Consider the following 72,089-nt stretch of genomic DNA (forward strand, 5'->3'; position numbering starts at 1 on the left):
AGGCTTATCCTAAAAGCAATGTGTAAAGCGTTTGCGCAAAATGCACACACAGTAGCAACACACTAGGCACACTACAAAAGAAACTCCACACGAGGTTATATATGAAAATAGCCTTTGTATTATCCAAAACACATTAGAATAGTAATCACACAATATACACTGTGCCAACTGCCACCAGGCAAGATTCACACGGGATTACATACAGGACCATGGTCAATCACGCCACTGTCAAAACATCAGAATGCAGGTAGTAAATATAAAACACCACCAGTAACTACTGATACCATATGACATAAGCATAATCACATTAGCGTTAGACACTATCCTAAAATATGATAGCATGACATTAGGCATAAACACATTAGGCCCAAACCTCATTAGCATAAACACATTAAGCATCAATCATAGAGCATGAACATCTTAGCATAACTCATATTTTGGCCTTGTGCCCTAACACCATCATAATGCTGAGCCCAGGCCAACTGGCCTTTTACTGGGGCTCAAAGGACCTTAGGAGCGACCATCGGGGGAAGGCACCCACAATGTGCCTCGACCACACCCCCCACCAACCTTATGCCTCAGCTCCCACTCACTGGCTCTTCTGCTGTGCGGCCAGACTCAGGCACAGCCAGGGATCTCCTCCATGCAGATAGACAGTGGGATAGGCTCTCCTAGGGTGTCTCCCTTGGTCCAGCAATCCTCTTGGCTTACTAGTGGACAATCCTCCTTGGCTTACTAGTGGACACAGTGGCACGAGGTAGGCTCCCACCCGCACTTTGACTCCACCGTCTCTCTTTCTCTGTGGCATGGGCCAGACACCGACAATGTGCCTTGGGCTCTCCCTGCTGCAACCACCTCACTTCTGCTTCCCTGCACTTCAACCAGTCCCCCGTCCTGGGGCCGGGACTTAGACATGGAGCCCATGAGGCTCCAGATGTCCACGAGGCCACAGGCCCGGCCCACAACCAGACAGCTTTGCCTGACTTCCGGGTCATGTTGGCAGTGGCCCAGCAATTTTCTTTTGGCTTAGAGTGCAGGGTGGGCTCCCGCTTTAATGGTCTTCAGATGCAGAGTGAGCACCTGCCTGAAATACGCATAAATGCCGGGTGGGCGACCGCAAAAGTACAAGCAAATGCAGGGTGGGCTCCCGCTTTGTCACCGGGCAGCGCAGGGGAAATACCACACCAGGATTCCTCTGGGAACACCGCAGCCCTATCACTTCATGACCCATCTGCTTCTTCTTGTCCTCACAATCCAAAGATAGTGCTCAGAAGGCGCTAAGGTCCTCTTGCAGTTTAAGGGGGACACTGGGGTAAGGCAGGCCAGCACACAGGGCCCTCCAGCAGGGAGACAGTCCCTTGGGGAGGTTTCCTCCTGGGGCCCGGCAGCAGGAAAAACAGGTACGGACCACAGTGTGCTCTTGAAACAGTTGCAGTGTTTTATTTGCGTGATAAAATCAGATCAGCATCATCAAAATGTACAGACTAGTGTCCAGCCTGACGAGTTTCGACCACGTTTCCGCGGGCTTGAACACATGACTATGATGTAAATATTCCAGTACAGTTTTTTCTGAGTCGGGCTTCCAACCCTATCAGGGTGGCCTCAGGAACACAGGTACATAGCCTCCTGCTTTAACACCGACACAAGAGAAAACCGAGGCTCAACTTTGGAGCAAAAAGCACTTTATTGGTAAAAGGTCGGAATTTGGTAATTACTTCCAGACATGTTTCAGCTGTTCACTTAGCCTTAATCATTGGAGAGCAGTCTCTAGTAACATATGAGGATACACTACTTTGTGGAATTGTAGTATACATATGCCCCGTTTCCCATAATGCACTGTGGAAGTAAAATGTTATTTTTATATATATATATATATATATATATATATATATATATATTCACTGAAAAAACCATAGGTTATAGACCATATATAGTTAGGAATTAGCATTTACAAAACCTTGAAAATTCACTGAAAAAACCATAGGTTATAGACCATATATAGTTAGGAATTAGCATTTAAAAAACCTTATTTTACTCACACAAAACCATTGAAATTCCATATATAGTTAGTTGCACTAACTATATATCGCGCACCCGCAATCCACTGCTGATCATGTCACATATTACATCATTCATGACATGGTCAGTGACATCACTGATGACATCACTGATGACATCTCAAATGACATCACTGATGACATCACTGATGACTACATACAGTGACTGTATAATTCTGTAAAGTTAAAATATGTCTTACATATTGAAGAATGAGTGGATGTATAAGTGTCTTGATGAAGGATTTAGTAGGGGCATGGCTGACTGTATGAGTGACTGATTAAATGTGTCTCACTGAGTGCATGGGTTAGTGACTAAACTGTCTTAATTTGTGCATCATTATGTCTGTTGTTCTGTAAACTGCTGCATGTGTTGATCATTAGCTATATGATTAACTGTATGGGTTATTGATTGGTTGCCCAAGCATTTGTATGGGAGACTGAGTGTGTGTCTGGGTGGCTGGGAGGTGTATGACTCTCTGCATAGATGTGTGAGCAGTTGATTGACTAGATGTATGGGTTCAAAAGTGCATGTGGAAACAGCTGTATGGGCGGTTGACTGTGTGCATGAGTGTATTGGTGAGTGAATGGATATCTCAGTGCTACATGTCAAAGTAAGTACATATGTAAAACACAGTACATGTGAGAGTTGACATATATAAATAACTGTGCATAAGAGCCAGTGAATGTGTGAGTGGCTGTATGGATCATTGTGAACTTGTATCCAGGATTGTATAAGTGAGTAAATATGTTTTAGTATATGTTTGAATAAGTAAGGTGTGTATAACTGTATAGTTGAGGAAATGGAGGTGTGATTGATTCTTTGCATGACTGACTAAGTGTCTGAGTAACTCCATGGATGAGTGACAGTCTATGAGTGTCTGTTTACACTGAGTGTATCTAAGGTTATATTAGAGTCTGAAGAGGTTCATCGTATTATCACATGAATGATGTCATCAGTGATGTGATCAGTAATGTCAAATGAGATGTCATCAGTGATGTCATTTGAGATGTCATCAGTGATGTCATCAGTGATGTCATTTGAGATGTCATCAGTGATGTCATCAGTGATGTCATTTGAGATGTCATCATTGATGTCATCAGTGATGTCACTGACCATGTCATGAATGATGTAATATGTGACATGATCAGCAGTGGATTGCGGGTGCGCGATATATAGTTAGTGCAACTAACTATATATGGAATTTCAATGGTTTTGTGTGAGTAAAATAAGGTTTTTTAAATGCTAATTCCTAACTATATATGGTCTATAACCTATGGTTTTTTCAGTGAATTTTCAAGGTTTTGTAAATGCTAATTCCTAACTATATATGGTCTATAACCTATGGTTTTTTCAGTGAATTTCAATGGTTTTTTAATAGCAAATATCATAAGCTGTCGAATGTCAAGTACGTGGTAAGTGAAAACATTTTCGTGTTTATGCACACTGATCTGCTTTGAATGGTGCCCCCCCCCCCCTCATTTCTATTAGGAGTACTCTCTCTTTGCAGATAGTGAAAGGTAGTTAACGCAGGCCTTTGCCCCCGTTGTAATCCGTCGTGCCTGCTTCTCTCTCCATTTGATTGATTGTTATCCAAGTATTTACTGTTTTAGAATTAGTTCTCTTTGGTTCATTCTCTATTTACAAACAAACACAGAGTCGCAATACTCTGTTTAGTCTTTGCAGATAACGAAAAATTGTGTAAAAAAAAAGAAAAGGAATCGAGCAAAATCAGTAGGATCTCTTTTTGACCTCGCTAAAATAGAAACATTAGGAACAACCCCTCATGACAAATACAAAACTAGTGAGATGAACTGAACTCCACACAATGATGGCTGCAAAACAGCTCGGCTCCGCCACCCAACCCGCCCAAAATAACGATAAAGAGCGGCTGCCATGATTGGTTACGGAATGGCCACGACGGAGCTACGAAATGGTGCTGCTCTCATGCTAACCCCAGCTTCAGTCTGAAACATCCAGAAACACTGTAGACTACCAATTCGATCAGTTCCGGTAGCGCCCCAATGTAACCCGGTAGAGAAGAACTAGCCCTCCCCTCTTTGACTGATGGTTCTTGTTGCCTGTCCCTTCTGTTGTCATTTAACAGAACTATTTAGCCTGCTGAAAGGGGTTGTGTTCCGACCGCTGGTTGGTGGAGACATTTTGACTATATTCTGGACCTGCGTTGTCGCGTAATGCGTCATATGACGCGCCGCGTTAGCGCATCCGGAAGTCATCCGGGGCGCGCAGCGCGTAACGTAAGCATAACAAGTCATGTGACTTGTTAATAAAACTTTTCATTGGTTCATTTTACTTTTCTTATTGTAATGATGAAAGGCTTGGTCATATGACCTAAAAATTACGCTTTTCATTACTTCCGAACATTATTTTTTCTTAAATATATGTTATAATGTTCCAGGCTAATGTACTTTCCCGGAAATTTTACAACTGTCCTGCAAGTAAAATATATTCTTTTTTCGAGAAAAAGAGCGTTTCTTCGTCCCATGACGGAGCCGTTGAGCAAAAGAGGGTCGACCTGCTGTCTTAGTCGCCGATACGCCTGAATATGAGATTCTTATCGATCAATTTATGTTGCAGGAATAGAAAACACAACAGCCCGTGACCATTTATCTTTACTGCGTTCCTTCGTATTATACCTTTTACCCTTCATGTAATTGGTCTGCTTTGATTCACTTGCCTTTTAATGATTCTAAAACAGTAACTATTATTAAAAACTTTACCAATGTATATACTACTACCATGTTTTCTTTTAAAAACCTTTATTGTGAAAATTTCATTATACAAATACGAGCCTATAACCACGTGGGCCTGCCACGGAGCAAACTGTAATCGTATATGATGAATAGACATTTACACTGTAGAGGAACGTAACGGGCGGGCCATTAGGTTGCAAGAACTAAGGTGTCTAACAGTTACGGAATCGGTGGACGTACATTTTATAATTAAAATACGACAGGGCCAGTTACAATAAAATTATCTAGATATACATTTGCGGGCAAGTACCATGGGTGACGTTAATTCGAACTTTCAACAGTACAGTAATCAATAACACATCAGAACTTAATATCAATAGGGATGTCGAAATATTCAATCAATTCTCGTCCCCGCCTGCCATGTGCTTCAAAACTGCATACGTATCTCGTGATTTCAAGGTTCTGCAACCAGTACACAACAAGGAGTTACGAGTCCCATTTATTCCGGCGCCATTTTGGGCGAGGACGGGCAGGTCCAGGATATAGTCAAAATGTCTCTATCAACCATCGACTATGATCATGTTCATATGCTGTATTTATTAGAGTAACACTCATCTGTCCACATTAAATTAATTTGCCACAATCTAAACATGTCATTTTAATCTTTCCAAAGTTCTTCTAAATATTTGGGACCGTTTCCCTTGCCTCTGAAGCTCTCAGTGCCACTTCTTTGATGAATGTACTAGCAGGTCAGGGGTTCTCCTCCAAATCTCTCTTTTATGCAGCACTATAATTAATTGGTGCCACCTCTCCATATGACGATGCATGGTATAGTTACCACAACTATATTTTTTTTCGGTTCCTCTGGAGAGTTCATCGTGGCAGATGAAGCGTGTAACGTACCGGGCATTTACCTTTTTTTGCATGTACAGGAAAGGAAAAAAAAATCGAGCGTCCGAGTTCTAAGGTGTCCCAGGGCCATTTTAGTGGACCAGGCCCAAATCCAAAGAACAGGCCGCCATTTTGAGAGTCCTCTTGCAGCCGCCTGTCGCTGTAGCATCAAGAGCAGCCGAAACTCAGCTGAATGGCAACTGAAACGGTAAAGGGGCGCCCCACTACAGCAGACGAGCCTCCACCTAGGAAGGCCCATTCACGCCGGCTCCCCCCCCCTTCGGGCACCCCACGCCGTTATTCGGAGCAGTATTGTAGGATGGCCACACCAGTGCGGCAACTTGCTAGACATCACCTCGGTGGTAACCGAATCTCAACGCCTTGTGGTGTCTTCTATTCAGAAAACATTGTTATGCTGCCTTCGACCTATTCGCCGCAAGTGCGCACACAACTCAACTGCATAGCTTGCTAGACACCACCTCGGTGCCATCCGGATCTTGGAATGTCAGCGCCTTTTGGTGTCTTCTCTTCAGAAAATATTGTTGCGCTGCCTTTGGCCCCATTCCCACATCAGTCCGCTACTGACGCCATCTCACAGGCTAATGGGGCGCCCCACGCCGACTTTCAGCATTGTAGAATGACCACACCAGTACAGCAACTTGCTAGACATCACCTCGGTGCCATCCGGATCTCGACGCCCCACTGCAGATGAAGTGCCTCTCAACTATGAAACCACCACGGTGACATCCGGATCTTGGCGCGTTGTGCTGCCTTCGGCCTATTCGCACATCGGTCCGCTACTGACGCCATCTCACAGGCTAATGGGGCGACCCACGCCGAGTTTCAGCATTGTAGGATGACCACACCAGTACAGCAACTTGCTAGACATCACCTCGGTGCCATCCGAATCTTGGCATCTCAACGCCTAGTGGTATCTTCCATACAAAAAATATTGTTACGCTGCCTTTGGCCCCATTCGCACATCAGTCCGCAACTTAGACATCACCTCGGTGCCATCCGGATCTTGGCATCTCAGCGCCTTGTGGTGTCAGTCAGAAAATATTGTTGCGCTGCCTTTGGCCCCATTCGCACATCAGTCCGCTACTGACACCATCTCACAGGCCAACAGGGCGCCCCATGCCGACTTTTACCATTGTACGATGGCCACACCAGTGCCACAACTTGCTAGACACCACCTCGGTGCCATCCGGATCTTGGCATCTCAGCGCCTTGTGGTGTCTTCAAATCAGAAAATATTGTTGCGCTGCCTTTGGCCCCATTCGCACATCGGTCCGCTACTGACGCCATCTCACAGGCCAACGGGGCGCCCCACGCCGACTTTCAACATTGTAGGATGGCCACAGAAGTGCGACAACTTACTAGACACCACCTCGGTGCCATCCGGATCTTGGCGCGTTGTGCTGCCTTCGGCCTATTCTCACATCGGTCCGCTACTGACGCAAACTCACAGGCCAACGGGGCGCCCCACGCCGACTTTCAGCATTGTAGGATGGCCACACCAGTACACCTTACTAGACACCACCTCGGTGCCATCCGGATCTTGAAGCGTAGTGAAGCTGCAGCAGCTGCAAATAAGCTTCAGACAGTGTTACAACCGCTGCTCAGAACTCTCAACTATAACACCACCTCGGTGCCATCCGGATCTTGGCATCTCAGCGCCTTGTGGTGTCAGTCAGAAACTATTGTTGCGCTGCCTTTGGCCCCATTCGCACATCGGTCCGCTACTGACGCAAACTCACAGGCCAACGGGGCTCCCCACGCCGACTTTCAGCATTGTAGGATGGCCACACCAGTGCGGCAACTTGCTACACACCAACTCGGTGCCATCCGGATCTTGGCATCTCAGCGCCTAGTGGTGTCTTCTATTCCGAAAATATTGTTGCACTGCCTTCGGCCCCATTCACTCATCGGTCCGCTACTGACGCCATCTCACAGGCCAACGGGGCGCCCCACGCCGACTTTCAGCATTGTAGGATGGCCACACCAGTGCGGCAACTTACTAGACACCACCACGGTGCCATCCGGATCTTGGCGCGTTGTGCTGCCTTCGGCCTATTCGCACATCGGTCCGCTACTGACGCAAACTCACAGGCCAACGGGGCGCCCCACGCCGACTTTCAGCATTGTTGGATGGCCACACCAGTGCGGCAACTTACTAGACACCACCTCGGTGCCATCCGGATCTTGGCGCGTTGTGCTGCCTTCGGCCTATTCGCACATCGGTCCGCTACTGACGCGAACTCACAGGCCAACGGGGCGCCCCACGCCGACTTTCAGCATTGTAGGATGGCCACACCAGTGCTGCAACTTGCTGGACACCACCTCGGTGCCATCCGTATCTTGGCGCGTTGTATTGCCTTCGGCCTATTCGCACATCGGTCCGCTACTGACGCCGCCTCACGTGCCAACGTATTTTCTCCGCATTTTATACCCTATGCCGCATAACAGGTCATGTGACTTGTTTATAAAACTTTTCATTGGTTCATTTTACTTTTGGTTTCCTAATGATGGAAGGCTTGATCATATGACCTAAAAACAACACTTTTCATTGGATGAAAACTTTTTTTTTTCCCAAACGATGAAAGCCCCACCTTGTTTCTGGATGTTTCAGACTGAAGCTGGCGTCAGCATGAGAGCACCACCATCTCGTAGCTCCGTCGTGGTCATTCCGCGAGCAATCATGGCAGCCGCTCCCCACCAGAAGCCTGCAGGAGTCGGGGCCCCCAAAACTTTTGATGAATTCTCAAGGCGGAGGGGACGCTTTCGAGAATGGGGTCCAAGACCTAGCAGACAAGCGTCCGATTTCCAAGGTGTCCCAGGGCCATTTCAGTGGACCAGGCCCAAAAAGGAAAGAGCCTGCCGCCATTTTGAGAGTCCTGTGACAGCCGCCTATCGCTGCACCGCAAGAGTGGGCGCAACTCAGCTGAATTGCGGCTTTTGACACAGTGGACCAAAAACGGACGGAATGGCAACTGAAACGGTAAAGGGGCGCCCCACTACAACAGGTGACACTCCACCTGGAGAGGCCCGTTCACGCCGCCTCCCCCGGGGCGCCCCACGCCGTTATTCGGAGCAGCATTGTAGGATACCAAAACCAGTGCGGCATCTTACTGGACATCACCTTGGTGCCATCGTTCTGCTGCCTTGGAACTATTCGCACAACAGTTTGCTACTGATGACCCACCCCCCGCGACGCCCCACGCCGTTATTTGCTGGGTGGCAACTTACTAGACATCACTTTCGTGTCATCTAGATTTCGGCGCGTTCTGCTGCCTTGGAACTATTCGCACAACAGTTTGCTACTGATGACCCACGCCCCACGCCGGAAATCTGGACGTTGTGCTGCGTTGGGACTATTCGCACAGCCGACCGCTACTTCGTTGTTTTTCCCTAAAAATGTTTATATGTTATTACTATTTTTGTTTTCTTGTATATATTTATAAATTATTAAAGTTTTATAATCTTACTACTTTGTCGGAGTGCTATATATTTTTAATGTGACACATAATTGTAAAAACTTTGATGTACAAAGAGTCATCCCTAGAATCTTCCGCTTCACGCTCGGTCCCCTCCCCAATCACAATACAGGATGGTTTTCAGATAATAGCAACGCTTCTGCTGTGACGGATCTCATCGAGTGTGGGCCTTGATCTACTATAACTCCTTTGAAGAGGGGTGATTCTTTACAGCTGTGGCCTTAAACTACATCTACAGGGCTAGCTGATACCCTAGGACCAGCCTGAACAATCGGACACAGAGGAAAAGGAGTGTCAGAGGGTGCGGTAGTGAATAGGGCGAAAGGGAGGTGTCAGGCGGGCACAGGGTGTGATTCTCAGGGAAGAGCAGCGCAGATGGGGGGAGGTTTATTACCCATGCATAAGACAGAGAGCGGGGGTGACCACTGCCTGGGTGAGATGCTTGCGAGGGTGGGGAGCCATGCTAAGGATCGACAGCGTGCACAGAGTGGGTCTGGCAAGGCATCTAAAATGGCTGCCGTGCACGACAAAAGTGTGGCATTTGAAAAAAGACAAGATGGCGCAGACAATGTTTTTCAACACTTCCTGATTTCCTTCGAATCGAACGTTAACAGACGTTGGGGCATATTACCAAAGTTAAGCGATATTTATCCCTAACGATGCATTGCAAAGATTTTTTTACCGTCAGAAATTATCGCAGATAAACCTTGCTATTATCAAGGTTTATCGCAAATACGATAAAAAACGACCGCAATGCATTAATATCGCTGAAAACTCAGCGATATTCATGCATTACCGAGCTAATGCTCTTAGCCATGTTATCCACCTCCCATTGGATAACATGGCTAAGAACTGCTCAGGGCAGCTGTTACTTTTTGGAGATATTCGCGCTTATCTCGAATATTTCCAAAAGTTGATAATAGGAGATAGCGATGTTAGCGACTGTTTCCAGTCGCTAACATCTTGGCATGCCCACTTTGCATGTCATTAGTGATAAATATCACTCACATGCAAAGTGGGGCCCAAGATGGTCGCTATCTCCTACTAGCCGTCGCTAACTGGTGTAAGCAACAGCTAGGTAATACAGATATAATTTTATCTCCGCGAAGCGGAGCGCTGTTACAGATATATATCTTGTTTTTGAACGTTAATTTCTCAAAATGCACTGAAGCACATATATTGAGACCTAGCAAAGGCACATCGGGCTACCAGTCCCTAATATTTTACCAAGTTTCGTGCAAATCCATTCAGCCGTTCGATTATTATTATTATTATTTTTTTTTGCCCCGCGGGGCCCTTTTAAAACCTCCACATCAAACCTAGGGGGTCAGCGAGGATCTACTATGCCCCCTTATGGTCATTTGCCCCTTCGCTTTGGCCTCCTCTTGTCTCTCGATCCTACCGAGAGACAAGATGGCGGCCGCTACGGACTGTTTGGAATGTTTACAGACACCGGAGAGCCAATCAGCTTCGCTTCGCAAAGCTCCGTAACGCGAAAAGTACGCGAAGCGGTGCGCTGTTACAGATATATATCTTTTTTTGAACGTTAATTTCTCAAAATCCACTGAAGCACACATATTGAGACCTAGCAAAGGCACATCAATTTTGCCAAGTTTCGTGCAAATCCATTCAGCCGTTCGATTATTATTATTATATTTTTTTTTTTTGCCCCGCGGGGCCCTTTTAAAACCTCCACATCAAACCTAGGGGGTCAGCGGGGATCTACTATTCCCCCTTATGGTCATTTGCCCCTTCGCTTTGGCCTCCTCTTGTCTCTCGATCCTACCGAGAGACAAGATGGCGGCCGCTACGGACTGTTTGGAATGTTGACAGACGCCAGAGAACCAATCAGCTTCGCTTCACAAAGCTCCGTTGCGCGAAAAGTACGCGTCCTGGAGCGCTGCCCGGTCCGCTGTTACAGATATATATCTTTTTTTAAACGTTAATTTCTCAAAATCCACTGTAGCACATATATTGAGACCTACAAAAGGCACATCGGGCTACCAGTCCCTACAATTTTGCCAAGTTTCGTGCAAATCCATTCAGCCGTTCGGGCTAAAAGTGAGGCCAACCGCCCTATGGAAAACTCAATGTTAAAAACACGTTTTGGGACCCCCCTTTTTTCTCAGCCCCCCCTTGACGAACCCCCCCCAAATTTTGAACGGCTGAATGGATTTGCACGAAACTTGGCAAAATTGTAGGGACTGGTAGCCCGATGTGCCTTTTGTAGGTCTCAATATATGTGCTCCAGTGGATTTTGAGAAATTAACGTTTAAAAAAAGATATATATCTGTAACAGCGGACCGGGCAGCTCACTGGTTCGCGGACTTTTCGCGCAACGGAGCTTTGTGAAGCGAAGCTGATTGGTTCTCCGGCGTCTGTCAACATTCCAAACAGTCCGTAGCGGCCGCCATCTTGTCTCTCGGTAGGATCGAGAGACAAGAGGAGGTCAAAACAAAGGGGGAAATAACTATAAGGGGCATAGTAGATCCTCGCTGACCCCCTAGGTTTGATGTGGAGGTTTTAAAAGGGCCCCGCGGGGCAAAAAAAAAAAATAATAATAATAATTGAACGGCTGAATGGATTTGCACGAAACTTGGCAAAATATTAGGGACTGGTAGCCCGATGTGCCTTTGCTAGGTCTCAATATATGTGCTCCAGTGGATTTTGAGAAATTAACGTTCAAAAAAAGATATATATCTGTAACAGCGCTCCGCTTCGCGTAACGGAGGTTTGCGAAGCTGATTGGTCATTCTGTCACTGGGCTATAGTTGGGCTACATCTGGCTGATATTTGGGCTACATTTGTTTTTTTGTGTGTCTGGCGGCCATCTTTGGGCTACATTGGGCTACATTGGGCTTCATTGGGCTACATTCGGCTAATTAGCAAATAGCTCATCGCAAACTAGGAATGGTAAAGAATCGCTATTTATTCCTTAAAGTTCGCTATTTAGGAAATGCAAATAACTTTGATGATACATATGGCGGTTCATCTCTAACAAGATAAGAAGCATAGGGATACATTTATGATGACTGGCGCATCACCAGGGATGTGTTAGTCATTCTGTGCCGCTGTTCCGTCACCTATGGTGTGCTGCATTTACAATGCGGCGCATCATGGGGCAAAAACAGCACAGATGCGTGATGTATCTGTGCCGTAAAGGTGGCGCATTGCTGGAGTTGTATCGCAAGTGTGATGAAGCTCCAGCAAGGGTCGGGGGTGCCCCTGTCGCAGGGTTTCTGTTCTCACACAGAACTGTGGACAGAGGATTGGAACCTCGGCGAATGCATTGCTGGAGTTGTATCGCAAGTGTGATGAAGCTCCAGCAAGGGTCGGGGGTGCCCCTGTCGCAGGGTTTCTGTTCTCACACAGAACTGTGGACAGAGGATTGGAACCTCGGCGAATTAGGGTGTCCCAAAACTCACGTTAGTAATCAAAAACTATTTAGCAAGCTAGGTACAGTGTCACATTGGATATAACAAACTCTCAATGTTTAGACAATCCAGAATATGAACTTATAGTACCTCAGGATACGTGGAACTCATGAACAGTCGGTCGTTATAGATTTCTTAGAAACCAGAACATGGAGTTAAGAAGAACAGATGTGTATTTGAAATGTTTATTTACTAATGCCGTCTTCTCAGGCGTAGTACCTTAGATAATAAAAGTACACATATTATCAGTAGCAAAATTACCAGCATAGTTACTAGTACATAAAAAGTGAATGGTGATAGTATGTTAACATGCTGTAAATGAATAAGAGTTAGCAACACTTATAAGCAGCCGCGGGCCGTGGAGGGAGTTACGGTGAGGCAGGGAGGTGGGGAGGGGGAGAAGCAGGGTGGAGAATACAAGTACACATATTATCAGTAGCAAAATTACCAGCATAGTTACTAGTACATAAAAAGTGAATGGTGACAGTATGTTAACATGCTGTAAATGAATAAGAGTTAGCAACACTTATAAGCAGCCGCGGGCCGTGGAGGGAGTTACGGTGGGGCAGGGAGGCGGGGAGGGGGAGGGGCAAGGTAGAGAGGGCTCCACCCTGCTTCTCCCCCTCCCCGCCTCCCTGCCCCATCGTAACTCCCTCCACGGCCCGCGGCTGCTTATATCTCACCCTCCCTAATACACATATTATATTATTTGCTAAGAAGGTCTCTTTGTGTTGGTTTAGGGCGTGCCCATACTTTAGTGTCTTAGATTTGAAGGAATCACATCAGCATACACCAGCTCTCTCTTCATGTGAACCGCATCAACTGTTGTGTATGTGTGTTCGGCAAAGCAATATAAAACCCGCCTCATGCCCAGAATTGGCAGAAGTTGCACTTATGTTATGAGTATGAAGTCGTGGAGATCAGACCTCATAACAATTCTGTATCGTGTTGTTCTTGAAACTTTAGCACTCGCTGTACAGATATAGTTTAACAAGTAAAGCAGATAGTAGACCAATAACATATTATTCTCATGTAAACCACGATGAACTACTAGGTGGAAAGCTAAAGCAACAACTAAGTGTCGTGTGCAGAAGTTGCAAAAAAGGAAAAATGGCGTTTAAACCGGTAATGAGCCCATGCTAACTTAACACGGTGTAAAGATATCCAGGACCTAGATGACACCTCCTCATGATCCGGAAACGAACTGAATAAGATAATAGAAGTGCCATCTCATGAGAGCAGATTGCAAGTTTATATGTGGACGGTCCGCAAGGTAAAGCATTAAAAACTAGGAAAATTTAATGCTAAAGAAAAATAAAACAGCCAAGTACTTTATCGAGTCTTAAGCCAATAGGCAAGGTAAATAATAAAAACTTGACAAATAAGTCAATGAATTGTCAATGAAATGCTAGTACTCAGCATATCAAACATGAAAAAGGTCTATGACATAACTGTGTATGCAAAATAAGCTGCAACAGCCTCCAATAGGAAGTCACCGTCTTCATCCGAAAACAGTTCAGCCATCCAATTTAAAAGCGGAAAAGAACATACGTGCTCTCCCAGCACCGGATCCTCTATCACCATCAGAGGACAGCTCGGTGGGTTTTCAAGAAAGCTCTGTTCCAAGAAAGACTGTGCTGCCGTCAGTAAATTCCAGGGACCAAGTAGTCCATGCATCAATGCCACAGCCATAATCCTTTCGCCAGGACAAACCAACTCGTGAGTAATGATAGGAGTCATCAGCTGATTAAAGTCGACGTCAGGAGAAACCGGTCCGCAGAGACACAAATCAATGGCCCAATCGAAATCACAGGTCAGGCAGTGAAATACAGGCTGGACACAGGTGAAGTAGGAGAACCGAAAAGATAATCCATATGCCGTGCTTAATATCGCCAACGGCATTGTGCCATAATATTCTAGCATGCGATTGCGGAACAGTGTCAGCAGCTGCAGGGTCGGAGGTTGCATAGGAGGGACATCCATATTTAAAAATGTAAAAAAGCACAAGAGCGTCCGCTGGTAATGCAAGTAAAAATGCCAATCCACGAACCAGAGTGCAGAAAATACAATGAAAGGAAGCAGGGATGACTCCAAAGATTTTCTCAAATGAAGTCACGAGACCACTGGTAACAACTTTAAAAAAGTGCACCAGGGACTTTGTGGAGGATGCGTTACAGATAGTCGGAAACATGTTGCTGAAATTGAAAGGCAAATGTTAATTGAAAAAGGTTTTGCACCTCTGTATGGGTGTTCGCTATGTGAAGTACGAAAGTTTCACGGGCCGAACTCAAGGCCACCTCTCTCTGAGACAAAAGAGCTCTTATTCTTGCCATGCCGTTGAAACGTGTCTCAAGGTTGGTATTTGTGGCCAGATTGAAAACTCCCTATGTTCATGTGTGGGAGGAAATAGAACATTTCTGCAGCAAATAACCCGTTCACTTACTGTTACGATAAAAGGAATACTTTTAATTAACTCAGAACAATCTTCATTATTGAGCATCAAATAACTACCATTTTCCAACAACTTGAACGTGGGGATGATAGCAGGAACTGGCGTGCCTTGCAACACGCAAGCCATATTTCGTCGGTGTTTGTTGCATGAACCGTGTAAATGTATGTGCCTACACATTAGTGAATGATCTGGCGTCTCAGTGCATTCCTCTCCATTCAGATAAACTTCTTGATCATCTTTGAAACATCTGTATGTGTATGGAAGCGACCAGACCTCATGAAGAAAAGCACTACCTAAAGGTTCATAACGACCTATTGGTATATATTTCATACAATTTGAAAACTTATATAAAGCAAAAGGCAGCGTTATTAAACCGTGGATAAGGCATGTTGCCAAAAAACCTGCAATCCTCTGCTGATGATGTCACTGAGCATGTCATGAATGATGTAATATGTGACATCATCAGCAGTGGATTACGGGTAATGGTATCTCTAGTTTACTCCCTTATAGCTGTCTTTCTTTTAACATAAGTGTCTGTTTCCTTCCCTTATACTTACTGTTTTTGGGTCGCTTCCGGTTCGCGTACCCGCGAGCGAACTGGGAAGCGAACTAAGAGAAATAGAGGTTGGCACAGTTCCAAATATTGTACCAATTTTTTAATAACGGGGAGGTAGTTCTGAAAAGAACTTTTTTTTTTATTTTTCTGAACATTTTTTTACTGTTTTTGAATTTTTCGGAACAGTTTTATATTTTTTGGGGTTTTTCTTGGAGGGGGCAATGAAAACGATTCATTGTAAAGGGCTCAACAGGAGCAACAAAACAAAAAAAAGAAGTATTTATTATTTTGGGCGTTTCGGACAAACTTGCATATGATAGTCAATAGCTCTGTTGATCAGAGTGATGCTTTTTTCTCCGTAGGAAATGAATCCATCGCAAAATGCGCAGATGTGTTTTACATCACCAAATCTCATTTGTATATTTGGCACCATCTCCCTGCCCTCTGGTCCCGTTACTTCCGGTACAACAGATCTTCTGGCCATAATAGGGAGATTATCTAGGTCGTTCCGAAACTGTGCAGCACTGTAGTTGTTAGGATGCCACCTAGTCATATGGCGATGCATTGTGTAGTTTCCGAAACTGTATTTTTTGTCGGTCCCTCTGGACAGTCTATCTTGACATATAAGGCAAGTTACGTATCTTGCATTTACTTTTTTCTGACCTTTGGGAATTTAAAAAAATTGCCAAATGAAGTTTTCTTTCCGGTGAGACGTCCTGGGCTGCTCAGGCAAAAACTGCCTCTCTTCGTGCTCGTCCTCCTGTTCCTCTTCTTCTTCTTCTTGTTGAATTACAACTTGAGCAGGTGGTCCACTCTTCCTTGGATGTGGTGGAGGTGGTGGGGAAGCACCAGCTGAAGCTACTAAAGAAGCCATTGCTCAGTGATCACAAAGGGTCTTTCTCTCACAATGATGAAAGTCAGAGTGAGGAAAGAAGGAGGGATTTTCATCATTTGGGAAAAACAAGAGTTCTCAACCAATCAAAAGTGTTCATTTTAGATTATATGACCTAGTCTTACATCATTAGGAAACCAAAAGTGAAATGAACCAATGAAAAGTGTTATTACCAAGTCCCATGACTTGCTGTGTTTACGTTAAGCGCTTTGCAGGGCCTCCCGGTTTGCTTCCAGAAACCTGCGCTTTGCGACTCGCTTCGCGTACCAGTTCGCTAACGTAGCACGTCATATGACGTATCACGCGACAACGTGAAACGTCATGCGGACGGGAGGCGTCACGATGTTGTTTTCTAACGCGGCACTTGCGGTAAAGAAACGTTTACCGGCTCGCGGTCTATTTCGCGGCATCAAGGTCAGCTAACGGGAAGCTTCCCGATTCGCGAAGCGGGAACGAAGAAAAAAAAATATTTAAAAAAAAAATTATTCATAAACATATAAAATATATTTTTGGATTTAAAGAAGAATACATTTTACAGCTACAGATATTAGCTGTTAAAAAACCAATGAAATTCACAGAAAAAACCATAGGTTATAGACCATATATAGTTAGGAATTAGCATTTACAAAACCTTGAAAATTCACTGAAAAAACCATAGGTTATAGACCATATATAGTTAGGAATTAGCATTTAGAAAACCTTATTTTACTCACACAAAACCATTGAAATTCCATATATAGTTAGTTGCACTAACTATATATCGTGCACCCGCAATCCACTGCTGATCATGTCACATATTACATCATTCATGACATGGTCAGTGACATCACTGATGACATCACTGATGACATCTCAAATGACATCACTGATGACATCACTGATGACATCTCATTTGACATCATTCTTGTGCTAATACGATAAACCTCTTCAGACTCTGATATAACCTTAGATACACTCAGTGTATACAGACACTCACACACTGCCACTCATCCATGGAGTTACTCACACACCCAGTCAGTCATGCAAAGAAACAATCTCACCTCCATTTCTTGAACTATACAGTTAAACACACCTTACTTATTGAAACATATACTAACACATATTTACTCTCTTATACAATCCCTGATACAAGTTCACAATGATCGATACAACCACTCACTCATTCAGTGGCTCTCATGCACAGTTATTTATATATGCCAACTCTCAAATGTACTGTGTTTTACATATGTACTTACTATGACATGTAGCATTGAGATATCCATTCACTCATCAATACACTCATGCACACAGTCAACTGCCTATGTAGCTGTTTCCACATGCACTCTTGAACTCATACACCTAGTGAATAAACTGCTCACACATCTATGCATAGAGTCACACACCTTCCAGCCACCCCCACACAAACTCAATCTCCCATAGAAATACTTGGGCAACCAATTAATAACACATATAGCCTCTCGTATAGCTAATGATCAACACATGCAGCAGTTTACAGAACAACAGACATAATGATGCACAAATTAAGACAGTTTAGTCACTAACCCATGCATTCAGTGAGACATATTTAATCACTCACTCATACAGTCAGTCACGCACCTACTAAATCCTTCATCCAGACACTTATACATCCACTCATTCTTCAATATGTAAGACATATTTTAACTTTACAGAAACATACAGTCACTGGATGTAGTCATCAGTGATGTCATCAGTGATGTCATTTGAGATGTCATCAGTGATGTCATCAGTGATGTCACTGACCATGTCATGAATGATGTAATATGTGACATGATCAGCAGTGGATTGCGGGTGCACGATATATAGTTAGTGCAACTAACTATATATGGAATTTCAATGGTTTTGTGTGAGTAAAATAAGGTTTTCTAAATGCTAATTCCTAACTATATATGGTCTATAACCTATGGTTTTTTCAGTGAATTTTCAAGGTTTTGTAAATGCTAATTCCTAACTATATATGGTCTATAACCTATGGTTTTTTCTGTGAATATACATATATATATATATTCACTGAAAAAACCATAGGTTATAGACCATATATAGTTAGGAATTAGCATTTAAAAAACCTTATTTTACTCACACAAAACCATTGAAATTCCATATATAGTTAGTTGCACTAACTATATATCGCGCACCTGCAATCCACTGCTGATGATGTCACATATTACATCATTCATGACATGGTCAGTGACATCACTGATGACATCTCATTTGACATCAATGACCACATCACTGATGATATCATTCATGTGACAATACAATGCATCTCCTCACATTTTAATATAACCTCTGTTTCACCCAGTGTTAAATACAGAATATAATTTTTGAAACCATTGACACACCAATACTAGTTACTACATACGCACTCACTGATTCCTACGTCTACACACACCTTCACTCATTCACCCATACTATCATTCATACATACAATCACTCATCTTTACAACACTATCATATGCACTCATACACCTATACAGACACTCACAGTCTGCCACTCATCCATGAAGTTACTCACACACCTAGTCAGTCCTGTAAAGAATCAATGACACTTCCATTTTCTTGTCTATACAGTTAAACATAGAGCACCTTACATTTTCAAACATATACTAACACATACTTACCTTGTTATACAATCATTGATACAAGTACACATTGATCTGCACAGAGTCACACACCTCCCAGCCAGCCACACACACACTCAGTCTCCCATACAAATACTTGGACAATCAATCAGTAACCCATATAGTTAATCATATAGCTACTGATCAAAACATGCAGCAGTTTACAGAACAACAGACATAATGATGCACAAATTAAGACACTTTAGTCACTAACCCATGCACTCAGTGAGACACATTTAATCACTCACTCATGCATTCAGTCATGCACCTACTAAATCCTTTGTCCAGACACTTATACTTCCACTCATTCTTCAATATGTAAGACACATTTTAACTTTACAGAAACATACAGTCACTGGATGTTGTCATCAGTGATGTCATCAGTGATGTCATTTGAGATGTCATCAGTGATGTCATCAGTGATGTCACTGACCATGTCATGAATGATGTAATATGTGACATCATCAGCAGTGGATTGCAGGTGCGCGATATATAGTTAGTGCAACTAACTATATATGGAATTTCAATGGTTTTGTGTGAGTAAAATAAGGTTTTTTAAATGCTAATTCCTAACTATATATGGTCTATAACCTATGTTTTTTTCAGTGAATTTTCAAGGTTTTGTAAATGCTAATTCCTAACTATATATGGTCTATAACCTATGGTTTTTTCAGTGAATTTCAATGGTTTTTTAATAGCAAATATCATAAGCTGTCGAATGTCAAGTACGTGGTAAGTGAAAACATTTTCGTGTTTATGCACACTGATCTGCTTTGAATGGTGCCCCCCCCCCTCATTTCTATTAGGAGTACTCTCTCTTTGCAGATAGTGAAAGGTAGTTAACGCAGGTCTTTGCCCCCATTGTAATCCGTCGTGCCTGCTTCTCTCTCCATTTGATTCATTGTTATCCAAGTATTTACTGTTTTAGAATTAGTTCTCTTTGGTTCATTCTCTATTTACAAACAAACACAGAGTCGCAATACTCTGTTTAGTCTTTGCAGATAACGAAAAATCGTGTAAAAAAAAAGAAAAGGAATCGAGCAAAATCAGTAGGCCACTAATGGGATCTCTTTTTGACCTCGCTAAAATAGAAACATTAGGAACAACCCCTCATGACAAATACAAAACTAGTGAGATGAACTGAACTCCACACAATGATGGCTGCAAAACAGCTCGGCTCCGCCACCCACCCCGCCCAAAATAACGATAAAGAACGGCTGCCATGATTGGTTGCGGAATGACCACGACGGAGCTACGAAATGGTGCTGCTCTCATGCTAACCCCAGCTTCAGTCTGAAACATCCAGAAACACTGTAGACTACCAATTCGATCAGTTCCGGTAGCGCCCCAATGTAACCCGGTAGAGAAGAACTAGCCCTCCCCTCTTTGACTGATGGTTCTTGTTGCCTGTCCCTTCTGTTGTCATTTAACAGAACTATTTAGCCTGCTGAAAGGGGTTGTGTTCCGACCGCTGGTTGGTGGAGACATTTTGACTATATTCTGTACCTGCGTTGTCGCGTAATGCGTCATATGACGCGCCGCGTTAGCGCATCCGGAAGTCATCCGGGGCGCGCAGCGCGTAACGTAAGCATAACAAGTCATGTGACTTGTTAATAAAACTTTTCATTGGTTCATTTTACTTTTCTTATTGTAATGATGAAAGGCTTGGTCATATGACCTAAAAATTACGCTTTTCATTACTTCCGAACATTATTTTTTCTTAAATATATGTTATAATGTTCCAGGCTAATGTACTTTCCCGGAAATTTTACAACTGTCCTGCAAGTAAAATATATTCTTTTTTCGAGAAAAAGAGCGTTTCTTCGTCCCATGACGGAGCCGTTGAGCAAAAGAGGGTCGACCTGCTGTCTTAGTCGCCGATACGCCTGAATATGAGATTCTTATCGATCACTTTATGTTGCAGGAATAGAAAACACAACAGCCCTTGACCATTTATCTTTACTGCGTTCCTTCGTATTATACCTTTTACCCTTCATGTAATTGGTCTGCTTTATTTCACTTGCCTTTTAATGATTCTAAAACAGTGACTATTATTAAAAACTTTACCAATGTATATACTACTACCATGTTTTCTTTTAAAAACCTTTATTGTGAAAATTTCATTATACAAATACGAGCCTATAACCACGTGGGCCGGCCACGGAGCAAACTGTAATCGTATATGATGAATAGACATTTACACTGTAGAGGAACGTAACGGGCGGGCCATTAGGTTGCAAGAACTAAGGTGTCTAACAGTTACGGAATCGGTGGACGTACATTTTATAATTAAAATACGACAGGGCCAGTTACAATAAAATTATCTAGATATACATTTGCGGGCAAGTACCATGGGTGACGTTAATTCGAACTTTCAACAGTACAGTAATCAATAACACATCAGAACTTAATATCAATAGGGATGTCGAAATATTCAATCAATTCTCGTCCCCGCCCGCCATGTGCTTCAAAACTGCATACGTATCTCGTGATTTCAAGGTTCTGCAACCAGTACACAACAAGGAGTTACGAGTCCAATTTATTCTGGCGCCATTTTGGGCGAGGACGGGCAGGTCCAGGATATAGTCAAAATGTCTCTACCAACCATCGACTATGATGATGTTCATATGCTGTATTTATTAGAGTAACACTCATCTGTCCACATGAAATTAATTTGCCACAATCTAAACATGTCATTTTAATCTTTCCAAAGTTCTTCTAAATATTTGGGACCGTTTCCCTTGCCTCTGAAGCTCTCAGTGCCACTTCTTTGATGAATGTACTAGCAGGTCAGGGGTTCTCCTCCAAATCTCTCTTTTATGCAGCACTATAATTAATTGGTGCCACCTCTCCATATGACGATGCATGGTATAGTTACCACAACTATATTTTTTTTCGGTTCCTCTGGAGAGTTCATCGTGGCAGATGAAGCGTGTAACGTACCGGGCATTTACCTTTTTTTGCATGTACAGGAAAGGAAAAAAAAATCGAGCGTCCGAGTTCTAAGGTGTCCCAGGGCCATTTTAGTGGACCAGGCCCAAATCCAAAGAACAGGCCGCCATTTTGAGAGTCCTGTTGCAGCCGCCTGTCGCTGTAGCATCAAGAGCAGCCGAAACTCAGCTGAATGGCAACTGAAACGGTAAAGGGGCGCCCCACTACAGCAGACGAGCCAGGCCCAAATCCAAAGAACAGATATCTCACAGGCTAATGGGGCGACCCACGCCGAGTTTCAGCATTGTAGGATGACCACACAAGTACAGCAACTTGCTAGACATCACCTCGGTGCCATCCGGATCTCGGCGCCCCACTGCAGATGAAGTGCCTCTCAACTATGAAACCACCACGGTGACATCCGGATCTTGGCGCGTTGTGCTGCCTTCGGCCTATTCGCACATCGGTCCGCTACTGACGCCATCTCACAGGCTAATGGGGCGACCCACGCCGAGTTTCAGCATTGTAGGATGACCACACCAGTACAGCAACTTGCTAGACATCACCTCGGCGCCATCCGGATCTCGGCGCCCCACTGCAGATGAAGTGCCTCTCAACTATGAAACCACCACGGTGACATCCGGATCTTGGCGCGTTGTGCTGCCTTCGGCCTATTCGCACATCGGTCCGCTACTGACGCCATCTCACAGGCTAATGGGGCGACCCACGCCGAGTTTCAGCATTGTAGGATGACCACACCAGTACAGCAACTTGCTAGACATCACCTCGGTGCCATCCGGATCTCGGCGCCCCACTGCAGATGAAGTGCCTCTCAACTATGAAACCACCACGGTGACATCCGGATCTTGGCGCGTTGTGCTGCCTTCGGCCTATTCGCACATCGGTCCGCTACTGACGCCATCTCACAGGCTAATGGGGTGACCCACGCCGAGTTTCAGCATTGTAGGATGACCACACCAACTTGCTAGACATCACCTCAGTGCCATCCGAATCTTGGCATCTCAACGCCTAGTGGTATCTTCCATACAAAAAATATTGTTACGCTGCCTTTGGCCCCATTCGCACATCAGTCCGCAACTTAGACATCACCTCGGTACCATCCGGATCTTGGCATCTCAGCGCCTTGTGGTGTCAGTCAGAAAATATTGTTGTGCTGCCTTCGGCCTATTCGCACATCGGTCCGCTACTGACGCCATCTCACAGGCCAACGGGGCGCCCCACGCCGACTTTCAGCATTGTAGGATGGCCACACCAGTGCGGCAACTTGCTACACACCACCTCGGTGCCATCCGGATCTTGGCATCTCAGCGCCTTGTGGTCTCTTCTACACCGGAAATATAGTAGAAAATATTGTTGCGCTGCCTTTGGCCCCATTCACACATCAGTCCGCTACTGACACCATCTCACAGGCCAACGGGGCGCCCCACGCCGACTTTCAACATTGTAGGATGGCCACAGAAGTGCGACAACTTACTAGACACCACCTCGGTGCCATCCGGATCTTGGCGCGTTGTGCTGCCTTCGGCCTATTCGCACATCGGTCCGCTACTGACGCAAACTCACAGGCCAACGGGGCGCCCCACGCCGACTTTCAGCATTGTAGGATGGCCACACCAGTGCGGCAACTTCCTACACACCACCTCGGTGCCATCCGGATCTTGGCGCGTAGTGAAGCTGCAGCAGCTGCAAATAAGCTTCAGACAGTGTTACAACCGCTGCTCAGAACTCTCAACTATGACACCACCTCGATGCCATCCGGATCTTGGCGCGTTGTATTGCCTTCGGCCTATTCGCACATCGGTCCGCTACTGACGCCGCCTCACGTGCCAACGTATTTTCTCCGCATTTTATACCCTATGCCGCATAACAGGTCATGTGACTTGTTTATAAAACTTTTCATTGGTTCATTTTACTTTTGGTTTCCTAATGATGGAAGGCTTGATCATATGACCTAAAAACAACACTTTTCATTGGATGAAAACTTTTTTTTCCCCCCAAACGATGAAAGCCCCACCTTGTTTCTGGATGTTTCAGACTGAAGCTGGCGTCACCATGAGAGCACCACCATCTCGTAGCTCCGTCGTGGTCATTCCGCGAGCAATCATGGCAGCCGCTCCCCACCAGAAGCCTGCAGGAGTCGGGGCCCCCAAAACTTTTGATGAATTCTCAAGGCGGAGGGGACGCTTTCGAGAATGGGGTCCAAGACCTAGCAGACAAGCGTCCGATTTCCAAGGTGTCCCAGGGCCATTTCAGTGGACCAGGCCCAAAAAGGAAACAGCCTGCCGCCATTTTGAGAGTCCTGTGACAGCCGCCTATCGCTGCACCGCAAGAGTGGGCGCAACTCAGCTGAATGGCGGATTTTGACACAGTGGACCAAAAGCGGACGGAATGGCAACTGAAACGGTAAAGGGGCGCCCCACTACAACAGACGAGACTCCACCTGGAGAGGCCCGTTCACGCCGCCTCCCCCGGGGCGCTCCACGCCGTTATTCGGAGCAGCATTGTAGGATACCAAAACCAGTGCGGCAACTTACTGGACATCACCTTGGTGCCATCGTTCTGCTGCCTTGGAACTATTCGCACAACAGTTTGCTACTGATGACCCACCCCCCGCGACGCCCCACGCCGTTATTTGCTGGGTGGCAACTTACTAGACATCACTTTTGTGTCATCTAGATTTCGGCGCGTTCTGCTGCCTTGGAACTATTCGCACAACAGTTTGCTACTGATCACCCACCCCCCGCGACGCCCCACGCCGGAAATCTGGACGTTGTGCTGCGTTGGGACTATTCGCACAGCCGACCGCTACTTCGTTGTTTTTCTCTAAAAATGTTTATATGTTATTACTATTTTTGTTTTCTTGTATATATTTATAAATTATTAAAGTTTTATAATCTTACTACTTTGTCGGAGTGCTATATATTTTTAATGTGACACATAATTGTAAAAACTTTGATGTACAAAGAGTCATCCCTGGAATCTTCCGCTTCACGCTCGGTCCCCTCCCCAATCACAATACAGGATGGTTTTCAGATAATAGCAACGCTTCTGCTGTGACGGATCTCATCGAGTGTGGGCCTTGATCTACTATAACTCCTTTGAAGATGGGTGATTCTTTACAGCTGTGGCCATAAACTACATCTGCAGGGCTAGCTGATAGCCTAGGACCGGCCTGGACAATCGGACACAGAGGAAAAGGAGTGTCAGAGGGTGCGGTAGTGAATAGGGCGAAAGGGAGGTGTCGGGCGGGCACAGGGTGTGATTCTCAGGGAAGAACAGCGCAGATGGGGGGAGGTTTATTACCCATGCATAAAACAGAGAGCGGGGGTGACCACTGCCTGGGGGAGATGCTTGCGAGGGTGGGGAGCCATGCTAAGGATCGACAGCGTGCACAGAGTGGATCTGGTCAAGGCATCTAAAATGGCTGCCGTGCACGACAAAAGTGTGGCATTTGAAAAAAGACAAGATGGCGCACACAATGTTTTTCAACAATTCCTGATTTCCTTCGAATCGAACGTTAACAGACGTTGGGGCATATTACCAAAGTTAAGCGATATTTATCCCTAACGATGCATTGCAAAGATTTTTTTACCGTCAGAAATTATCGCAGATAAACCTTGCTATTATCAAGGTTTATCGCAAATACGATAAAAAACGAGCGCAATGCATTAATATCGCTGAAAACTCCGCGATATTCATGCATTACCGAGCTAATGCTCTTAGCCATGTTATCCACCTCCCATTGGATAACATGGCTAAGAACTGCTCAGGGCAGCTGTTACTTTTTGGAGATATTCGCGCTTATCTCGAATATTTCCAAAAGTTGATAATAGGAGATAGCGATGTTAGCGACTGTTTCCAGTCGCTAACATCTTGGCATGCCCACTTTGCATGTCATTAGTGATAAATATCACTCACATGCAAAGTGGGACCCAAGATGGTCGCTATCTCCTACTAGCCGTCGCTAACTGGTGTTAGCAACAGCTAGGTAATACACATATAATTTTATCTCCGCGAAGCGGAGCGCTGTTACAGATATATATCTTGTTTTTGAACGTTAATTTCTCAAAATGCACTGAAGCACATATATTGAGACATAGCAAAGGCACATCGGGCTACCAGTCCCTAATATTTTACCAAGTTTCGTGCAAATCCATTCAGCCGTTCGATTATTATTATTATTTTTTTTTTTTGCCCCGCGGGGCCCTTTTAAAACCTCCACATCAAACCTAGGGGGTCAGCGAGGATCTACTATGCCCCCTTATGGTCATCAGCCGTTCGATTATTATTATTATTTTTTTTTTTGCCCCGCGGGGCCCTTTTAAAACCTCCACATCAAACCTAGGGGGTCAGCGAGGATCTACTATGCCCCCTTATGGTCATTTGCCCCTTCGCTTTGGCCTCCTCTTGTCTCTCGATCCTACCGAGAGACAAGATGGCGGCCGCTACGTACTGTTTGGAATGTTTACAGACACCGGAGAGCCAATCAGCTTCGCTTCGCAAAGCTCCGTAACGCGAAAAGTACGCGAAGCGGTGCGCTGTTACAGATATATATCTTTTTTTGAACGTTAATTTCTCAAAATCCACTGAAGCACATATATTGAGACCTAGCAAAGGCACATCGGGCTACCAGTCCCTACAATTTTGCCAAGTTTCGTGCAAATCCATTCAGCCGTTCGATTATTATTATTATTATTTTTTTTTGCCCCGCGGTGCCCTTTTAAAACCTCCACATCAAACCTAGGGGGTCAGCGAGGATCTACTATGCCCCCTTATAGTTATTTCCCCCTTTGTTTTGACCTCCTCTTGTCTCTCGATCCTACCGAGAGACAAGATGGCGGCCGCTACGGACTGTTTGGAATGTTGACAGACGCCGGAGAACCAATCAGCTTCGCTTCACAAAGCTCCGTTGCGCGAAAAGTCCGCGAACCAGAGCGCTAACCGGTCCGCTGTTACAGATATATATCTTTTTTTAAACGTTAATTTCTCAAAATCCACTGGAGCACATATATTGAGACCTACAAAAGGCACATCGGGCTACCAGTCCCTACAATTTTGCCAAGTTTCGTGCAAATCCATTCAGCCGTTCGGGCTAAAAGTGAGGCCAACCGCCCTATGGAAAACTCAATGTTAAAAACACGTTTTGGGACCCCCCTTTTTTCTCGGCCCCCACTGGACGAACCCCCCCCAAATTTTCAAGGGCTGCTCAGAAACAAAATGTGCCATTTTCCTGAAAATTTCAGCCAATTCCGTCCACAAACGCCAAAGTTATTAGACATAGAATTTTCAAAAAACCCATAGAGAAAAAATCCTAACTATATATACCTACTGGCGACCGCCAGTAGGTAATATATATATATATATATATATATATATATATATATGTATATATATATATATATATATATATACATATATATATATATATTACCTACTGGCGGTCGCCAGTAGGTATATATAGTTAGGATTTTTTCTCTATGGGTTTTTTGAAAATTCTATGTCTAATAACTTTGGCGTTTGTGGACGGAATCGGCTGAAATTTTCAGGAAAATGGCACATTTTGTTTCTGAGCAGCCCTTGAAAATTTGGGGGGGGTTCGTCAAGGGGGGGCCGAGAAAAAAGGGGGGTCCCAAAACGTGTTTTTAACATTGAGTTTTCCATAGGGCGGTTGGCCTCACTTTTAGCCCGAACGGCTGAATGGATTTGCACGAAACTTGGCAAAATTGTAGGGACTGGTAGCCCGATGTGCCTTTTGTAGGTCTCAATATATGTGCTCCAGTGGATTTTGAGAAATTAACGTTTAAAAAAAGATATATATCTGTAACAGCGGACCGGGCAGCGTCCTAGGACGCGTACTTTTCGCGCAACGGAGCTTTGTGAAGCGAAGCTGATTGGTTCTCCGGCGTCTGTCAACATTCCAAACAGTCCGTAGCGGCCGCCATCTTGTCTCTCGGTAGGATCGAGAGACAAGAGGAGGCCAAAGCGAAGGGGCAAATGACCATAAGGGGGAATAGTAGATCCTCGCTGACCCCCTAGGTTTGATGTGGAGGTTTTAAAAGGGCCCCGCGGGGCAAAAAAAAATAATAATAATAATAATCGAACACCTGAATGGATTTGCACGAAACTTGGCAAAATATTAGGGACTGGTAGCCCGATGTGCCTTTGCTAGGTCTCAATATATGTGCTCCAGTGGATTTTGAGAAATTAACGTTCAAAAAAAGATATATATCTGTAACAGCGCTCCGCTTCGCGTACTTTTCGCGTTACGGAGCTTTGCGAAGCTGATTGGTTCTCCGGCGTCTGTCAACATTCCAAACAGTCCGTAGCGGCCGCCATCTTGTCTCTCGGTAGGATTGAGAGACAAGAGGAGGCCAAAGCGAAGGGGGAAATGACCATAAGGGGTCATAGTAGATCCTTCCTGACCTCTTAGGTTTGATGTACCATTTTGCCAAGTTTGGTGTAATTCCGTTCAGCCATTCAGGCTGTAGACGTATGTAAATGTCCTATGGAAAATTGCATGGGGAAAACACATTTGAAAGTGTTGAAATTTAGAACCAATTAAAATGTTACTTTGGTTTTGTATTTGTGTGTGATGAAAGTTAATTGGTTATGTATATATGTCAAATGAGAGGAAACCACAGCCATTTTGTGATACTACTGTCTGAGGTACATTTGTGAGGAATTTTTGGTGGTGAATTTCTGGTGTTTGATTTACACAGTACTAACACTTCTGCTACTTTTAAAAAGGTGAGTTGTTAATTTGTAAGGGGAACTATGTTGTACACTTGAAGATAATTTGAAAAATGTTTTCTGTTATTTATTTGCAGTCCTTCTGTTATACTAAATAGTTGATGAAGTTAGTTTTATATTATGTATTACTAAAAACGATAAATGAAAGTGATTATTTTTTTCTGCAATTTACAGCAAGCAATTTCAAAATAAAATGGCTCACAATGAAGAGACCGTGGCAATTTCTTTTGAATTGTCCACTACATTGATTGAAATTGAGAGCACCAATAATGAAATATTGTCACAAGGAGGACATGACTTGTATGATTCCATTAGATTGATTGAAATGGACAGCACCAAGAATGAAATATTGTCACAAGGAGATGACTTGAATGATTCCACTACATTGATTGAAATTGAGAGCACCAATAATGAAATATTGTCACAAGGAGGAGATGGCTTGTATGATTCCATTAGATTGATTGAAATGGACAGGACCAATAATGAAATATTGTCACAAGGAGGAGATGACTTGAATGATTCCACTACATTGATTGAAATTGAGAGCACCAATAATGAAATATTGTCACGAGGAGATGACTTGAATGATTCCACTACATTGATTGAAATGGACAGCACCAATAATGAAATATTGTCAGAAGGAGGAGATGACTTGAATGATTTTTTTGATCAATCTCTTGATGGCGAATTTATCGAGTGTTTGGAGACCATAGAGTTACAAGAATCATCATTGCAGACTTTTAATGAGGAGATTCCAGATGAGATGATTGAAGAGGAAATTACTGATGAGGACATGTTACTAGTTGTTTCAAATTTAGAAAATTTTGAAGAATAAATTTATATTTAGAAATCAAAAATTGTTTGAGACATTATTTATTTTTATTTTTAATTTATGAGGTTGTAGCGAAGTGATTGTAGTATAAAATGAGACTTATAGTATAGAGTGCAACATTTTTATGTTACATGGTAAGTTTACTCATATTTACTTCCCTTCTGCCACTATATTATCTCCAATGTGTATTTGACATGTCTTCTTCATCTCCGGCCTCCTTTCTCTCACTGTGTGTCTCCGATGCATCTTATCGCTGGTATTTTGTGTAATTACAGAAGAGAGTAAAATAAAATAGTTCGGAACGTGAAAAGGGGGCAAAGTAGAGTACTCCTCACCCCCTAGGCCTTTTTAGGCGGTCCCAAAAGGATCAGTTTCTGCTTTCCTGAGAGATTATGGTATGAGTTCCATATACCACAATAACTTGCATTACAACATGCAAGATATCTATCTCCTATTACCAACTTTTGGAGATATTCGCGCTAAGCGCGAATATCTCCAAAAAGTAACACCTGCCCTGAGCAGTTCTTAGCCATGTTATCCAATGGGAGGTGGATAACATGGCTAAGAGTATTAGCTCGGTAATGCATGAATATCGCTGAGTTTTTAGCGATATTCATGCATTGCGGCCGTTTATTATCGCATTTGCGATAAACCTTGATAATAGTAAGGTTTATCTTCGATAATTTCTGACGATGCTTAGTGGTAAAAAATTGGTTGGTAAGCATCGTTAGCGATAAATATCGCTTAACTTTGGTAATATGCCCCAACGTCTGTTAACGTTCGATTCGAAGGAAATGAGGAAGTGTTGAAAAACATTGTCTGCGCCATCTTGCCTTTTTTGAAATGCCACACTTTTGTCGTGCACGGCAGCCATTTTAGATGTCTTGACCAGACCCACTCTCTGCACGCTGTCGATTCGTAGCATGGCTCCTCACCCTCGCAAGCATCTTCCCCAGGCACTGGTCACCCCCGCTCTCTGTCTTATGCATGGGCAATAAACCTCCCCCCATCTGCGCTGCTCTTCCCTGAGAATCACACTGTGCCCGCCCGACACCTCCCTTTCGCCCTATTCACTACCGCACCCTGTGACACTCCTCTTCCTCTGTGTCCGATTGTCCAGGCTATCAGCTAGCCCTGCAGATGTAGTTTATGGCCCCAGCTGTAAAGAATCACCCCTCTTCAAAGGAGTTATAGTAGATCAAGGCCCACACCCGATGAGATCCGTCACACCACACGTGTTCCTACTATCTGAAAACTATCCTGTATTGTGATTGGGGAGGGGACCGAGCCTGAAGCGGAAGATTCCAGGAATGACTCTTTGTACATCAAAGTTTTTACAATTATGTGTCACATAAAAAATATATAGCACTCCAACAAAGTAGTAGGAATATAAAACTTTAATAACATATAAATATATACAACAAAACAAAAACAGTAATAGATTTATTGAAATTGACAGCACCAATAATGAAATATTCTTGTCAGTAGCGGTCTGTTGTGCGAATAGTTCCAAGGCAGCAGAACGCGCTGAAATCTGGATGTCACGAAGGTGATGTCTAGCAAGTTGCCGCCCAGCAAATAACGGCGTGGGGCGCCGCGGGGGTGAGTGAGTCCAGTAGGCACCACAGCTATTCTTACCGGCATTGCAGAATTACTGCTGGGGACAATGCCTGTGCTGGAGCAGGGTCACAGCAGAAACAAAAAGGATTCTGTTGAAGATGTTGTTGGTTTTCAATTTGAAAACAGTTCTGGTGTCAACTGCTATGCTAATGTAGTGGTTAATGTTTTGTTTTCTCTAGAAAATGTAAAAGAGGGGGAGGCAGTCCAAAGTTCCGTTAAAAGGGCAAAGGAAAGGATCGGTGGTTTGAACTATCAGTCAAAAAGGGGAGGGGGTGCAACAATTTTTCCTACCGGGTCACACTGTGCTTTCACCGGAAGTGAGGTCTGCAGGATTCTAGTAATTCAAAGTGAGGCTGGCGCCGACGTCCCGCGGATACAGTTTCGTCACTCCACGGGTGATCATGGCAGTCATTCCCCATCGGGGGTGGGAGACTCCCGCGGCTCCTCTAGAATCTTCAAGGTCGTGGAGGACTACGGTGGTGGAGTCAACCAGTGACCGGGCCATTTCTTTATGCTGGGCCCGCTCTTGCCAGGTCGACCGCCATTTTGAGAGTTCGGTAGCTACTGGCGATCGCGGGGTCAAATGAACGGACGGGCTCCACCCTGCCGGGCGAGACGTTGCAGCATGGCCACAGTGGAAGAACTCTTTTCCGGGCGCCTGGACCGCTGAGGGTGCAGCTGGGAAGCCTACACTGGGGAGGCGGGAGAGGCCTGTTCGCACCGTCTCTCCCTCCCAGTGCACCCCACGGCGTCTCGCTTGAGATTTGTTATGGCCGGACCAGGCGATGAGGACGAGGGGGGGGTCGGAGGCATGTGCAAGACATCCCCCCCCAGTGTTGTCGCAGCCATTATAAAAGAAAGAAGTGTCCCGTCCGTCTTCGGGCCGGGCTTCCGGTGGATGTCGGCCGGACGCCCCTGGCTCTGGCCCCATGAACGGGTTTCTTGGTTTATCGGCTGCAGCCGGATTCCGTCGGCCTCGGCCCCCCGACCGTTGGTGGCCGGACCGGAAGAGCATGTGGCGGGACTACCTGCAACTCTCAAGGGCCACCGCGGCCGGACTGGGAGAGAGAGGGGAGGGTCGAGGAGACATTCCCCCCCCCCTGCAACTGTTCAGCGTTGTAAAGGCAATCCCCTGGCCGGGTCCCGTTGGTCTCGGCCTCTCCTCCGGCTACACCCTACGTTAGGATCTCCTGGCCGAGGCGTGGCAGCAGGACCTGCCTTATATGGGCTGCTCCCGGCTGGGCGTAGCCGGAACCCTGCCCCACCTTGGAAGTTTCCAGAGTGGGGGCGGATGTTCTACTGACTTGCATTTTCCCTAGTCTATCGATTTTTTTGGCGTGGCAGGCGGTGGGACAGCGAGGGGTGATTTGGTTTCTCTTACTGTTTTTCTGGTCTCTCACCACTGGCATATTTTAACGTTTTCTTGTTTCTAGGACATTAATAGGTTTTATCATTACGTTATGTTATCGTTTCTTTGTTCGTTGTTTAATAAAAGTTCATGTTCATCAGTGGCCTACTGATTTTCGTTTTCCTATTCTTTTCTTTCCAGGTTGTTTCATGCTAAAGTTTCTGTTAACAGGATACAGTGATCACTTCGTTATTATTGCATATGTCCTTTTCACTAGGGGTGCTCTCTGGTCGGGCCAGATGACGTATGTCTAGTAAATGGTCCGGGTGAAACAGGTGCATCAATCAGTGGGGATAGGCATGATAGATTACAACGGGGGAGAAAGGTCCGCATTACGTACCCTTTCACTACTTGCAAAGATTTTCCTACGTTTATTTGCAAACAGGGAATACCTCCAAAAAGAACTAATTCCCAAACAGTCAATGTTCGGACAATCAATCAATCAATGAGGAATGAAATAGGTACGACGTGTTAAAGGCTTGCGTTACCTACCCTTCACTATCTGCAAAGGGAGAGAGAATATTCCTATTCTTCCTCGTTTGCAGGTAGAGAAGATCCTTAAGAGAATTAACATCGAACAATTCAATGCTCGATTGAAACAATCAACAAGGGGTACTGTGAACACAAATGAACGCCGCTTATGTACATACGCATTGCTATTTTCAACAGGTTGTTCCTAATGTTTCTATTTTAGCGAGGTCAAAAAGAGATCCCATTAGTGGCCTACTGATTTTGCTCGATTCCTTTTGTTTTTTTACACGATTTTTCGCTATCTGCAAAGACTAAACAGAGTATTGCGACTCTGTGCTTGTTTGTAAATAGAGAATGAACCAAAGAGAACAATCAATCAAATGGAGAGAGAAGCAGGCACGACGGATTACAAAGGGGGAAAGGGCTGCGTTAACTACCCTTCACTATCTGCAAAGAGAGAGTACTCCTAATAGAAATGAGGGGTGGGGGGCAGCAATCAAAGCAGATCAGTGTGCATAAACACGAAAAAAAAAATTCTTACCACGTACTTGACATTCGACAGCTTATGATATTTGCTATTAAAAAACCATTGAAATTCACTGAAAAAACCATAGGTTATAGACCATATATAGTTAGGAATTAGCATTTACAAAACCTTGAAAATTCACTGAAAAAACCATAGGTTATAGACCATATATAGTTAGGAATTAGCATTTAAAAAACCTTATTTTACTCACACAAAACCATTGAAATTCCATATATAGTTAGTTGCACTAACTATATATTGCGCACCCGCAATCCACTGCTGATGATGTCACATATTACATCATTCATGACATGGTCAGTGACATCACTGATGACATCACTGATGACATCTCAAATGACATCACTGATGACATCTCATTTGACATCAATGACCACATCACTGATGATATCATTCATGTGACAATACAATGCATCTCCTCACATTTTAATATAACCTCTGTTTCACCCAGTGTTAAAAACAGAGTATAATTTTTGAAACCATTGACACACCAATACTAGTTACTACATACGTACTCACTGATTCCTACGTCTACACACACATTCACTCATTCACCCATACAATCATTCATACATACAATCACTCATGTTTACAACACAATCATATGCACTCATACACCTATACAGACACTCACACTCTGCCACTCATCCATGGAGTTACTCACACACCTAGTCAGTCCTGTAAAGAATCAATCACACTTCCATTTTCTACTCTATACAGTTAAACATAGAGCACCTTACGTTTTCAACCATATACTAACACATACTTACTCTCTTATACAATCATTGATACAAGTACACATTGATCTGTACAGAGTCACACACCTCCCATCCAGCCACACACACACTCAGTCTCCCATGCAAATACTTGGGCAATCAATCAATAACCCATATAGTTACTCATATAGCTACTGATCAACACATGCAGCAGTTTACAGAACAACAGACATAATGATGCACAAATTAAGACAGTTTAGTCACTAACCCATGCACTAAGTGAGACACATTTAATCACTCACTCATACATTCAGTCATGCACCTACTAAATCCTTCGTCCAGACACTTATACATCCACTCATTCTTCAATATGTAAGACATATTTTAACTTTACAGAAACATAGTCACTGGATGTTGTCATCAGTGATGTCACTGACCATGTCATGAATGATGTAATATGTGACATCATCAGCAGTGGATTGCGGGTGCGCAATATATAGTTAGTGCAACTAACTATATATGGAATTTCAATGGTTTTGTGTGAGTAAAATAAGGTTTTTTAAATGCTAATTCCTAACTATATATGGTCTATAACCTATGGTTTTTTCAGTGAATATATATATATATATATATATATATATATATATATATATATATATATATATATATATATATCCTGTGGTCCTCCCTCTAGCAGGCAAACTTTTTTGTTGGATTTGAGGTGGCTCTGCCTGAGTCACGAGAGGATCCCGCTGAGCTTCACGCAGTCCTGCATAAGCGTCAACCTACGTTTCAGCTTTAGGACAGGAGAGCGAGGCTGATGGGAGTAAGTGCCTCTATTGCGACGGAATTGACACAGCAAACCCACTTGGGATTTCTTTATTTTAAAATATGTCATGGTGAAAAGCAAAGACTCACTGGAGGAAATAAATGACACTACATGTACCATCAGGCCACGCTGGTGACCACGCCCACTGGGGCGGAACAGTGTTTTACCTGAAAAAGAGTGTTGGAAATCATTGCTTTCTCCACTGTTTCCAGCCCACAACCCCAGGAAGAAGTGCCTACCATGCACTAAATGCGTCGGGATGGACTGTTTCACGTTTATGCTGTGCAACAAGCCGCATTGATTTGCCTCCTTGTCAACCAATAAAGCGAGATAGAAACTCACCTGGGTGTGGTCCTCTATCTAGCAGGCAAACTTTTTTGTTGGATATGAGGTGGCTCTGCCTGAGTCACGAGAGGATCCCGCAGCGCTTCGCGCAGTCCTGCAGAAGCGTCAACCTACGTTTCAGCTTTAGGACAGGAGAGCGCGGCTGATGGGAGTAAGCGGCATTCTTGCGACGGAATTGACACAGCAAACCCACTTGGGATTTAGTTATTTTAAAATATGTTGTGGTAAAAAACAAAGACTCACTGGAGGAAATAAACAACACTACATGTACCATCAGGCCACGCTGGTGGCCACGCCCACTGGGGCGGAGCAGTGTTTTACCTGAAAAGGATTGTTGGAAATCGTTGCTTTCTCCGCTGTTTCCAGCCCACAAACCCAGGAAGAAGTGCCTACCAGGCACGAAACGCGTCAGGGTGAACTGTTTCATGTTTATGCTGTGCAACAAGCCGCATTGATTTGCCTCCTGGTCAACCAATAAAGCGAGCTAGAAACTCACCTGGGTGTGGTCCTCTCTCTAGCAGGCGAACTTTTTTGTTGTATATATATATATATATATATATATATATATATATATATATATATATATATATATATATATATATATATATATTGGCATGTGAACAAGGGCTCAGGTAGCCCGAAACGCGTAAAGCACTCTCTCACTGAACTGAGCAAATAAACGGAGAAACTTAATATCTGGTCCTGTGGTCTGTCTCCTGCGTTTCCAATGAGTTTCCAAGGAGTTTTTTGTGGATATATATATATATATATATATATATATATATATATATATATATATATATATATATATATATATATATCCTTGCTCCAGTTGCACCAAAAATAACGGGGCTCCGGCGGTGGGTGCCGCTACACGGTTGGTGCGCCGTGTAATATTAAAGCTCCAAGAACTCCTCTCCCAGCCGAGAGAGAAGAAGAAAAGCAGCACTCGCGGGGTGAGTTTCAGTATTTCTTTAATCCTTTGTGCAGACGCGTTTCGGGTCAAGCCCTTTGTCAATGTGATTACAAAAACGCTACCAGGAAAACATTTTATGCAGCGCGTTGCTTCTGATGGAAACTGTAAAAGGACTACCCGTTTCAAAACTGCGGGCGCCATATTGGAATGTGCAAAAGTAACATTGTTACATACATCATTAGGCAAAATTGCATATAAAATTACTCAATACAGTTGATTTTCGAAGCCGTGAATCGGCTAACCAATTAAATACATATTTTATCAGTGTCTATTGTGGGGTAAGAAATCCATCAAAAACGCGTACAACTTAAATATACATTTTTTGATTCAATGATTATCAAAGCAATTTTTCCATGCTGAGTGCACACGTTCAAGCATTTTATCCCACAATATAAATAATGTTGCCTAGTGAATAGAACATTCCATTACTATCTTGCCGTGGATCGGCTTGGGCGGCTCCTATCACTAGAAACCGCTCATTAATAACCGGGGGCACCCCCCCAGGTTAGGACAGGTTCCTTCAGAGTTAGATGAGTTGGCTTTGGTGTTTACAGATTCAATTTATTTACCCAGGTGGATGGCTAATTCCTCCCCACTATTCAGACCTGTTGGAATTTTTGTCTGCAAGTCGATGATATAACGCGACTCCAAACGTCTCAACTTCAACAGTCGGTTGCCGCCCCTTTCATGTTCCGGTACTTGATCCACGACAAAGTATTGTAGCATATCCCTATTGCTCCGATGTTTGATAGCAAAATGTTTAGCTACAGGAGATGTCATATCCTTGTTGGCTATTGCCCTCATATGTTCAAGGATTCTCAACTTCACACTTTTTATGGTGCTCCCTATGTACTTTAAGTTGCAGGGACATACTAGGCAATACACCACATAGGGTGTTTGACATGTGATGAAGGAACCAATCGTTTTCTTCCTCGTGACCCCTGGGATTTCCTAGCCCAAGACCCTTTTGCTGTAAGCACAGGCCTTGCATTTGCCACAGGGATAGAATCCTTTCATCTCTGCCAAAGTATTTGTCCTAGCAATGGGAGCCTCTAAGTGGCTGTGTACCAGGAGATCTTTGATGGACTTTGTTTTTTTAAAAGTTACTAGTGGGTTATTTGGAATATCTACACCAATGATGGGATCAGTCTTTAGAATATGCCAACTATGGCGCAGTATTTCTTTCAGTCTATTGGCATTGTTGCTGTAGGTTGTTATTAAACGGAATTTGCCCTCATCTGGTTTTTTGTGATTTATTCTTTCCTTTAACAGTTCGGCTCTATCAGTCCCTGATACTCGTTTCAGAGTTTGGGTTAAGAGAGCAGGGCTGTAACCTCTTTGTATGAACCTATCTACACTATCTTTTGCTGCATTTTGGAAGTCTTCCTCTCGTGAGCAGTTGCGTTTAAGGCGCAATAGCTCCCCGTAGGGGATACTTCGTTTTAGGTTCGCTGGGTGTCCGCTCTCCGCGTGTAAAACGCTGTTCGCAGCGGTGGGTTTACGGTATAGGGATGTTGTTACTTGGTTGTCAATAATAGTTACACGGAGATCGAGGTAGCTCACTGCCACTGAGCTTACCTCGCCAGTGAATTTCAAATTAACATTGTTAGTATTCAGATGTGAAATATAATCTCTGGCACTTTGTTCTGACCCCCTCCACACCAGGAAGAGGTCATCAATGTATCTATGCCATTTGATCACATTGCTAGTCCAAGTATTGTTCCCCTCCGACCAGGCCACCTGCTCCTCCCACCAGCCTACGAATAAATTCGCATAGCTGGGGGCGAAGCAGGTTCCCATGGCGGTCCCGGAGATTTGTCTAAAAAGCTCACCCTGGAAAAGAAAGAAGTTATTCAACAGGCAAAATTCCGTTAACTCCAGCAACATAGTACTGTGTCCCGCATATTTCAGAGGTCTCTTCATCATGAAGTATTCAACTGCTTTCAAGCCTTGCACGTGCTCAATGCAAGTATATAAACTTGTTATGTCCATCACAATCAGTACATACATGAGATCCCAAACGAGGTCCTGCAGTTGTACAATGAACTCTTTCGTGTCCCTAATGTATGAAGATAATTTGAGCACTGATTGAAAGAGGAAGCCACTTAGAGGCTCCCATTGCTAGGACAAATACTTTGGCAGAGATGAAAGGATTCTATCCCTGTGGCAAATGCAAGGCCTGTGCTTACAGCAAAAGGGTCTTGGGCTATGAAATCCCAGGGGTCACGAGGAAGAAAACTATTGGTTCCTTCATCACATGTCAAACACCCTATGTGGTGTATTGCCTAGTATGTCCCTGCAACTTAAAGTACATAGGGAGCACCATAAAAAGTGTGAAGTTGAGAATCCTTGAACATATGAGGGCAATAGCCAACAAGGATATGACATCTCCTGTAGCTAAACATTTTGCTATCAAACATCGGAGCAATAGGGATATGCTACAATACTTCGGGGTGGATCAAGTACCGGAACATGAAAGGGGCGGCAACCGACTGTTGAAGTTGAGACGTTTGGAGTCGCGTTATATCATCGACTTGCAGACAAAAATTCCAACAGGTCTGTTTAGTGGGGAGGAATTAGCCATCCACCTGGGTAAATAAATTGAATCTGTAAACACCAAAGCCAACTCATCTAACTCTGAAGGAACCTGTCCTAACCTGGGGGGGTGCCCCCGGTTATTAATGAGTGGTTTCTAGTGATAGGAGCCGCCCAAGCCGATCCACGGCAAGATAGTAATGGAATGTTCTATTCACTAGGCAACATTATTTATATTGTGGGATAAAATGCTTGAACGTGTGCACTCAGCATGGAAAAATTGCTTTGATAATCATTGAATCAAAAAATGTATATTTAAGTTGTACGCGTTTTTGATGGATTTCTTACCCCACAATAGACACTGATAAAATATGTATTTAATTGGTTAGCCGATTCACGGCTTCGAAAATCAACTGTATTGAGTAATTTTATGTGCAATTTTGCCTACTGATGTATGTAACAATGTTACTTTTGCACATTCCAATATGGCGCCCGCAGTTTTGAAACGGGTAGTCCTTTTACAGTTTCCATCAGAAGCAACGCGCTGCATAAAATGTTTTCCTGGTAGCGTTTTTGTAATCACATTGACAAAGGGCTTGACCCGAAACGCGTCTGCACAAAGGATTAAAGAAATACTGAAACTCACCCCGCGAGTGCTGCTTTTCTTCTTCTCTCTCGGCTGGGAGAGGAGTTCTTGGAGCTTTAATATATATATATATATATATATATATATATATATATATATATATATATATATATCATCACACAAAGTTAGCCCCTGTGAGAGACACCTACAAGTGCGTGATGCCTCAATATTTATTGCTGGCAGCAACAACAGGCAAAGACAGCTGGTAGTAACAGCAAAGTTCAATATCGCCAGACGCGTTTCGGGAACAGCGTTCCCTTCTTCAATGGCAAAGTCCTTATCAGCCAGACCTCATTACCTGCACGAATTATATCACAAAGTCCTGCCCCAGTGGGCGGGGCCAATCCCTTGGCCTTCTGGTCTTGGTAGTGCAAGGTTAGTGTTACCCAAGTGGGTTGGGTCGGGTGAAATCCGTGATGGAATAATTCCCTTGTGGGTCGATACATACAGCCAGCTCTGACTGCTGTGTCTTACTGCTGTCAGCTTGAGCGCACCTCCCGTTGTGCACCGAAACCACCATGGCTCCAGTGCGGGCCCGAACTCCTCGCGGTGGGCGTTCTCTCGCGGCCGAGCAAAGCCGCTCAAATACCATCACACAAAGTTAGCCCCTGTGAGAGACACCTACAAGTGCGTGATTCCTCAATATTTATTGCTGGCAGCAACAACAGGCAAAGACAGCTGGTAGTAACAGCAAAGTTCAATATCGCCAGACGCGTTTCGGGAACAGCGTTCCCTTCTTCAATGGCAAAGTCCTTATCAGCCAGACCTCATTACCTGCACGAATTATATCACAAAGTCCTGCCCCAGTGGGCGGGGCCAATCCCTTGGCCTTCTGGTCTTGGTAGTGCAAGGTTAGTGTTACCCAAGTGGGTTGGGTCGGGTGAAATCCGTGATGGAATAATTCCCTTGTGGGTCGATACATACAGCCAGCTCTGACTGCTGTGTCTTACTGCTGTCAGCTTGAGCGCACCTCCCGTTGTGCACCGAAACCGCCATGGCTCCAGTGCGGGCCCGCTCTCCTCGCGGTGGGCGTTCTCTCGCGGCCGAGCAAAGCCGCTCAAATACCATCACACAAAGTTAGCCCCTGTGAGAGACACCTACAAGTGCGTGATTCCTCAATATTTATTGCTGGCAGCAACAACAGGCAAAGACAGCTGGTAGTAACAGCAAAGTTCAATATCGCCAGACGCGTTTCGGGAACAGCGTTCCCTTCTTCAATGGCAAAGTCCTTATCAGCCAGACCTCATTACCTGCACGAATTATATCACAAAGTCCTGCCCCAGTGGGCGGGGCCAATCCCTTGGCCTTCTGGTCTTGGTAGTGCAAGGTTAGTGTTACCCAAGTGGGTTGGGTCGGGTGAAATCCGTGATGGAATAATTCCCTTGTGGGTCGATACATACAGCCAGCTCTGACTGCTGTGTCTTACTGCTGTCAGCTTGAGCGAACCTCCCGTTGTGCACCGAAACCGCCATGGCTCCAGTGCGGGCCCGCTCTCCTCGCGGTGGGCGTTCTCTCGCGGCCGAGCAAAGCCGCTCAAATACCATCACACAAAGTTAGCCCCTGTGAGAGACACCTACAAGTGCGTGATTCCTCAATATTTATTGCTGGCAGCAACAACAGGCAAAGACAGCTGGTAGTAACAGCAAAGTTCAATATCGCCAGACGCGTTTCGGGAACAGCGTTCCCTTCTTCAATGGCAAAGTCCTTATCAGCCAGACCTCATTACCTGCACGAATTATATCACAAAGTCCTGCCCCAGTGGGCGGGGCCAATCCCTTGGCCTTCTGGTCTTGGTAGTGCAAGGTTAGTGTTACCCAAGTGGGTTGGGTCAGGTGAAATCCGTGATGGAATAATTCCCTTGTGGGTCGATACATACAGCCAGCTCTGACTGCTGTGTCTTACTGCTGTCAGCTTGAGCGCACCTCCCGTTGTGCACCGAAACCGCCATGGCTCCAGTGCGGGCCCGCTCTCCTCGCGGTGGGCGTTCTCTCGCGGCCGAGCAAAGCCGCTCAAATACCATCACACAAAGTTAGCCCCTGTGAGAGACACCTACAAGTGCGTGATTCCTCAATATTTATTGCTGGCAGCAACAACAGGCAAAGACAGCTGGCAGTAACAGCAAAGTTCAATATCGCCAGACGCGTTTCGGGAACAGCGTTCCCTTCTTCAATGGCAAAGTCCTTATCAGCCAGACCTCATTACCTGCACGAATTATATCACAAAGTCCTGCCCCAGTGGGCGGGGCCAATCCCTTGGCCTTCTGGTCTTGGTAGTGCAAGGTTAGTGTTACCCAAGTGGGTTGGGTCGGGTGAAATCCGTGATGGAATAATTCCCTTGTGGGTCGATACATACAGCCAGCTCTGACTGCTGTGTCTTACTGCTGTCAGCTTGAGCGCACCTCCCGTTGTGCACCGAAACCGCCATGGCTCCAGTGCGGGCCCGCTCTCCTCGCGGTGGGCGTTCTCTCGCGGCCGAGCAAAGCCGCTCAAATACCATCACACAAAGTTAGCCCCTGTGAGAGACACCTACAAGTGCGTGATTCCTCAATATTTATTGCTGGCAGCAACAACAGGCAAAGACAGCTGGTAGTAACAGCAAAGTTCAATTTCGCCAGACGCGTTTCGGGAACAGCGTTCCCTTCTTCAATGGCAAAGTCCTTATCAGCCAGACCTCATTACCTGCACGAATTATATCACAAAGTCCTGCCCCAGTGGGCGGGGCCAATCCCTTGGCCTTCTGGTCTTGGTAGTGCAAGGTTAGTGTTACCCAAGTGGGTTGGGTCGGGTGAAATCCGTGATGGAATAATTCCCTTGTGGGTCGATACATACAGCCAGCTCTGACTGCTGTGTCTTACTGCTGTCAGCTTGAGCGCACCTCCCGTTGTGCACCGAAACCGCCATGGCTCCAGTGCGGGCCCGCTCTCCTCGCGGTGGGCGTTCTCTCGCGGCCGAGCAAAGCCGCTCAAATACCCTCACACAAAGTTAGCCCCTGTGAGAGACACCTACAAGTGCGTGATTCCTCAATATTTATTGCTGGCAGCAACAACAGGCAAAGACAGCTGGTAGTAACAGCAAAGTTCAATATCGCCAGACGCGTTTCGGGAACAGCGTTCCCTTCTTCAATGGCAAAGTCCTTATCAGCCAGACCTCATTACCTGCACGAATTATATCACAAAGTCCTGCCCCAGTGGGCGGGGCCAATCCCTTGGCCTTCTGGTCTTGGTAGTGCAAGGTTAGTGTTACCCAAGTGGGTTGGGTCGGGTGAAATCCGTGATGGAATAATTCCCTTGTGGGTCGATACATACAGCCAGCTCTGACTGCTGTGTCTTACTGCTGTCAGCTTGGGCGCACCTCCCGTTGTGCACCGAAACCGCCATGGCTCCAGTGCGGGCCCGCTCTCCTCGCGGTGGGCGTTCTCTCGCGGCCGAGCAAAGCCGCTCAAATACCATCACACAAAGTTAGCCCCTGTGAGAGACACCTACAAGTGCGTGATTCCTCAATATTTATTGCTGGCAGCAACAACAGGCAAAGACAGCTGGTAGTAACAGCAAAGTTCAATATCGCCAGACGCGTTTCGGGAACAGCGTTCCCTTCTTCAATGGCAAAGTCCTTATCAGCCAGACCTCATTACCTGCACGAATTATATCACAAAGTCCTGCCCCAGTGGGCGGGGCCAATCCCTTGGCCTTCTGGACTTGGTAGTGCAAGGTTAGTGTTACCCAAGTGGGTTGGGTCGGGTGAAATCCGTGATGGAATAATTCCCTTGTGGGTCGATACATACAGCCAGCTCTGACTGCTGTGTCTTACTGCTGTCAGCTTGAGCGCACCTCCCGTTGTGCACCGAAACCGCCATGGCTCCAGTGCGGGCCCGCTCTCCTCGTGGTGGGCGTTCTCTCGCGGCCGAGCAAAGCCGCTCAAATACCATCACACAAAGTTAGCCCCTGTGAGAGACACCTACAAGTGCGTGATTCCTCAATATTTATTGCTGGCAGCAACAACAGGCAAAGACAGCTGGTAGTAACAGCAAAGTTCAATATCGCCAGACGCGTTTCGGGAACTGCGTTCCCTTCTTCAATGGCAAAGTCCTTATCAGCCAGACCTCATTACCTGCACAAATTATATCACAAAGTCCTGCCCCAGTGGCCGGGGCCAATCCCTTGGCCTTCTGGTCTTTGTAGTGCAAGGTTAGTGTTACCCAAGTGGGTTGGGTCGGGTGAAATCCGTGATGGAATAATTCCCTTGTGGGTCGATACATACAGCCAGCTCTGACTACCAAGACCAGAAGGCCAAGGGATTGGCCCCGCCCACTGGGGCAGGACTTTGTGATATAATTCGTGCAGGTAATGAGGTCTGGCTGATAAGGACTTTGCCATTGAAGAAGGGAACGCTGTTCCCGAAACGCGTCTGGCGATATTGAACTTTGCTGTTACTACCAGCTGTCTTTGCCTGTTGTTGCTGCCAGCAATAAATATTGAGGAATCACGCACTTGTAGGTGTCTCTCACAGGGGCTAACTTTGTTTGATGGTATTTGAGCGGCTTTGCTCGGCCGCGAGAGAACGCCCACCGCGAGGAGAGCGGGCCCGCACTGGAGCCATGGCGGTTTCGGTGCACAACGGGAGGTGCGCTCAAGCTGACAGCAGTAAGACACAGCAGTCAGAGCTGGCTGTATGTATCGACCCACAGGGGAATTATTCCATCACGGATTTCACCCGACCCAACCCACTTGGGTAACACTAACCTTGCACTACCAAGACCAGAAGGCCAAGGGATTGGCCCCGCCCACTGGGGCAGGACTTTGTGATATAATTCGTGCAGGTAATGAGGTCTGGCTGATAAGGACTTTGCCATTGAAGAAGGGAACGCTGTTCCCGAAACGCGTCTGGCGATATTGAACTTTGCTGTTACTACCAGCTGTCTTTGCCTGTTGTTGCTGCCAGCAATAAATATTGAGGAATCACGCACTTGTAGGTGTCTCTCACAGGGGCTAACTTTGTGTGATGGTATTTGAGCGGCTTTGCTCGGCCGCGAGAGAACGCCCACCGCGAGGAGAGCGGGCCCGCACTGGAGCCATGGTGGTTTCGGTGCACAACGGGAGGTGCGCTCAAGCTGACAGCAGTAAGACACAGCAGTCAGAGCTGGCTGTATGTATCGACCCACAAGGGAATTATTCCATCACGGATTTCACCCGACCCAACCCACTTGGGTAACACTAACCTTGCACTACCAAGACCAGAAGGCCAAGGGATTGGCCCCGCCCACTGGGGCAGGACTTTGTGATATAATTCGTGCAGGTAATGAGGTCTGGCTAATAAGGACTTTGCCATTGAAGAAGGGAACGCTGTTCCCGAAACGCGTCTGGCGATATTGAACTTTGCTGTTACTACCAGCTGTCTTTGCCTGTTGTTGCTGCCAGCAATAAATATTGAGGAATCACGCACTTGTAGGTGTCTCTCACAGGGGCTAACTTTGTGTGATGGTATTTGAGCGGCTTTGCTCGGCCGCGAGAGAACGCCCACCGCGAGGAGAGCGGGCCCGCACTGGAGCCATGGCGGTTTCGGTGCACAACGGGAGGTGCGCTCAAGCTGACAGCAGTAAGACACAGCAGTCAGAGCTGGCTGTATGTATCGACCCACAAGGGAATTATTCCATCACGGATTTCACCCGACCCAACCCACTTGGGTAACACTAACCTTGCACTACCAAGACCAGAAGGCCAAGGGATTGGCCCCGCCCACTGGGGCAGGACTTTGTGATATAATTCGTGCAGGTAATGAGGTCTGGCTGATAAGGACTTTGCCGTTGAAGAAGGGAACGCTGTTCCCGAAACGCGTCTGGCGATATTGAACTTTGCTGTTACTACCAGCTGTCTTTGCCTGTTGTTGCTGCCAGCAATAAATATTGAGGAATCACGCACTTGTAGGTGTCTCTCACAGGGGCTAACTTTGTGTGATGGTATTTGAGCGGCTTTGCTCGGCCGCGAGAGAACGCCCACCGCGAGGAGAGCGGGCCCGCACTGGAGCCATGGTGGTTTCGGTGCACAACGGGAGGTGCGCTCAAGCTGACAGCAGTAAGACACAGCAGTCAGAGCTGGCTGTATGTATCGACCCACAAGGGAATTATTCCATCACGGATTTCACCCGACCCAACCCACTTGGGTAACACTAACCTTGCACTACCAAGACCAGAAGGCCAAGGGATTGGCCCCGCCCACTGGGGCAGGACTTTGTGATATAATTCGTGCAGGTAATGAGGTCTGGCTAATAAGGACTTTGCCATTGAAGAAGGGAACGCTGTTCCCGAAACGCGTCTGGCGATATTGAACTTTGCTGTTACTACCAGCTGTCTTTGCCTGTTGTTGCTGCCAGCAATAAATATTGAGGAATCACGCACTTGTAGGTGTCTCTCACAGGGGCTAACTTTGTGTGATGGTATTTGAGCGGCTTTGCTCGGCCGCGAGAGAACGCCCACCGCGAGGAGAGCGGGCCCGCACTGGAGCCATGGCGGTTTCGGTGCACAACGGGAGGTGCGCTCAAGCTGACAGCAGTAAGACACAGCAGTCAGAGCTGGCTGTATGTATCGACCCACAAGGGAATTATTCCATCACGGATTTCACCCGACCCAACCCACTTGGGTAACACTAACCTTGCACTACCAAGACCAGAAGGCCAAGGGATTGGCCCCGCCCACTGGGGCAGGACTTTGTGATATAATTCGTGCAGGTAATGAGGTCTGGCTGATAAGGACTTTGCCGTTGAAGAAGGGAACGCTGTTCCCGAAACGCGTCTGGCGATATTGAACTTTGCTGTTACTACCAGCTGTCTTTGCCTGTTGTTGCTGCCAGCAATAAATATTGAGGAATCACGCACTTGTAGGTGTCTCTCACAGGGGCTAACTTTGTGTGATGGTATTTGAGCGGCTTTGCTCGGCCGCGAGAGAACGCCCACCGCGAGGAGAGCGGGCCCGCACTGGAGCCATGGCGGTTTCGGTGCACAACGGGAGGTGCGCTCAAGCTGACAGCAGTAAGACACAGCAGTCAGAGCTGGCTGTATGTATCGACCCACAAGGGAATTATTCCATCACGGATTTCACCCGACCCAACCCACTTGGGTAACACTAACCTTGCACTACCAAGACCAGAAGGCCAAGGGATTGGCCCCGCCCACTGGGGCAGGACTTTGTGATATAATTCGTGCAGGTAATGAGGTCTGGCTGATAAGGACTTTGCCATTGAAGAAGGGAACGCTGTTCCCAAAACGCGTCTGGCGATATTGAACTTTGCTGTTACTACCAGCTGTCTTTGCCTGTTGTTGCTGCCAGCAATAAATATTGAGAAATCACGCACTTGTAGGTGTCTCTCACAGGGGCTAACTTTGTGTGATGGTATTTGAGCGGCTTTGCTCGGCCGCGAGAGAACGCCCACCGCGAGGAGAGCGGGCCCGCACTGGAGCCATGGCGGTTTCGGTGCACAACGGGAGGTGCGCTCAAGCTGACAGCAGTAAGACACAGCAGTCAGAGCTGGCTGTATGTATCGACCCACAAGAGAATTATTCCATCACGGATTTCACCCGACCCAACCCACTTGGGTAACACTAACCTTGCACTACCAAGACCAGAAGGCCAAGGGATTGGCCCCGCCCACTGGGGCAGGACTTTGTGATATAATTCGTGCAGGTAATGAGGTCTGGCTGATAAGGACTTTGCCATTGAAGAAGGGAACGCTGTTCCCGAAACGCGTCTGGCGATATTGAACTTTGCTGTTACTACCAGCTGTCTTTGCCTGTTGTTGCTGCCAGCAATAAATATTGAGGAATCACGCACTTGTAGGTGTCTCTCACAGGGGCTAACTTTGTGTGATGGTATTTGAGTGGCTTTGCTCGGCCGCGAGAGAACGCCCACCGCGAGGAGAGCGGGCCCGCACTGGAGCCATGGCGGTTGCGGTGCACAACGGGAGGTGCGCTCAAGCTGACAGCAGTAAGACACAGCAGTCAGAGCTGGCTGTATGTATCGACCCACAAGGGAATTATTCCATCACGGATTTCACCCGACCCAACCCACTTGGGTAACACTAACCTTGCACTACCAAGACCAGAAGGCCAAGGGATTGGCCCCGCCCACTGGGGCAGGACTTTGTGATATAATTCGTGCAGGTAATGAGGTCTGGCTGATAAGGACTTTGCCATTGAAGAAGGGAACGCTGTTCCCGAAACGCGTCTGGCGATATTGAACTTTGCTGTTACTACCAGCTGTCTTTGCCTGTTGTTGCTGCCAGCAATAAATATTGAGGAATCACGCACTTGTAGGTGTCTCTCACAGGGGCTAACTTTGTGTGATGGTATTTGAGTGGCTTTGCTCGGCCGCGAGAGAACGCCCACCGCGAGGAGAGCGGGCCCGCACTGGAGCCATGGCGGTTTCGGTGCACAACGGGAGGTGCGCTCAAGCTGACAGCAGTAAGACACAGCAGTCAGAGCTGGCTGTATGTATCGACCCACAAGGGAATTATTCCATCACGGATTTCACCCGACCCAACCCACTTGGGTAACACTAACCTTGCACTACCAAGACCAGAAGGCCAAGGGATTGGCCCCGCCCACTGGGGCAGGACTTTGTGATATAATTCGTGCAGGTAATGAGGTCTGGCTGATAAGGACTTTGCCATTGAAGAAGGGAACGCTGTTCCCGAAGCGCGTCTGGCGATATTGAACTTTGCTGTTACTACCAGCTGTCTTTGCCTGTTGTTGCTGCCAGCAATAAATATTGAGGAATCACGCACTTGTAGGTGTCTCTCACAGGGGCTAACTTTGTGTGATGATATATATATATATATATATATATATATATATATATATATATATATATATATATATATATATATATATATATATTCACTGAAAAAACCATAGGTTATAGACCATATATAGTTAGGAATTAGCATTTAAAAAACCTTATTTTACTCACACAAAACCATTGAAATTCCATATATAGTTAGTTGCACTAACTATATATCGCGCACCCGCAATCCACTGCTGATGATGTCACATATTACATCATTCATGACATGGTCAGTGACATCACTGATGACATCACTGATGACAACATCCAGTGACTGTATGTTTCTGTAAAGTTAAAATATGTCTTACATATTGAAGAATGAGTGGATGTATAAGTGTCTGGACGAAGGATTTAGTAGGTGCATGACTGACTGTATGAGTGAGTGATTAAATGTGTCTCACTGAGTGCACGGGTTAGTGACTAAACTGTCTTAATTTGTGCATCATTATGTTTGTTGTTCTGTAAACTGCTGCATGTGTTGATCAGTAGCTATATGACTAAGTATATGGGTTATTGATTGGTTGCTCAAGTATTTGTATGGGAGACTGAGTGTGTGTGTGGGTGCCTGGGAGGTGTATGACTCTGTGCATAGATGTATGAGCAGTTGATTCACTAGATGTATGGGTTCAAAAGTGCATGTGGAAACAGCTGTATGGGTGGTTGACTGTGTGCATGAGTGCATTGGTGAGTGAATGGATATCTCAGTGCTACATGTCAAAGTAAGTACATATGTAAAACACAGTACATGTGAGAGTTGGCATATATAAATAACTGTGCATGAGAGCCACTGAATGTGTGAGTAGCTGTATGGATCATTGTGAACTTGTATCAGGGATTGTATAAGAGAGTAAATATGTGTTAGTATATGCTTGAATAAGTAAGGTGTGTATAACTGTATAGTTGAGGAAATGGAGGTGAGATTGTTTCTTTGCATGACTGACTAGGTGTGTGAGTAACTCCATGGATGAGTGACAGTGTGTGAGTTTCTGTATACACTGAGTGTATCTAAGGTTATATTAGAGTCTGAAGAGGTTTATCGTATTAGCACAAGAATGATGTCAAATGAGATGTCATCAGTGATGTCATTTGAGATGCCATCAGTGATGTCATCAGTGATGTCACTGACCATGTCATGAATGATGTAATATGTGACATCATCAGCAGTGGATTGCGGGTGCGCGATATATAGTTAGTGCAACTAACTATATATGGAATTTCAATGGTTTTGTGTGAGTAAAATAAGGTTTTTTAAATGCTAATTCCTAACTATATATGGTCTATAACCTATGGTTTTTTCAGTGAATTTTCAAGGTTTTGTAAATGCTAATTCCTAACTATAAATAATCTATAACCTATGGTTTTTTCAGTGAATTTCAATGGTTTTTTAATAGCAAATATCTGTAGCTGTAAAATGTATTCTTCTTTAAATCCCAAAATATATTTTATATGTTTATTAATAACGTTTTTTTTTTTTAATTTTTTTCTTCGTTCCCGCTTCGCGAATCGGGAAGCTTCCCGTTAGCTGACCTTGATGCCGCGAAATAGACCGCGACCAGTAAACGTTTCTTTACCGCAACTGCCGCGTTAGAAAACAACATCGTGACGCCTCCCGCCCGCATGACGTTTTGCGTTGTCGCGTGATACGTCATATGACGTACTACGTTAGCGAACTGGTACGCTTACCGAGTCGCAAAGCACAGGTTTCTGGAAGCAAACCGGGAGGCCCTGCAAAGCGTGTAACGTAAACACAGCAGGTCATGTGACTTGGTAATAACACTTTTCATTGGTTCATTTCACTTTTGGTTTCCTAATGATGTAAGACTACGTCATATAATCTAAAATGAACACTTTTCATTGGTTGAGAACTATTGTTCTTCCCAAATGATGAAAATCCCTCTTTCTTTCCTCACTCTGACTTTCATCATTGTGAGAGAAAGACCCTTTGTTACCAGTGAGCAATGGCTTCTTTAGTAGCTTCAGCTGGTGCTTCCCCACCACCTCCACCACATCCAAGGAAGAGTGGACCGATGTGTAAATGTGTTCACTGTATGCAACAACTTTGACACTTACAGAAGCCTCACCTTCTCCATGCCTCCTACACAGTTCTACATATACATCATAAATGCAAACAGAACAGAATTAATTATACATGTTAAATGGTTTATTTTTGCTGTTCTCAGAATGTATCAAATTTCACTAAAAACAGTGACTTGAAGGTATTCATCATATAACAGCGGGGAAAAAAAAACACAATCAAAATGATTGTGTTTAAAAAACCCATACAACATAACAAATCAGAATTCAGAACTCCTTAAAGTTAACTTACTTTCCATGACGGCCAAGGATGTCCTATGAACAGCTTACACTCTGTTGTGCTGTTATTACTTTCAACCCGCCACTTTCTGAAAGAAAACCTCCATCGTTAACATGTTACATACAATAAATGACTTCTTGCTCTCTACCACAAGTTTCCACAAGGCCAAATCTTGTCAGACCCATTTATAACTCTTGGATTTCTTGTAAGCCAATCCCGTCTTTTCGCATTTCCGCAACTTTCAGAATTAAAATGTTGAAGATCATTTACACAATCCTGGACTAGTAATATCTTCCCCTTCTTGCTCAATCATGTTCTACATTTCCTATCACACTGATACTGCTTACTATGAAGCAGACTTACACTACCTTTATGACTAGTACAATTATTTAATTCTCTACATCACTTTTAATCACAAAGCAATGTAAAACAGTAGACAGCATTGCAGACTTACATTCCCTCTACTCCATGTTTTGATTGGCTGCTTCAATTAGCTTATAAAAAGAAATAGTTTTTCTGAATTCATTCAAAGTGCACGTATTTCTCCATGACGTCCAGTGTTATGGTAAGAAGTTATGTCTCTGTACTACACTTATCCTCAAGGCCAAATAGTGTAGGAGCCATGAGAACTTCTTGAAATTCCTCAGAGCACATCCCGAGATTCTTTCCCTAAAATTTTGGTTTTAAAAACACCAGGTAAGAGTTTTTAAGGTCATATGGCAATTTTTTTTTGAAAATTAAAACAGAATCATTGCAGAATGACCAGCCATTTCTACACTTTAAATAAGCTGTATAATGTCCTGATGTTATTGAAGGACCATCATGATATATAATTGCTACAGTTACAAAAGTCCTTCCTGATATTGACAACTGTGAAGCCACAAAATTTTTAATTAAAGTTGTCAATTTTGTTCCATCAGGCCTACATCGTTGGAACATTAAAATGACATACTGGCCATAAGTTCGTATAAATAAAGTGGACATCATTTCAGATTTACATTGGCTACACTCCATGTTGTGATCAGCTGCTTTTACTAGCTTATTAAAAGAGACTGATTTACTGTCTGGCAAAGTTAAATATATAAATCTTTCTGAGTCTACACTAGTAGTACTTGATACCCTACAGTTCTCGCAGTCATGCTGCCATTGATAAGAAAGCCCAAACAGGTGATCTACATCTACACCTTCATCATGCAATACATCAAGCATATACATTAAAAACTCCTGACAATCTTGCTGACTATTTTGAGAGAATTGTGTTTGGCCTGAACATCTGTCTAACAGATTTCGAATTTCAGACACACTTTCTATGTTTGTTCTATCAGTGCTACATTTCTCTAACACAGAATTTAACAAACTGCAAAATCTTTGATCAGAATTGACCACAATCTCTTCTTTTACATTTTCTAGAGAAAACAAAACATTAACCACTACATTAGCATAGCAGTTGACACCAGAACTGTTTTCAAATTGAAAACCAACAACATCTTCAACAGAATCCTTTTTGTTTCTGCTTATAATTTCAGGTTCATCGACTTTTCGTCTTTTTGCTACAACCTCCCCAGTATTGGTCACATTTCTTCGTTTCCGGCCTACCACACGTTTCTCAAACAAAGGATACTGAGGCAAATGTGGCGCATACTCTCTTCTCAACCTATTGTATTCCTTAACACAATCTAGATCCGCACAAATGTTTGTGACATCACACTCAATCAAGTACAATCCCGATAAAGTCCTAACTCGTGACAATGCCACATATGCCATACCCTCCTTGAACACAGAACTGCCAATATTCACCAATGCACAGTCTACACTTAAACCTTGCGATTTATGGATTGTCACCGCATATGCCAAGCAAACAGGAAACTGCTTACGACAAACATATAAGTCTTTTACAAGCAAAAATCTAGCAGAACAACGAGCAATTAGCTGTACTTCCTCAATGCCATCAAATTAAATTTTTAAAAATTCAATTCCATCTCTATTTCTGTATTTCACAAAATCAACAACATTACCCATTGATCCATTTACCAGACCTCTTTCAACATGTAAATTCCTTCTTAAAATTATACGGCAGTTGAAGCACACATTCAGAGTCTTTTCAAAACCCGCAGTTTTAGATATACTCTTCTCTAATGAATCCAATTTTGTTTTCAGATTCTCAGACAAAATAATTGTTGATCCCATATGCTCTACTCTGTCAATAGCTTCCAGTTTCACAATCTCTTGCTTTTCTAAATGCAACATTTTGTTGTTGAATTTGGCACATTCTGCAAGAGTTGGCATCAAACATATTCCAGATTTTTTCTCAGTAACTTTCTGAAAAATATTCTCAGGCACAACATCTTCGTCTGGATATAAATTTGTCAGTAATCGTGCATGTAAAGCTTCTTTCCCATGCTCGGTCACTTTTCCAATTCTAACATCTTGTAGAATAGTCTTGTAAACTTCATCCTTTGCCTGACGCATATTTTCATGCAGTTCAGCATAATTGAAGTTTAACCATATATTGACGTTGCCAATGCTCCCTAAGCACTTCCTGGTATCTTCATGCGTGAGCATTTTGAACACAGGTTGCCCTTTCACTGGTGTCAGCTGCAGAAGATCTCCGAAAACAATGATGTGTTTGCCACCAAATAACACATCATACTCTGTTTTGAGAACTTCTTGCATTCTCAAATGCACAAAGGCAAGCATGACATTGGAAACCATGCTTACTTCTTCAATGATAAGAAGTTTCATTTTCCTCAAGACTCTTGAAACTTCAAAACAAGCATCTCCAGATAGCTTGTGATATTCTAATTTGTTGTCATGCTCCACTGGCAGCATCAGTAAACGATGTAAAGTAATCCCTTTAATGTTATGTGCTGCCAGTCCAGTTGGAGCGGTGACAACACAAGACAGTGATGACTCTGTCCTTTCCTGCAAATAACATGAAATTGCTTTAATAAGGAAACTTTTTCCAGTTCCCGCTTCTCCACTCACGTAAAGTCGGACAGGCTTCAACGACGTACATGAGCACTCTTTCTTGTCATGACTTAATCCATGATCAATTTGCATGGTAAGTTCGTCATATATTTTCCTCTGCTCAACGTTGAGTTGTCTTTCCAACTCTTCTAAGTTAACCGCATCCTCCTGAGCATGTGCCATGGCTCTTTCCACTTCATTCATAGCAGTGGCAGCTTCATTTTCGATAAGAGGTCCTCCTAGTGGATCCGGACTCAATGAAGCAGAACTCTGACTGTCCTGAGAACTGTCTCTGGCAATCTCGGCTGCAATCGTTGCTTCCTGCTCAATTTCCACATTCAACATTTCTACATATTTGGGAAAAGCAGGACATTCTATGGTCTCCTTGGCAGCATTGAATGAGTCTTCGTAACGAAGGAAATCTCCAAGCAGTTCCTCTTCTGCACGCCAAGGCTTAAAAAGTTGCAAAAGTGCTAAATAGAAAAACTCCTTTTTTTCAGGAGATTCGCCACTCAATTTTCGATGGTTTATCAAGTGGCATTTTCTTTGCTTGACCAGACATCCCTCACTTCCTATTACAGCATACACTCCTTTCTCAGTATCTTCTTTGATGTTCCTCTTGAATATGTAATTTTGCAGAACCTCATACAGACAAACATTCTCGAGGTGACTGCTTCGATTTGGATAATATGTATCCAACATGTTGCTCTTCAAAATGTCGGTACTGTTTGGCTCCTTTTCCGCCAAATACTCAATTTCCCGCACAGGTTTCAGAACTCGATTACGCGTTGCAGCAAGACCAACACTCGCCCAAACGATACTCCTGGACTTGGCATAGAGACTTGCTGAAGACAACCGGTCAGACATTCGTAAGCTCCGATTTCTCGATGCGACAACATCTTCAGACTGAAACTGTACAACTTCTTGCTGAGGCTCTTTTCATGGGAAATGTCCTCCCACATATCCTTCAATTCTGTCTTCTCTTTTTTGGTGATGTAAGATGTCACATACCGAGCCACAGCCATACAGTTATCAGCCACAAACTGTATATCCATGTTAGCATTCCACATGGACAAAATCACCGGGTTGTAGTCGTTGATGTACTTAGACTCTTCGTTCCTCTTCAAATTGTATGTGTTTTTAGGTGATTTCTTCATCACATTATGTCGCAGCGAAGACATCAAACTGTTCACTCTTCCTTTAGAAATCACCGGTCGTGGAAAGCCGAAACGACATTTGGTGTAGAACTTGTCTTTGTTCCGGAATTTACGACGACAGTACTTTCCACATCGATGGCTTTGGAAACGTAGAACTTTTTCTCTTAGGCTTTTTTTCTCCTTTGCGTTTGGAACAGCACACGTAGAATACTGTTCTATGAAACTCATCACTGAGTCTTCTGCATCCGTTCCAAATTTAGGTGCATCCTTGATCCACAGCAACATATGTATATGAGGAGCACCTCTTGCTTGGTACTCCTTCCTCCAGAAGAAATCCAACACCTCTCCAAGAAGTGGATTCTTCTTATTCATGATGAAAGACATCATACCTTCAAATCTATGATTGAAGTACCTACATACATTGACTGGATCCAAAGAGCACAGTTCTCCGGGTGTCTTGAATTCGATGTTTTCTACGTTAGCATTTGCCTCTCGTAGAAATTCAAGTAAGTCTTCCCAGCCATACTCAGCACAGCTCAAAGTGAGGAACCATGTGGGAGTTCCTAAGTTCCTCAGCATACATTTTAAATCACCATGACGACGGTACCAGTACTCATTAGTACCACGCTGACACGCCATGAGATTAATCAGGTGAGAATCCAAAATACTGTCTTGGACATTGACTTTATCCATAAAGTCACTTGCCGAGATGTTTTGCATGTGTATACCACTTTTCAAGATGTGGTTCACTGCATATGACAGTCCAGACAGATCGCTTTCAAACAGGAGATGAAACAAATAAGGAATGCATTGTCGAAACCTAGGATCTCCTGCATACAATCGCAAAGTCCGGTATTCAGAAGCAGGAATTTGATGAGGTCGCTCATCATATCTTCCTCCCTGACCTGTTGGAAAAAGCTGTGGGAAACACCGAGCTTCCAAACTTTCCTCCCAAACACTAATGGGACTCCCTTTCGCTTGTTTCATTTGAAACAACTCAATAGCATTCCCCATGACTTCCTTGGAATGCAAAGGATGAACACTATAATGTTAATATATTTCTTCACTAGTACAGGGTTCTACTTTCTCAATTTGACCAGCACACAAATCGCTATCCTCTTCCTCACTTACTTCCTCTTCTGCAACATATACATTTTTATAGTATTTATTATATTTTTTCAAATACAATGTTGCCCTTTTGACTTTCCTAACATCTACTAAATCTTGCCATATTTTCTTATTCTTTGTCGGAACCCCATTAACTAAGATAACAAGAGGTTCCTCTTCCACTTTTTCTACTCCAATTGTGTTAATGTTTTTCTTCAAATCTAGAGGCAAATAAACAACTCTTCCCTTTAATCCTCTCTGTAAATCTGATGGAGGCAATTTCCCTGTCGTTGGCTCCATTCTTACAATAGCCTGAAAGGGATGGATACTTTGAATCAAAATAGATTCATAAGTATTTAAATCCTTCAATTCAGAAGGAATCTCAACCAATTCCAGATTATTATGAACTGCTCTAGCAGGCATCTGGTTTTGATTTAATTTGTTACAACAATAAGTACACACACGTTGATCCAATCCCAAATCAAAACAATTTTCTACCATCAAGTATGTTGTAAAATCCTTCCATTCACTATTATTTTCCCTTTCACTTTTTCCATATAAATCCACTAACTTAGTCTGATTCTTATAATAAGTGCGTCGACAACACACACAAGTGAAATTTGGCCTCTCACTTGATTTCACCTCAAACGTCGCAATTTCCCTTTGGAAATTATCTGTACTGGAAACCTGTACACTATCTTCCACATTACTCTCTTCTTCTTGGTCAATTTCAACATTCTCCTCTTTACTTCCAAAGTAACAAAACTCAATTTCTTCACATATATTCTTCACATCTATTTCAGAACCATGCAAAAGAGCAGCGCATAATTGTTTAAGCATAATTGCTGGACTCTTAGCATAATACAACATTCTAACTAATTTCCTCACTTTATTATGATGCACTGCTAGCATCCTGAAATGATGAAAAACACTCTGGCATACTCTCCTGGAAAGACAAGCCAGTGAATGACCATGCAAACCTATCACTTCTCTCACTCTGCAAGGATCTAATTCTTGCAACAACTTCATTTTCTGCTTCAAACTTTTCTTATTAAATGACCGTATAAAATCACAAAGCAAATTGATGGAATCCTGTCGTACACTGCAAATACTACTACACTTCCAGGTGTACACAGGACCCTTAGGACGTCTCCCTAAAACCTCCTTACCTAACACCTCTTCTATCTCTGTTCTCACAAGTTTTTCTTTTTCAACTGGACAACCATCTTTCACTTCATAAGCTCGACCACTGGTGTCAACTGCATGCACCAAATCATTATCCTGGAAATAACTCTCCTCATTAAAAAATGCCTCAGAGCTTGAACTATGCATCCATTCTCCAGAAAAAACTTCACAAAAATTACTACGATTAACTATTCTCTTCCATCTACTATTTCTTTTGAAATCATAAATTGCCTTGTTTAGCTTCCTAATTCTATTGATTGTCAAAATAAATAACTTACGTTTAATTTCAAATGCCTGATCAATAACTTTCTCAACTATTTTTTTTCTCTTATAAAAAACCACTTTCTGTTGACCTTTCTTAATATTTTTTAACAAATTCCCAATTATCCTGTTGCGGAACATTCGTTTACGAATGTACCTAAACTGTTGTTTCCTTCTACTTTCATGCATAGAGTTATCTCTTACTCTAGCAGTAACATTTCTCATTGGCCTTTCCTTACCATTTGAATTGTTTCTCCTTTTCTGGACTGAAACATTTTCTGTAGTAATATTTTTTTTACTAGACATATTTCTTATGACTGTTTTTGGACTCTTACCCAGTGCTTTCTTGGTGACTTGACAAATCTTTTTGTTAGAGGACTGCTGCATTATTCCATGGTCCTGCTGTCTTTGACGTTTTGCAGCCTTTCTCACTCTTTCTTTGCTTGGCATCCTAAAATCTTGAAATAATCTGCAGTTGAATCTGTGGTAAAATATAATAAAAAATGTTATTAACCACTATTACCCAACAGTAAATTAATAACAGTCATCAAAAACTTAACACACTACTTAAGTATATAATATACTGAAGCCTATCTCCAATTTTTCACTGAACAGGACTCATCTCTTCTTAACCTTGGATAAACCTCACCTACTCTGTGTCCCCTGCACATAATTAAATGTAAAGGGGCAGATTTATATTAACTAGCACATCCCCAGGGATGCACCAGTTAACGTGCACCGCTGCTCTGCCACCCACGGTGTGCCGCATTTACAATCAGATAGGACAAAGCTACATCAAAACCCTGCGCCTGCTTGAAGCAGGCATAGATCTTGACGCAGGTAGGCTGAAAGCTAAAGCAACAACTAAGTGTCGTGTGCAGAAGTTACAAAAAAGGAAAAATGGCGTTTAAACCAGTAATGAGCCCATGCTAACTTAACACAGAGTAAAAATATCCAGGATCTACATCAGTTTGGGGTTCTTGAACCTGGCAGGTACAAGGCACTGAGGCTTTCCACCGTGCATGTCTCATCCCAAATCATATGTTGTTTGTGAATGAAACAATTTCCCAGACCAAATGCTTTGGATTGGCTACTTCTAAAAAATTAAACACCCCTACTATCCCGGAGTTAGAGGAATATGATGGTTGGAGTAATTTTACTCGTTGTCCATTAAAGATTTACAGGCCCTACTCCGTAATTCTTCCTTTAACATTTCCAGTATAAATCCAAAAGGTTGACTGCTTTGGCAACGTGCCTTATCCACGGTTTAATAACGCTGCCTTTTGCTTTATATAAGTTTTCAAATTGTATGAAATATATACCAATAGGTCGTTATTAACCTTTAGGTAGTGGTTTTCTTCATGAGGTCTGGTCGCTTCCATACACATACAGATTTTCAAAGATGATCAAGAAGTTTATCTGAATGGAGAGGAATGCACTGAGACGCCAGATCATTCACTAATGTGTAGGCACATACAGTTACACGGTTCATGTAACAAACACCGACCAAATATGGCTTGCGTGTTGCAAGGCACACCAGTTCCTGCTATCATCCCCACGTTCAAGTTCTTGGAAAATGGTAGTTATTTGATGCTCAATAATGAAGATTGTTCTGGGTCAATTAAAAGTATTCCTTTTATCGTAACAGTAAATGAACGGGTTATTTGCTGCAGAAATGTTCTATTTCCTCCCACACATGAACATAGGGAGTTTTCAATCTGGCCACAAATACCAACCTTGGGAGCACATTTCAACGGCATGACAAGAATAAGAGCTCTTTTGTCTCAGAGAGAGGTGGCCTTGACTTCGGCCCGTGAAACTTTCGTGCTTCACATAGCGAACACCCGTACAGAGGTGCAGACCCTTTTAAATACAGATTCGCCTTTCCATTTCAGCAAGATGGTTCGGACTATCTCTAACGCGTCCTCCACAAAGGGCCTGGCGCACTTTTTTAAAGTTGTTACCAGTGGTCTCGTGACTTCATTTGAGAAAATCTTTGGAGTCATCCCTGCTTTCTTTCATTCTATTTTTTCCACTCTGCTTCGTGGATTCCCATTTTTACTTGCATTACCAGCGGACGCTCTTGTGCTTTTTTACATTTTTAAATATGGATGTCCCTCCTGTGCAAGCTCCCGCCCTGCAGCTGCTGACACTGTTCCGCAATCGCATGCTAGAATATTATGGCACAATGCCGTTGGCGATATTAAGCACGGCATATGGATTATCTTTTCGATTCTCCTACTTCACCTGTGTCCAGCCTGTATTTCACTGCCTGACCTGTGATTTCGATTGGGCCATTGATTTGTGTCTCTGCGGACCGGTTTCTCCTGACGTCGACTTTAATCAGCTGATGACTCCTATCATTACTCACGAGTTGGTTTGTCCTGGCGAAAGGATTATGGCTGTGGCATTGATGCATGGACTAATTGGTCCCTGGAATTTACTGGCGGCAACACAGTCTTTCTTGGAACAGAGCTTTCTTGAAAACCCACCGAGCTGTCCTCTGATGTTGATAGAGGATCCGGTGCTGGGAGAGCACGTATGTTCTTTTCCGCTTTTAAATTGGATGGCTGAACTCTTTTCGGATGAAGACGGTGACTTCCTATTGGAGGCTGTTGCAGCTTATTTTGCATACACAGTTATGTCATAGACCTTTTTCATGTTTGATATGCTGAGTACTAGCATTTCATTGACAATTCATTGACTTATTTGTCAAGTTTTTATTATTTAGCTTGCCTATTGGCTTAAGACTCGATAAAGTACTTGGCTGTTTTATTTTTCTTTAGCATTAAATTTTCCTAGTTTTTAATGTTTTACCTTGCGGACCGTCCACATATAAACTTGCAATCTGCTCTCATGAGATGGCACTTCTATTATCTTATTCAGTTCGTTTCCGGATCATGGGGAGGTGTCATCTAGGTCCTGGATATCTTTACACCGTGTTAAGTTAGCATGGACTCATTACCGGTTTAAACGCCATTTTTTCCTTTTTTGCAACTTCTGCACACGACACTTAGTTGTTGCTTTAGCTTTCAACCTAATAGTTCATCGTGATTTACATGACAATAATATGTTATTGCTCTACTATCTGCTTTACTTGTTAAACTATATCTGTACAGCGAGTGCTGAAGTTTCAAGAACAACACGATACAGAATTGTTATGAGGTCTGATCTCCACGACTTCATACTCATAACATAAGTGCAGCTTCTGCCAATTCTGGGCATGAGGCGGGTTTTATATTGCTTTGCCGAACACACATACACAACACTTGATGCGGTTCACATGAAGAGAGAGCTGGTGTATGCTGATGTGATTCCTTCAAATCTAAGACACTAAAGTATCGGCACGCCCTAAACCAACACAAAGAGACCTTCTTAGCAAATAATATATTATGTGTATTAGGGAGGGTGAGATATAAGCAACCGCGGGCCGTGGAGGGAGTTACGGTGGGGCAGGGAGGCGGGGAGGGGGAGGGGCAGGGTGGAGCCCTCTCCACCCTGCCCCTCCCCCTCCCCGCCTCCCTGCCCCTCCGTAACTCCCTCCACGGCCCGCGGCTGCTTATAAGTGTTGCTAACTCTTATTCATTTACAGCATGTTAACATACTGTCACCATTCGCTTTTTATTTACTACTAACTATGCTGGTAATTTTGCTACTGATAATATGTGTACTTGTATTATCTAAGATACTACGCCTGAGAAGACGGCATTAGTAAATAAACATTTCAAATACACATGTGTTCTTCTTAACTCCATGTTCTGGTTTCTAAGAACTATATAACGACCGACTGTTCATGAGTTCCACGTATCCTGAGGTACTATAAGTTCATATTCTGGATTGTCTAAACATTGAGAGTTTGTTATATCCAATGTGACACTGTACCTAGCTTGCTAAGGGGTTTTGATTACTAAGGTGAGTTTTGGGACACCCTAATTCGCCGAGGTTCCAATCCTCTGTCCACAGTTCTGTGTGAGAACAGAAACCCTGCGACAGCGGCACCCCTGAGCCTTGCTGGAGCTTCATCACACTTGCGATACAACTCCAGCAATGCGCCACCTTTACGGCACAGATACGTCACGCATCTGTGCTGTTTTTGCCCCATGATGCGCCGCATTGTAAATGCAGCACACCATAGGTGACGGAACAGCGGCACAGAATGACTAACACATCCCTGGTGATGCGCCAGTCATCATAAATCTATCCCTATGCTTCTTATCTTGTTAGAGATGAACCGCCATATGTATCATCAAAGTTTTTTGCATTTCCTAAATAGCGAACTTTAAGGAATAAATAGCGATTCTTTACCATTCCTAGTTTGCGATGACCTATTTGCTAATTACAAATTACCCATTCATTTCCATGCAGCAGGAGGCCCATAGGAATGAAGGTGCAATTTGCGATTAGCAATTACCTCATCGCAAATTACGAATTTTTCCGAGGGTGCAGGGGTGTCTCAAGAACACCCTGCTGCACCCCTGAAAAAGAAATTTGGGGGCATATGGCGCACATAAATTTTGAAAACATTCCTTTACCTCAAAAACGATTTTCAACTCATAATTTGAAAACACTGCACATGGGGAAATGACTTAAAATGTCCTTAAGACACATAAAAGCGTTTTTTGATTGTTTCAGTCACCTTTAACATGCCTATGTAACACAAACATTCAAAATCTAAATTTGCCATGCACAGGTGGGAGCATATTTACAAGCAATTTGCTCCACAGACAAACTTCTTACATTGAAATGGGAAAAATAACATCAGAGGCTCTCAATTACCTTATAAAGAAGCAGACACCATTATGTCCTTCTCATCAATATTAAAACCATTGCTTTTTCTCAAAAACGATTTACAAGTCATAATTTGAAAACACTCCACAGCTCCTATGCACATAAAAGCCCTGTCAGTACTAATACTTCACATTTTCTCCAATTACAATTTCTCAAAGAAACAAAATCTATTTGTAAAACACTTGAGACAAAGCAACATTTGAAAAACACAACTTTCTTCATAATTTTCTCCTTAAAGCACACTATTTTCTATCTAAATTAAAGAAATCTTTTCTCACCTTAGCAAATACTTTGAGTTTCAAAACAGTCTCAGAAACACACCAATTTGTCTTCAGCAGAGCAAAAGGTATGCACTCCAGAGTCTGCAGCTATCAAAAGCACAGAAATGCTGTAATTCCTCACACATATCTCTCATGTCACCCAATCAAAACTCTTCCCTCACTTTTTTTCAAAGCAAAACCCTTCCCCCCTCTGCCCCCTCTCTGCTTTTTCTGCATAGCAACCACCTCTTGCAAGACCTCTGGTGTTTCCAAGTTCACACAACAATGTTGCAATTGAACTCTGAACTCTCAGTGCACCTGCATATCCAGAGCATTCTTTCATTTAATGATTTTTTCTTCGCCACTCAAAATACATCTTTCAACGAACTCATCCATGCACACTAACTTTCTGTTTTCAGCAATCAAAATCCACCAATCACTCTTACTGCTTCATTAACACAGAAACTCCTCAGTTTTTTTCATTTTACACTCTCATTTTTTCAACTGCCATTTCATTGCCACACTTCATCTGACTGCAGGAGAACCTTCTCTCGCCATGTTTTCTGTCTGGATTGTTGGACATAGTTATATCTATTGGGCTCAAAGGTACGCTGAAAACAGGAATTTACCTAACCTCAATTTACAAGATGTGGAAATTAAGTGGTTTGGCCACAGAGGATTAAAATGTCACCAATTGATACCATTGGTGAAAACCTTTATGCATTTGCCAAAACCTGACCTGTTAATTGTGCACTGTGGAGGTAATGATTTGGGCACTTTGACTGGGGTAGGTCTGGAAATGCTTTTAAAGGACACCTTTGAGCAATTGATGGCAGTTTTTCCTCAGACTGCCTTGATATATTCAAATATATGCCAAAGACAAAAATGGAGGTGGTCGAACCAATTTTGTCCACAAATTGAGAAATCGAGGAAGCATGTAAACAAATCTGTTTCAGCTTACATGAGAGACCATGGAAGGGGCTCCCTGTACAACAATAACTTGCGTTACTACATGCAAGATATCTACAGAGGAGATGGAGTTCACTTCTCAGATGAAGGGAACAGAGTTTTCATTCTGAATTTAAAAATGTGCATTGGTACCTACTTATAAGTACCTAAATGTACCATAAACCCAAAAGCTCTTCTCAGAGCTACCCTACATCTGATCACTCACAATTATTATTTTACTCTAACTTTTTCCACTAATTTTCAAGAAAGTACGCTCCCCAGAACGCTTCCCGGTTCGCGAACCGGGCGCACTCCACGCAAAAAAACTAAAAAAACGGTATATTTTTTTTTTGCCCTGCGAGACCCTTTCAAAGCCTCCACATCAAACCTAGGGGGTCAGGGACGATCTACTATGCCCCTTTATGGTCATTTGCCCCTTCGCTTTGGCCTCCTCTTGTCTCTCGATCCTACCGAGAGACAAGATGGCGGCCGCTACGGACTGTTTGGAATGTTTACAGACGCCGAAGAACCAATCAGCTTCGCAAACCTCCGTAACGCGAAAAGTACGCGAAGCGGAGCGCTGTTACAGATATATATCTTTTTTTGAACGTTAATTTCTCAAAATCCACTGGAGCACATATATTGAGACCTAGCAAAGGCACATCGGGCTACCAGTCCCTACAATTTTGCCAAGTTTCGTGCAAATCCATTCAGCCGTTCGATTATTATTATTATTTTTTTTTTGCCCCGCGGGGCCCTTTTAAAACCTCCACATCAAACCTAGGGGGTCAGCGACAATCTACTATGCCCCCTTATGGTCATTTGCCCCTTCGCTTTGGCCTCCTCTTGTCTCTCGATCCTACCGAGAGACAAGATGGCGGCCGCTACGGACTGTTTGGAATGTTTACAGACGCTGGAGAACCAATCAGCTTCGCTTCACAAAGCTCCGTTGCGCGAAAAGTACGCGTACTGGAGCGCTGCCCGGTCCGCTGTTACAGATATATATCTTTTTTTAAACGTTCATTTCTCAAAATCCACTGTAGCACATATATTGAGACCTACAAAAGGCACATCGGGCTACCAGTCCCTACAATTTTGCCAAGTTTCGTGCAAATCCATTCAGCCGTTCGGGCTAAAAGTGAGGCCAACCGCCCTATGGAAATTAACATGGGAAAAACGCGTTTTGGGACCCCCCTTTTTTCTCGGCCCCCCCTTGACGAACCCCCCCAAACTTTTCAGGGGCTGCTCAGAAACAAAATGTGCCATTTTCCTGAAAATTTCAGCCAATTCCGTCCACAAACGCCAAAGTTATTAGACATAGAATTTTCAAAAATCCCATAGAGAAAAAATCCTAACTATATATACCTACTGGTGACCGCCAGTAGGTAATATATGTATATATATATATATATATATATATATATGTATATATATATATATATATATATATATATATCCCCTCCAAATACCTCGATGATTTCCGAAGCAGACCAGGACACACAGAGTTCGTTTGCAGGTTTATTAGCAGGTGAAAAAGTGCGACGCGTTTCGCCGATAAGGCTTGCTCACGCTCGTCAGAAAAATAGTAACAACCATTTTTAAAAGTGCTCAACACACACCCCCAGTGAATCATGTGTTTCAACAGGTATTGGTTGCGACATTGTGAAACACATGATTCACTGGGGGTGTGTGTTGAGCACTTTTAAAAATGGTTGTTACTATTTTTCTGACGAGCGTGAGCAAGCCTTATCGGCGAAACGCGTCGCACTTTTTCACCTGCTAATAAACCTGCAAACGAACTCTGTGTGTCCTGGTCTGCTTCGGAAATCATCGAGGTATTTGGAGGGGATTATTCGAGGCCTGTCGGTGGCCTGTCCAGGACCGCGCAACGACAGCCTGTGTGCACAAACCGGCATTGGAGGAGTAAAAAAATATATATATATATATATATATATATTTAAATATATATTATTACTTACTGGCGGTCGCCAGTAGGTAGTTATACTTAGGACCTAGTTACCATAGGAAAATGGCAACATTCTATTCCCAAAACTAATTCTTTGTTGATATCAGCTCCTATGTTGAAAGTTTGAGTGTGATTCGTCAAGGGGGGTACTTAGAAAAAAGGGGGGGTCCCAAAACATGTTTTCTCCATGTTAATTTCCATAGGAAACTTTAGACAAGTCGAACAGGTGAACAGAATTACCCCAGATTTGGCAGGGAGAAGGATCTTGGTCTAAAAAGCACGCTTTTGTTTAATTGGTGTAAATCCATTCAATAGTTTTTGATAAATATCGAAATTTACAGACATCGATATTTGGGAATTCTGCCATCTGATTGGCTGATGCCTTACTAGCACGAGCTTGCTGTTGATTGGCTGCGAGCAGTGCGAGCGGTTGCAACTAGGAAGTGTTGACCTCCATTTTGTGATTCCGTTGAAGTGAGTAAGGGGAAAAAACGGTGACAAAAGTGGGAAAGTGAAGGGTAGGAGCTCTGTAACACATATGGGGTGTTTAGGGTGTGCTATAGAGGGGGTGCGAAGTGAAGTATTCACCCCTACCGGTGTGAAAGGGGTGGGCTACTGAAATTAAGTGAGGTATTGCCTAGAGTCTGCTGCTGCTAAGGTGAGATCGTGTGGGACTCTGGGATTAAATGTGAGCCCAAATTGTGTGTCTTATGCTGTGAAGTCATGTTCCCTGACCGCTGCACTACACTTGTGGAAGTAGTGTTTTTTTTTTTTTTTTTTTTTTTTTAAATTTGTAAGACCTTTATTAACATAAAGCACATTACACTGCATGAGCCTACAACCCTGAGGCCGGCTCGCCATTTTAATACGTATGTCCAGTACACCAAATGTAATGTTGTAATAATTGTGCAGATATGGTAGGCAGATCCGTCTCTTACACCCTACGTAGAGCTCTTAGCAGTCAACAGGTATGAGTCTTACATTTTGTAATTACAAAAACAGAACTATAACATTCCCCAACCGTAGACCTTACAGTGCATTCTAATACAACCTGTACAGTGAGTGGAGCAGCATCCCGGTAGTCCCCAATGCCGCCCTCCGATATCTCTAATGCATTCATCAGTCGTCCACTCTCCAGTCATTCTAGTGTATCAGCTATTCCTCCTCATGTTCCTGCAAAGAATTCAGATAGTCTGATAAAAATCCCCACATGTCCTTCGGCTTTGATTTTGCAGGCAAGCCCTCCTCATAGGTTTGTATTTTATCCCGGCAGACGGACATGTCATGTAGCCACACTGTCGTAGACGGTATTCTACGGCTGTGCCAGCATTGCGCCACCTGTCTCTTTGCTAGCAGTAGTGCAATCGCACAGAATTTGCGTTTTAGTGCTCTGAATTGAGGTATAATCCCCAGCAGGCAGATTTGTGGCGTGCACTGCACCTCTCCTCCCAACATGGCCGATAGTGCGACCGTGACCTCCACCCAATAATCCGCTACCCTCGCACACTGCCACGCCAGATGTACAAAGTCCGCACCCTCACTACCACAGCGCTTACATTTGTCGTCCTCTTGTAGCCCATATTTACGCATTTTCACCGGTGTATAGTAGGCTTGGTGGAGGAACTTGAAATGTATAATTCTCAGATTCCCATTAGGTGTCAACATCTGTGTCAGTGCGCATGTGCTGTACCATTCCTCTTCTGACAGAGGAGTATCAAACTGCGCATCCCATCTCTCCTTAGCTTTCAGTGTGTGACCCGCTATTTCCGTTTGTGCAGCATTATACAACCTGGACACCAAGTGAGATAGATCCCTAGTGGTGATCAGCATTTGTAAGGGCGCTAGAGTTTCTGGTTCCGCTGGAAATGATGGGTAGTGTACCCTCAATGCCCTTTTCAACCTGTAGTATGTGAATCGGAACATAGAAGACTGGTTCCGGATATACTGTAAATTGTCGATGTCTATAAATGTGCCCCCCTGGTACACGTCACACATCCTGTCGATTCCAGCTCTCGTCAGCAGAGACATCCCCACTTGTTCGTTAGTGACTGACAAAGCCTGATGGTGCTGTAATGGCATGTCCGGTGCATACAATGGGGTTTTGTGAGCCAATTGTCCTAGTTTGTTCCAAGCTTTGATTGTGGCGTCTACAGTGTTGATGTCCTGTTCGTGGAGTGGTGGTCTGGTGTGTGATAGTATCGCCGACAGGGGAACTGGATGGGCATCCCCCTCCTCAATGGCCACGTGAGTAAGATAGGGGACCTCATGGTACCAGTATGCCGCGTACTGTGCCTGGGCACAAAGGTAATATAGGAGAAAGTCTGGGACCCCGAATCCACCTTTCGTTATCGGGAACGTCAGTGTTTGTAGGTCAATTCGAGCCTGCTTACCCGCCCATATCAAGGTCAGTACCAATGACTTTATGTGTTGAAAGACCTCTCTCGTAGGTGTGATGGGTATGTTGTTGAAGAGATATAGAAGCTTGGGCAGGATGTTCATTTTAACTATCGCGATACGATCAGCTATTGATAAGGGTAAGTGTATCCAACGACGGACCTTATCGTCCAGTTTGGAGAGTACCACCCCATAGTTTGCACGCATGACTTCGTCTGGATTCCTGTGGAACATGACCCCTAGGTATCGAATCGGGTCCTGCTGCCACTCTAGTGGATAGTCCATCGCAAAGGGGGCAGTGGCATCGGTGAGAGGTATAAGTGAGGATTTGGACCAGTTTATTGCTAAACCCGAGTGCCCTCCAAACCGGATGTACTCTCTAAGCAGCGGGTTCAGATGTGTCTCTGGATCTCGAACATACAATAACATATCATCCGCGTAGAGTGATATGTGCAGTGGCCTGGACATGAATTGCAGTGCCGACTCCTTATATTTTTGACGCACTATGCACGCTAGTGGTTCTAAAGCCAGCGCGAAGAGTAGGGGCGACAAGGGGCAGCCCTGTCTAGTGCCCCGCCCAATGTCAAAGGGAGCTGAAACATAACCATTGATTCGGACTCTTGCACATGGCTTAGTATACAGCAAGGAAATCCACTGGACGAACCTTTTAGGGAACCCCATCCTATTGATGATAGACAGCATGTAGCGCCATTCGATCGAATCGAACGCTTTCGCAGCGTCGAGCATGACAGCTACCGCCTTTACCGAGGGCTTCAAATAGTGTGCCAGCGCGAACAGTGTTCGGGTATTATGCGAGGTGGATCTAGTGGGCACGAACCCTGCCTGATCCGGGAGGACCAGTCGAGTCATCAGTGGGGACAGCCTAACGGCCAGTAACTTTGCGAGTATTTTTGAATCTACGTTTATTAGGGAAAGGGGTCTATAGGAGTCGCAGTTTTCCGGGTCTTTGGATGGTTTAAGGAGTGCTATGATCATTGCCTCCCGCAGAGTGGGGGGGAGCAATGATCCATCAAAGGCGTTACCATACATGTCCACCAAATAGGGGGCGATGATGTCCACAAATTTTTTATAAAATTCGGACGTGAACCCGTCAGGGCCTGGGGCCTTTCCGTTGGGGAGCGAGGCGATCACCTCTGTGACCTCCTCAACCGTGATCGGTCGTGCCAGATATTCCCTATGGGCATCCGACAGCCATCCAATCGCTACCTCATGCAAGTAGTCATATGTTTCTTCAGTAGTAGCTGTTGGTTGGGATTGGTATAGTGTGCTGTAGGAGTCTACAAAACATTCGACTATGTCTGCTGGGTGTGTTTGCAAAATCCCCTCCCTTGACTTGACTCGGAGTATCGTTGAGTGCCCCCGTCCCTCACATATTTTCTGCGCCAGTACTTTCCCTGGTCTACCCCCTTCCCCAAAAGCCCTGGCCTCGTGTTTGCGATCTAGGTATTTGATTTCTGCCGCTGAAAAATCGGCATGTTCTGTGTGTAATTCGCGTAGTTTGGGTAACAGCATGACGTCCTGCGTTTGTTCATACTGCAATTCTAAGTCCCTCATCTGGCATTCGCAGCGGCGAATTTGGCACCGTATGTCTTTGAGTACCCCTATGGTAGTGCTAATGCAGATTCCCCTTATCGTGGCCTTAAAGGCTTCCCACAGGAGGCAAGAGTCATCAGTAGATTGAGAATTATTAGCAAAATAGTCTTTGATTGCCTTAGTCAGGGTGTCTACATATATTGGGTCCGTGAGGGCCTGGGAGTTGAAACGCCATTGGAATGGGGGAGGTGTGTAATGAGGTATGTCCAGTTGTAAGTGAACCGGGTTGTGATCCGATAGCGTGCGTGGTAGTACCTGTATCTTACGCGCCCATAAAGCAACATCCTTGGAACCTAACCAGTAGTCCAGTCTGGACCAACTATTGTGGGATGCCGTGACGTGTGTAGCACCTGGGTCGTCTGTGTGTTTTAGCCTCCAGATGTCTGCCAATTCTAAATCCTCCATCATGTGACCCACCATGAGTCTCGACTGTTTGTGTTGTTCCACTGATTGTGAGGAGCGATCCAGGCCGTCCAATAGTGTCACGTTCCAGTCCCCCCCGCATAAAATGTGCGTGCAAGCATGTTTTTGTAGGTGTCCCCAGATGTCACGATAGAATTCCGGCGCGTCAATATTCGGGCCGTACACGTTTAGGAGCGTGATGTGTTGGCCCCTTAGCGTACCCGTGACAAGTACATATCTACCAGCCGGGTCCTGTGTCAAATGCTCCTCCTCAAAAGTGACCCCCTTCCTAATCAGTATAAGCACCCCCCGGGAATAAGACGAGTATGAAGCTCTGTATGAGGTGCCCGCCCACTTCGACCCCAATGAAGCGTGTGCGTGCGGTGCTAAGTGCGATTCCTGCAGGAAGGCTATATCAATATTCCATCTAGTGAGACTGGCAAATACCTGCCTAATTTTCTGTGGGCGAGAAAATCCACGAATATTCCAAGTGAGGACGTTTAGACAGTTACCGCTGCCAGTTCTAGAACCTGGTGTACACAAATGACGTTATACCACACATATCCGTACACATAAGTACCCTACCCGGATCCTGATCCCACCCTCTACCATGGTCGTAATTTGCAAACACAATCCCCCTCAAGGAATATCTGAATGTCGTGTACATTTGCAATGCAATAGGTCTTAGTAAACAGTTAAACATCCCCCCTCCCCAAAACCCGCCCACTTCAGCATCCCCAACCTGCCGAAGCCATACCCCTTCTGAACACCACTCCCTCAACCATTGAAACACTAACTCGGTGCCCATGGCAGAACTTGTGTCGGGTATTACCCTCATGGAGGTCCGCCAGTAGCGCAACTCTACACCCGATGTACGGGTACAGGCGATATTTGATAGAATCAGACATAATCGCAATATATGTGTCCATCAATCCACAATTCCATTTCCCCCTCACCATCCTCATGCTGGTAGTAAGTAGTGAAGCAGCACTAGAGGATTTGCTGCAGCGTCCCACAGCGAACACACGTGTGTGGAAAGGCCTAGGTCTAATAGGACCAATGCACAGCCCTCCCCGCATATAGCAAACATTTGGTTATACATCGCACAGGACACAGCAGAGTGGGGGGGCGATGTCACCACCGTTAGTCTACATAGCGCAATGCAAAGTGAGTCATTGTGTACAGTGGTCTGCCACTCCCTCCGCTATCCTGAGTGCAGACCCGAGGGTCCGCGATCACTTTTAGAACAAAGGGTCCTGAGCCATAGTTCGTAGTGGTGGCGTTATTTACAGTTTGACACCATCGTGTGATCAAAAAATTCCGCGGGGAAGGCACAGCAGCAAGGTCAGTTTATGAATATCCATGACAGTCCAGGACAGAGGAGCGGACCTTACCCTGCCATCCCCGCTGATCCCTGCCCTTCCACCACACATTGTCAACATTAAACGCCATTCTCTCACCTGTGGTAGCCTCGTGTCCGCACTCCCCGTGCAATGCAGCTGAGGAGGGCCGCAATGCAGCCCCACATTGTCATCCGTGCATCCATTCCCACCACTGCATAAAGTTGGAAACCCACAGTGACATCAGTCCGAGACTTCGTTTTGGTCGTCCCAGGAGTTCGACCTCGCCTCACGTTGTATCCTCTTGACAAAGTCGAGGGCCGCCTTGGGTGTCGCCAGCACTGTCGTTTGCTCCCTCCATACCACTCGAAGTCGGGCAGGATATAGCATAGAATACCCAATGTTCAATGCTCGCAGCTTAGCCTTCACTGTGGCGTACTCTTTTCGTGCCTGCTGTACAGCGACCGTGTGATCAGGGTAAAACTCCAGGGAGTTGCCCTGATGGGTGATTTTGCCCTTTTCCCTTGCCAGCCTTAGGATCACGTCTCTGTCCCTGTAATTGAGGATCCGCGCCACTATCGGTCTGGGAGTCGCACCGGGCGGCGGCTTGGGGCCCAATGATCTATGGGCTCTTTCCACAATAAAGATCTGCGATAGGGCCTCCGCCCCAAAGATATCCTTACAGAGACCCTCGATGTAGTGTTCCATGCGTCCTGTGTTGGTGGATTCTGGCAGGCCCGTGATTCGCACGTTATTGCGCCTCGAGCGCGCTTCCAAATCCTCTTCCTTCGCTTTTATCACCG

The sequence above is a fragment of the Lissotriton helveticus genome, chromosome 4_1 (genome assembly GCF_964261635.1).
Source record: "Lissotriton helveticus chromosome 4_1, aLisHel1.1, whole genome shotgun sequence".
NCBI lineage: Eukaryota > Metazoa > Chordata > Amphibia > Caudata > Salamandridae > Lissotriton > Lissotriton helveticus.